This window comes from Mytilus trossulus, chromosome 9 (assembly GCF_036588685.1).
Source record: "Mytilus trossulus isolate FHL-02 chromosome 9, PNRI_Mtr1.1.1.hap1, whole genome shotgun sequence".
Classification (NCBI taxonomy): Eukaryota; Metazoa; Mollusca; class Bivalvia; order Mytilida; family Mytilidae; genus Mytilus; species Mytilus trossulus.
Window position 1 is genome coordinate 57,312,801 of NC_086381.1, and position 72,089 is coordinate 57,384,889.

The 72,089-nt window shown below is 31.1% G+C and overlaps 3 protein-coding genes and 2 long non-coding RNA genes across 6 annotated transcripts; 3 read left to right on the forward strand and 2 right to left on the reverse strand.

Annotated features, from left to right (window-relative positions):
* Nucleotides 1–12,499: 12,499 nt before the first annotated feature.
* LOC134684248 (uncharacterized) lies at nt 12,500–14,670 on the reverse strand. The gene is made up of 3 exons (XM_063543507.1): nt 14,586–14,670; nt 13,678–13,726; nt 12,500–12,608 (listed from the first exon to the last, which is right to left on the reverse strand). The coding sequence occupies exons 1-3, from the start codon at nt 14,668–14,670 to the stop codon at nt 12,500–12,502; spliced, it is 243 nt and encodes an 80-aa protein (XP_063399577.1).
* A 4,580-nt stretch (nt 14,671–19,250) lies between these two features.
* On the reverse strand, nt 19,251–28,719 carry LOC134684040 (uncharacterized). Its single transcript, XM_063543333.1, has 4 exons — nt 28,557–28,719; nt 22,011–22,077; nt 19,884–19,932; nt 19,251–19,429 (listed from the first exon to the last, which is right to left on the reverse strand). Exons 1-4 carry the CDS (start codon nt 28,701–28,703, stop codon nt 19,342–19,344), a joined length of 351 nt encoding a protein of 116 aa, XP_063399403.1. The 5' UTR covers nt 28,704–28,719; the 3' UTR covers nt 19,251–19,341.
* Nucleotides 28,720–30,639: 1,920 nt separating this feature from the next.
* Nucleotides 30,640–44,962, forward strand: LOC134684041 (uncharacterized). Of its 2 annotated transcripts, XM_063543334.1 has the most exons (4): nt 30,640–30,753; nt 31,054–31,122; nt 32,559–32,607; nt 44,737–44,962. In XM_063543334.1, exons 2-4 carry the CDS (start codon nt 31,071–31,073, stop codon nt 44,837–44,839), a joined length of 204 nt encoding a protein of 67 aa, XP_063399404.1. In that variant the 5' UTR covers nt 30,640–30,753; nt 31,054–31,070; the 3' UTR covers nt 44,840–44,962. The 2 variants fall into 2 exon arrangements, 1 of the variants encoding a protein (XP_063399404.1); XR_010101149.1 differs by lacking the exon at nt 32,559–32,607.
* Nucleotides 44,963–56,035: 11,073 nt separating this feature from the next.
* LOC134684043 (uncharacterized) lies at nt 56,036–57,641 on the forward strand. The gene is made up of 2 exons (XR_010101151.1): nt 56,036–56,127; nt 57,418–57,641. It is a non-coding gene; the product is annotated as an uncharacterized LOC134684043 (long non-coding RNA).
* Nucleotides 57,642–60,259: 2,618 nt separating this feature from the next.
* Nucleotides 60,260–61,606, forward strand: LOC134684042 (uncharacterized). Its single transcript, XR_010101150.1, has 3 exons — nt 60,260–60,370; nt 60,616–60,664; nt 61,553–61,606. It is a non-coding gene; the product is annotated as an uncharacterized LOC134684042 (long non-coding RNA).
* The last annotated feature ends 10,483 nt before the right edge of the window (nt 61,607–72,089 follow it).

Here is a 72,089-nt window from a genome sequence, read left to right on the forward strand (position 1 = left end):
CCCAAGACTTGTATTTTTTGCAAATACCCCTCCATAACATGATATATCTGTTTAATTACACCGAATACATTTTAATTTATATTCTCTGTACTAGGAAAAGGCAATATTTATTTGAGGACAAGTACTGTCATAAAATATACCGCGGGAACTATACAGGTAAGTATACGCGTTTGCGCTGTCTTTATGCAACGTCATATCCGAAAAAATGGCGGGAAGATGCTCGCGAGGGTAAAAAAGGAATATCCAAAATGGCAAATACCATGGTATTTGAGGCATATTCACCGGCAGATGTGAAAAACTGGCAGATTCGTTTGAAATGAGAAAAAAATGTTAGAATATGCGAAAAATACACTGGCTATCAGCCAATCAAAAGCTGGCATTCTTATATAAGGTGAAATTATAGCGCTAAACCTCTCACTTATACGAACGTCGCATCAATTTCCATTATAATGACAATGATGCATAAACAAAATTTCACAAATAGGGGTACCAAAACAAGACGGACCTTATCTAAAACTAGAGTTGATTGAAAGTGCCACGAAAGGGGAAGCATATCCTGCTCCAAATGTGGCGCCCATGTTGTTACAAAGCTGGTAAACAGTCTTATTCGGTACGTCACAATAGTGAAAGGGAATTGGATTGTAGCTACGACATGAGGAGCATATCCGATATCATCTGAATAACGAATATTTCATAACGTTCAACGATCTGGTGATGGCGTTCGTAATATTTATGATGTGATGATTATAACTTCACCAATTGGATCTCTTGGTTTAAAAATGAAAAGGTAACAATTGGGAAGCTAAAATAATCTCTTTTGTTTTTGTTTTCCATCGACCCTCATAGTCAATTTCTAGATATAAAACCTAAAAATGGCAAAATCCTAAGCTCAAACACATCAAACGAATGGATAACAACTGCCATATTCCAGATTTGGTACAGGCATTTCCTTATGTAGAAAATGGGGGATTGAACATGTTGTTATAGTGCTAAACCTCTCACTTGTATGACAGTCGCATCAAATTCCATTTTATTTATAACGGTGCGTGTACAACACAGACATAATAGGTAAAATTGTCAAGTAGGGATACAGTCAACATCACCGCGTCACAATCTCAATCAGAACAAAAACAAACAAATATATTACAATGAAGAACAAACAAGGAAATATTAAATTTAACAACCACGTGCATTGCTACGTATATCTGTATTTAAAATCAACCCAACACAAATGACTGCATGACGAGCTTCACATCAACTCGAGTAGAGGGTCGCTTGATTGATGTTGCTGATTGCTACGTCACACAGGAAGAGATATACAATACTTTTGTCGTATTTTAAAGTATTTTCAATATTATAATAAAACAATAAAATAAAGACATTATGATAGAGCAATAACATATAGGGTGTGATGTTTAAAAGTACAGAGACACGTCATATGTATTTGTTGTAGAGAACAAAAGGAAGAATGCAGGTTTTTGTTTGTTTAGTGGTATGTTTGTTGTTGGTGTCCGTTGGAGGTAAGAAAACATTAGATCCTCTTTAATTTTGATCGTTTGATGGTAATTTGACAATGACTGGGTTTTTTTTATTGAAGAAAGATCATTGTATACAGTAACAAATACTTGCACGCGAATGACTAGTGAAATTCTTTTTTATAATTTCACTGCTTGAAAGACAGTTTTTTTGTTTTCACACATTTGTATTATATTTGCTGTCATCGTAAAACGTTTTAAAGGAACCTATCGACTGTTCCTGTGAAATTTATAGCTGTTGTTAGTATGATCGATTTGAAAAAAAACAAATTTTTATTCAATTTTGCGATAATTGGTGATACACTAAATCATATAACCATAAAAACATGCTGTTGAGTTCTTTTAAATATTATTTAATTATCATTATCGAAGCAGTTAAATTCAAAGCATAACAATTTAAGAAGAACTGAATATGATTTGTGTAACTAAATGTATTTACTCTTTGCAAGCCCACCTAGTTGATCGATTACACTGAGAAGTGTTGAGATTAAAACAGTCGAGTTTAATTTTACCAAATTTCCATGTATATCCCTTTACTAGGATACTTGCACTATCATCATTATCTAAATGCAATTTTTATTCGTTACACGGAAAACTCAATTTGAAGGTATGTATCTGTTAATTTCCTCTACAACTATTATAGATTGTTAGAGCTCCACATTTTGTATAAGCGTCATGAGCATATAAGTATTGTTGATGTTTCTTGAGGTAATTTGAACTCTTGGGGGAATGGGGTAATCAGCTATCGATGTAAAGTCAACCTCCCTTTCTACAATTTTTTTTTCTCTCGTACTTCGTTTAGCCATTACGGTATCAGTTTATTTTCGATCTTTGAGTTTGACTATCCCTCTGTTATCTTTCGAACTTTGAGTTGTTTCTTTATTTATTATTTATAACTGTTGATGTAAATGTCTTTTGGTTTTATGAGTCCTTGTTTACTCATTGGTTTCGATTGTTATTGTCTTTAAAGAACATGATAGGCTTTAAGTTAGGGGTGGGAATGAGTGAACAAATTAAATGAGAATATTAGTTTATTTTCAGTCAACCTGGCAAAAAAAGACATGTTGAAGGACAATTTCCTTTATCATGCGTAATTGAAATCCTATGGTTTTGAATATTCGGATTTATTAACCTAGACATACGCGTGTTAAGTTAAGTATTTATTATTAATTATTAAAGATCAAAGGGTGTGTCCATTCAAAAATGTGTATCGGTGTAATCGAAGAAACAAACATACACATGTTAAGTGACTTTATTTGTTCGTGTTGTATTGTAGATTATGATATGTTTTGTTAGCAAAGTCGCGACCAATTAAACATCAAATGAGAAAAAATATTTAAACAAAAAGAATTAAAAAAAATACTGCATCATAATATGTTGTAATTTGTCATTGTTTTCCATATGTGAACCTCTGATATTCTTTGAGTTTTCTGTATAGCAAAATCCTACTTCACATAGTAACAGGTGTTATGGCGACGTTTTTGGCGTCCTGTTTGGGATAAAAACATCCTATATGCCCCGGCAGTTACCCATTCATAAAACTTGACAGATTTGTAATCAATAATATACACTAATGTCACTCATACAAGACAATTATAATTAGAGAGTATTGACTAAACGTATTTTTATAACTATTGTTTCGTTTTAGGCTTGTGAAAAGAAGTACGTGGTGTCCATTTAGACCATGTAGACCTCTGATACTTCTTCGTACTGGAACTCTTGTAGGACAGAGTGGGGTATGTACTGGATAGTGGATTCAGCTATCCCTCATTGACAGGTCCTAGCAATCCTTCAAGAATTTAATATGGATTTGTTAAAATGAATATCTATTAAAATGTGATATTGAACGGTTTTGATTTTTTTTTTTTTTGAAATGTTTATGTTTTGGGTTATTTTTAAGTCATAAAGGACTTAGATCCATTTCTAGATACAGAAGCAATAAATGACAAAGAAGAAACTAAAAATATAATACTCTGTATTTTCATTACCCGTAACTGATCTAAAGTAAAAACGGTGATCAAAGTGAATCGTTATCGATAAGTTGCTCAATAAAATAGAACTTGAATATCTAAAGGAAGATTGCATAAGTATCCTTTTCTTCAGAACGAGTAACCTTATCCGGTACTATACATTTCAGCGATATAACAGTAGTTATCGATCACTCATCACACAGTCAAGTTCACACCAAACTCACTTAACTACATTTGTAATCTCACCAGTCCTATAAATTAGATTTTATGAAAACAAACCCATTCTGAAATACGAATAATACATAAATAATTGCATGTTTAATCAAAACCAACAAAAAAGTACGCAACTTTAGCCTTTTTCTAGTCACATTTAAATGAAAAATGTAAGTACAAAAAAAAATGGAAATGATTGAACAACGACAACAAAATGTAAGTATCGTTCTCTTATTTTCATTATATCATAGAAAAAATACATAGTTACATTCAAAAAGTGCTACAAATTGTTGTCACGGTAGCTGCAAAATTTACTATGTCACATAGTTTACTCAAGCTGCGTTGTACATGTTTAATCGAAGATTAATCATAAACCGATCCTTCAAGGTCGTGTCATCGACCATTCACCAAACATTCCAGTTCATTTTAAATTGTAAAGCCTACGATTGTCAAGTAGTTATATAAAAACTGGTTTAAATATCTACGTCAGACAGACAGCAGCAAAGAAAACAACACAAACCATCGTTTATCATCCTACAGCTTTACACATTGTAAGCACCACCACTCGATTATATGCATTTTGGGATTTAACTGATATGGGAATTATATATCTTACTAGTATCCATCATCATTGTGTAGCCACATATGTACACCATAAAAGTAGTTCCAGCAACCCAAAGGATTAATCATCAAACAAATGTGTTTACATTACATGAATCTGGTTATACCATTAGCGTATTCTTATCCAGTCTTTTAAAAAGTTCTTGTCTAGCAAACTGAAATAACAATAAAAAAATCATTCATCGGAAATCAGCGGCCGCGGGGTTAAGTCGTTAAGCTACTGTATCACTATCTTATCAACACTGATGTTCTGAGTTTGAACTCGACACGTGGAAGATGCGTTCAACCCAAATAATAATAGACTCGGATTGTCAGTTTTTTCTTTGAGGTCATTGATTATCTCCGAGCAGCCCGGCTTCCTCCGCGGAGACAAACTAACCCCAACATAATGGCATAATAGTTATGAAAGCGTTTATAACCAATAAATCAATCTAACTGCTCATTCAGCATACTAGTATCACAATAATGTCATCATCATAAACACCGAAAAGACTTTCTTTAAACTACTCTTTTTTATCGGCATTATGTTTGTAAATTTGATTATACAACATCAACCGTCCGATTTAAAAGGAGTACTACTTGTTTACCCTACAAAATGCCTTGTTATATGTATGTATTCATTTTAAACGAAACATTCCTTGAGAGATAAAAAAAAATATAATAAAACGTCTAGACATGTAAGATATGTTAGATTAATATCATATCAACATATGAAGGTTGAATTAGAAATCAATAATCCGCATTACAGTACATGCTTTCCTATAATTTACAGAGAACCTGGTGTTCAAGATATTTCATTTTTTATAAGATGATCTCAATTCGTGGATTTTGTCTTGATATTGGTTTAACCAGGTTGATTATAAAAGTAAAAATCTTTGTTACGATCCATCTCTGTTTTCCATCCTTCTTCACAATAATGTTATATAGATACATGTACCTCAACAGTAAAACATACTTTTTGGTGGTATTAAGGTGAAGAAAATGCATTACCATATAAAAACACAGGTTGACAGTAACCAAGTGTTTGTCTCAGCGCACAAGATACATGCTATCTCGGCAGTTCATGTAATTCCATCAAGTGTATCATATTTTGAGTTTGTGTACTGCTAATCAATCAAGTGCCAGGTTGATGCAACAAATAAAGGCAACAGTAGTATACTGCTGTTCGAAATTCATAAATCGAAAGAAAGAAAAAAAACAAATCCGAGTTACAAACTAAAACTGAGGGAAGCGCATCAAATATAAGAGAACTACGACACAACAGAAACACAACATTAAAATGTATCACACTGACTTGTACATGGCATTTTAAGACAAAAATGGTGGGTTGAACCTGGTTTTGTGGCATGCCAAACCTCTCGCCTTGATGACAATGTTAGTTATAACATTAAAATGACAACATAACATGACAGGACTACAATACGAATAAATGGGAGAAAATATAGGACAGAAAAACAAACTATCAATAGCCAACCAAAGGTACTTTGTTAAAAATTTAATACGCTAGACGTGCGCCACGTCCATACAAGACTAACTAGCGACGCCCAGATGATAAACGTTTGAAAGCCAAAACAAGTACAAAGGTGAAAAGCACTGAGGACCAAAAGTTTCAAAAAGTCGTGACCAATACTGCCAGGGTTATCCACTTGGTACACGATCATCCTTTAATATTATTTAGAATTTAGAATAATACATACTTAAGCAAACAATAAATTTTATAAAATGACTATATAATAGATATGTACATTATTAAACTGAAGTTATGACTAGCTACAGAACAAAAACGGATAAATTACAAAAATTCACAGCCTTGTTAGTCATAACCAGTGTTACGTTCAAAGTGTCGTCAACATGTGTTCAGTATCTTTGACATTTAAAAAAAGGATAATCAGGTGTTTTGTCCGTCTGAAACACGATTGAAATAGCTTTAAGAACACTCTTAGGACTACACCTTAAGGCTCCTAGAAAAAGGCCCTGTTATGGATAGGAATTTAATCAAAATATATCATTGGTGTGACTGTTTTGATATAAAATCATGTCGATTACGTAACTAGTTGCGTTGATGATAGACTACAAATGATATTTGAAACGCCTCTTTTATCGTAATAACATTATTGAGTGTACACGTAACAAAATATAAATGGAAAAGAACATGTGTATTACTTTTGAGATGCACACTATTTATTCAAGAACAAAAAAGAACCCAAAAAAAAACAATAGCTGATAAACAAAACAAATCCTACTTTGAGACATTTTGTATTAATTTGCTACAAAATATACTGCATATATAAGATAAACTGTATAGAAAATGTGTTTGTTATAACAAAACATGTAACAGTGTTTCTATGATATTGTTTCTGTTTGGTACTGCTTAATGTATTAATGTATCACGCATCAGGTTTTCAGTATTTTAAAAAGCTAAATTTCACCTGAAAAAAACCAATATCATGCAGTATTTGCGTTGCAGTTTAGCAAATTATGGTGTCCAAATGATAAACTAGCTTATGATAATATGCAGAAATCTAGGTACTCGTGGAATTACTTATTCATATTTCATATTTAACTGTAAATATTAGTAATATATAACATATTTGAAATCAACATTCAAAAGCGAAGTAAACATTAAATAAACGTCCTAAAATATTTTTAAGGTTAAAGATTATTACATATTTTATAAACCAATAGACAATGTTTTGGATAGAGGGCTTGCCATTTACACAACTTGATATTGATTAATATTGTAGCAGTTTTGTTGTCTTGGTTTTTTGCTATCTTGTTCTACTTGTTTTTTTAATATATATTAACTTTACCAGACAAAATATATATTATGCTTGTTGATACTAACGGGCTGAAGATGTGATGAGCATCAAAGTGTAGAGGTTAACACTTTAGTCATTATTTCTTTATATAGTTTTGAGGATTATTTTATTGTGATTTTTTTTATCGTGAAGTGTCAACGTGCAACAGTTTTTAACTTAATAAAATTGAGAAAGGAAATTGGGAATGTGTCAAAGCGACAACAACCCGATCATAGAGCAGACAACAGCCGAAGGCCACCAATGGGTCTTTAATGTAGCGAGAAACTCCCACACCCGTAGGCGTCCTTCAGCTGGTCCATTAAAAATCATGTATACTAGTACAGTGATAATGGACGTCATACTAACCTTCGAACTATACACAAGAAGCTAAAATTAAAACTCATTAGACATAGAACTAACAAAGGCCAGAGGCTCCTGACTTGGGACAGGCGAAATATTGCGGCGGGGTTAGACATGTTTATGAGATTTCAACCCTCCCCTATACCTCTAGCCAATGTAGAATATTAACTAAAATTATGAGAAGTATATAATATATTTGAAATCAACATTTAAAAGCGAATTAATGTTCGTTTCATACTGACAAGTAGTTAATTACCTAAGTCGTAACCATAAAACATTACTATTTCAAAAGTTTATGTCAAATAATCTGTAAAACTACTTTTTTCGCTAGAAACTAAAGGGGCCCGTGGCGTTGTTAATTAAATAAACAACGTCTTAAAATTGCAATAAACAGATTATCATTGGTCATTACAACGATATTGCTTTCCTTCTTTCGTCGTGACGGCTCAAGCAGGAAAATCAGTTCCATTTAGATGATCAACGATAATCCAACATATGTTTTATTTATATCTAATTTTAATATGTTTCTAGTAATTGATCAATTGATTGTTTGCCTTCATTCGTTTCTATTCAAATGTCAGTGGTTTAATGTTCATTGAGTTTCTACTGATGAACTAAAATGACACGAATGATTACCACACAAATCTGTTGTTCTAATTTGTTGTTCACTCAAAGTAGATTATTGACACTTGAAACGGAAACCTCAAGTAAATTTGAGAATGGAAATGGGGAATTCGTCAAAGAAACAACAACGTAACCATAGAGAGGAAAGCCACATAAAGGTCTTCAATGCACCGAGAAACTCCCGCACCAGTAGGCGTGCTTCAGCTGGCCCCTAAACTAAAATATTTACTAGTTCAGTGTTAATGGAAAATATATGTTTGTTTTGACATTTACACATAATAGGAAGGAAGTGCAATTCTCAATCGATTTTGAAGGGATCTCTCTTTTCTTTTTCTTTTCCAAAATTTCCTTAATCACTAAAAATACTTTTTTTTTTGTGTCAAAAGTCATTAAAATCGTTGGTTATGTCTTAATTTTGCATATGCCTTATTTCAGATGCACAGTTGGTTATATTTTACAAAATAGGGTGCCAATGCAAGCAATGTGTTAATCTCGGTTAACAAGTTATTCCACGGTGTCAATATGATTTATCAGTACCGTTTTTCACCTCAATTTTGTTTTGATGAGATGTATTCTGGCAAACAGGAGATAATACAATGTGAATCATATGTCTTTGCCTGCTATAAATGTTATACATTTCCGACACTCACCAAGAATACCTTCTAGATGAGTTAAACTACTTATGAAATAATTGATGCAAGCTTTACTTTATTGTAGTTTTAACATGGGTAGGCATTATATTCGTGATTGTTTTTGCCCGAGCGACAGTGAGAGCTAAAGTAACACGAATGTAATGCCTATCCATGTTAAACCTACAATAAAGTATAGCTTACATCCATTATGTCGATTCTGATTAGGACAATTAAGGTAATTTCTATGTCCGATGTGTAAAAGGGTAAAGCGATTGTGTAGTCTTTTCCATGAACCTCCTTTTTTGTTTGTAAAGAAGCAAACAGCTGCCTTTTTTCAGAAGGAAGAGTTTTTGAACAGCCAGCATGAACGGTTGTCGTATCTAGGTAAAATATGTCAATTTCGGAATGCAACACAATACAGTCATAATAAATGAATTAGTAACAAAATGTTCAACTTTAATTTATTTAATGCATGCCAATTTGATTAAATTCATTATTCTGCAGTAGTCAATATACGCAGATGCCAAAAAAATGGATTTAGAGCATTGGTTTATTCATAAAGCGACAGAAGCACGTCATATTCGAATATTCCATATACTTAAACTGATTACAATCAGCCTGCCTATCGTATTGCCCTCATATACATACCTTAACTTTGCTGTACTGTAATTTAAATGCTTAAATGCTTAAATTACTGGTTTTCAAATATATTTCGGTCTTGAAATATCAAAACAAATGCGTGCTAACATAATTATAGACATTATGTAACATATTTTGTGGTATCACACATACTTTCTATACATGTATTTAAAGACAGAAACGTATAAAGCAAATGTATAAAAAGGTATAGAAATTTTAGTTGTTTAAAAATCAGTTATTTAGGGTTTTGTATTACCTGAATAAGTACCGCAGTATATTCCCGCACAGAATTCAAGGCTGTATTCAAAAGATGCACGGCTATTATTGTGTTATTCATCTCAAAGCTAATATAGATGTATATATATATATTTAGCGAAATATTGCGTATTTTTATTTAACATCTAATAGAACTTTTTAATGTATTAATTAGCGTGTTTCAGTTATATTCTTAGACATTTATATAATTTTAATTCAGTAACTGTATCAGTTTATTTTCACAAACTGATCCACGCTTAAATAGATTGAATGTTGATTGTTGCTATTTTTAGACATTATAAAAAAAGACCAACCAGCAAATGTACTATGTACCGGATCGTCTAGAATAGGCGATACTATGCAGATAAGGAAACAATTATATCAGTCTAAAGATTTTTACAACGGTACTGATATAAGATGTTATTATACGAAAATGTTGTTAATTAATCGTGTTGACAAATATTTCGGCTCAACAAATGGCCTTCTTCAAGTGTCACACGTTTTAACAATACTGATACATAATGTATAAGGTGTAAAAATGTACACCTTATACATTATGTATCAGTATAGTCTTATATATATAGTCTTTGTCGTGTACATCCTGAACTTTCAGAAAACGTTCCTAGACATCTAGGGTTATAGAAAAAAAGTTATTGCTAGATGTATACCCCGCATCGCATTACAAACCAAGGTAGTGCGAATATCAGTGTTTAAATAATATCCCTTCATATCCTTCTCGGTGCATTTGTATTATGCAGTTAGTACGTTTATTTAAAGGTTAGATGGTGTGTGAAATAGAACATTTAAATTGTATCTACAACAATTCTTGATGATGCACTGATTGTTTTTGAGACATCAATCCAAATTTCAGCACTATTGAGCTATTTCAATGTAGTTAGATATAATATATGGATATAATCATATATATAATTGTAAATCTTTTGATTGCAGATGTTTTAGAAGTTTTGTTAAATTATTGAGATTTCAAATATAATGACACCGCTGGTTGAGTATTCACTTCACTTTAGTTCTTAATTCATGCAAATATTTCAATCGAATATCAATATTTTCTATTAAAGGCTTAGTTAGCCTTAGCAAGTTTTTAGACAGTGTTTTGTAGTTTTGTTGTGTTCGAAAATCTTAACAATTTGTTGTGTTATTTTACTTCTGTACTGTTGGTCTAGTTCTGATTATTTCGACATTGACAATATTCTTATGATTCAACAGTCAGCATTTGTTTCAGTTTGAATTAACATATTGTGTTGGTATGTAAACTTTTAACTGCAATGTGTCATGATTCATTTTTGCGATTCATGCATTTTTATATCAAAACTAGGTCTTTTATTTAAGAAATAATTCATAGGGGTTTGAATATATCGTGATTTTACCACGGGTTGGCCCTTAATGCAAAATATTTTACCCTGAGATATAACGCATTATTTCGACTCTAATAGGACAACTACGACCATTCTTTTTGATCGAAGCGCTCTGTGTAGGTGAAGGCATTATTTGCCGTTCCCATAGATATACGCACAATTAAATTGACGTAAAAGAACGGAGCAAACTGAATAATAGGAGATGAAGATAGGATTGGGTGATTGTAAATGATAAATTTACTTAGTTGTCTTATATTTATACACACAATGGCTTAAATAACACTGATAGCATCGCTTTTTTACTTTTCTTTGTTGTGATGATTTTCGGGTTTCACTAGCGTGTATTCTCCTGTAAAATGCTTATATTCTGACGTTATCGTTCTATGACGTCGGGTAGATCATTCACAAAAAAGCAATATGACGACGGAGTACGATCGGAACAGCCCATGCAGTATATTTATATTCTACCACGGATGTGTACTCAAAGCGTTTGAAGGACGTCATGTTAGAATGGCACATTAAAACTTTCAATTAGAATATTAAGACACTCTATACATAAAAGACGTAAAGAAACACTGGATCAATTCAATTCATCTAAAATCAAGGTATTTTTTTAATTCATGCCACATTTACTTATTTCAATGTAGATTACAGTTTACGAGTCCTGTATTGTGAATGTAAGTGTTTGTTTATTAATCTTTAGACTTGCTAGCCCAGTAGTCAACACTTCGGTGTTGACATGAATATTAATAACGTGGTCATTTCATAAATTTCCTGTTTACAAAACTTTGAATTTTTCGACAAACTAAGGATTTTCTTATCCCAGGCATAGATTACCTTTGCCGTATTTGGCACTACTTTTTGGAATTTTGGATCCCCAATGCTCTTCAATTTTGTACTTGTTTGGCTTTATGAATATTTTGATATGAGCGTCACTGATGAGTCTTATGTAGACGAAACGCGCGTCTGGCGTACTAAATTATAATACTGGTACTTTTGATAACTATATAGCAATTATAACTGCAATATGTTCAAAGGTTGCTTACATAATTATTATAGTATGACAGTATCAATGACATCAAACACTCAAACTGTGCTTATCATTTTAAAAAACCTTATAAGATAAATCGATTACTGCTTTTGTTTCTTGGTTGTTGTCTTTGTATTACCTTGTTTCAGAGCCTTTGATTGGTTAACATTTTTAGGGCTTGAAAAAACAAATACATATGTATTATCGTTCTAATATACTGTGTACGTAAATAATCAGTTTCGTTATTGTAACTGGGAAATACTTTCTCCCAGTGCGAGATAGTGAGAATCATTGTATCGTATGATGATAAGACTTTCGGGATAAAAGACAGGTTTTATTCGCATTCTATTAAATTTGAATTTCACAAGTTCTATATCTAAATATATGATAGTTTTTATGTTAGGGTATGATTACTAGAGCCTATGAATAATGCATAGCTGATATCACTATCTTTGTCTGAACCTCATGCATCTTCCCATGAAACAACGATCAAACCGACAACAATCTCTATTACCATGGCATAGTCTTCTTTGACAGGCACTTCGCTTTACAAGCCTAAAACAAAGCAATTACTTTAATGAATACATTATACAATATTAAATCAATAACCATACATTTCGTTATCGGATGACATGAGTTTATATCTATGCAGACTAACTTGAGATATAAGAATATATTATTAATTGATATATTTTAACTAATTTGATTCGTTCAGGAATAGTCACACGTTTAAATATATCTTTGAAGGTAGACACAAAAACGGCGGATAGCAAAAATCATATTGCACGGTTATTTTTAGAATATCTAAATGACTTTTCCCTCAGTCAATATACTTCTTTCAGGCCAATATATCCTGGTATGGACCTCTATGGGGCTATAATTGTATAATATATCACACTGGTATATTACTTTAATGCGTATTGTTTTTTATTAAGTCGAAACGTTTAAGTATATATACTCTGATTGGTGTCGTGTATCAAAAAGTAAAATCACAAAACAACTGAACTCCGATGAAAATCCGAAATGGAAAGACTCTAATCAAATGGCAAAATCAACAGCTCAAACGCATCAAACGAATGGAAAACAACTGTCATATTCCTGACTTGGTATCAATTTATTGGAAGACCTGCAGGTACAAAGGTAACTCGATTCGCCTTCTTCTGCAACGGTCTATTGAATCGTCAGCTACAGGGATGTCAATGTAACATGTGACATGTAACTCTGGGAATTGAAACATTAACAATTAATGCTTTAAAATATCTGAAAGCTATGTTATCATTCATGTAAGTACCAAAGCACTGACTACTGTACTGATTATTCCGGCTGGTACATATAGCCAACCAATAGCGGTATCGGTCAGTGCTTATTCTATCTGTATAATGTCCATTTCCACCTTAGGTGTTTGATTGGGGTCTATTTCTTTTATCATTATTTTGTTTTAAAACTTTTAATCTACAAAACACTTATTGTTACTAAAATTACACAAGATACATTGTACTTTTATTACTTGTTTTTACGATTTCTACGAAGAATGTTTTTAATTTTTCATATTATCTAACAAAAATAACTATTTTAGAGCTTTGCTTGATTTATTCCAATAATAAGACCATATAGACCAACTTACTCATGAATAAGTCCATCGTTTTCAGACATTTCTTCCTTTGCCAGATTGACTGAAAATAAACTAAAGTTGTATCAAGGAGATTCGCTACTCTTTTTAAAAATATCCAGCTTTTTAAAAGACTGTTATGAAGTGATAGTATATAAATGAATAAACTAAAAAAGCAGAAAAAAAGAAGGTCAGGTCCGTGTGCTTGTTTTCGAGATACAACCCATTGAAAATTTGGCGAGAAATAATTCTCTCTAGATTTTTCTTACATTCAACATTGGCACCTTTTTTGTTTTAAAACGCTATGAAAACATAACAAGGATTTTATAAGATTTTGAAATATGGCTTTTTTAACTATCTGTAATAAAAAATGAAGAGAAAAGTAGGGAATAGTGGACAAGTTTTTTTAATGTCAATACATGGACAAAACCAGAGGATTCCAGAAATCTGGCAAAAATTCAAAAAACAGAAGAGCAAACATCCTTAAAGCTGGAACCAGGTTACATAGCTTTATTCATACACAACGAAAATGTCTAAACTGCACAGGTACTCCCAAATTAGATGTTTCTACGAAGTAAACAGTTATTGGGAGGATATTAACACACCATGAATAAAACAGTAATAAAATTGATGCGCTCAAATTCCTCTCTTTATTAATCTTTCCGAAGCGGTCAAATAAAAAAATAACATCATTCAAGATAAATGTTGAAAAAGCATTTTTTTATTTAATGTTATATAACCGATCAGGGTAACTAAATTGACAAAACTAATTGAAACTGAAATTGTATCACGCAGTCTCAATTTTCAACACAAGCAGGATCGAAATTTTGAACGTTTAACGATGAAAAGAAAAGAATACATAAACGTGTCAATAAGAAAATTTATTCTAATGTAAGTTTTAAATTGAGATCTCATTTTCTTACCTCCAACACACACCAACAACAAGCAGGTGATTAAACAAAGATACACCTTCATTCTTCTGTTTTGTTTTCTACAACAAATAAACATAAATATTTTTTTATAACATATTTAGTTGATGAATAGCCATTTGCAAACATGAAAACTAGATTGATTTCAAAATTAAGACAGCAATTGCAAACGACTGTAACTAGATATAGCAACACTATCGTATACGTTCAGTTATATTCATTTCTGTCTTTAATATGATTTTAATACTGGTGTGTTTTTTTTTATTATTTTGAAGAATAATTTCTTTGACCATGTTCATATACTTATCATTAATGTTTTGTCGGGTTACCTTTAATAGGGAATATTACAAATGTTGGTTATGCCTTTTTCGTTTTTATGTTTTTACCTGAATATAAGATTGTGGTATTGAAAGATAAAAACTGTCATCATAGTTTCTACGAGATAGTAACTTAAAAAAAGAAAGGTACCTTAATATCTACAAGGATTATAGAGTGGGCCCTCAGGATCCCTATGTATATAACATATATGAAGTGGAAATTGAAATGGTAAGTAAGAAATTAATTATTAAAATGACAGTAGAGATATGAGGGAAAAAATGTCCTTTACCGTCTGTCATCAAACGGTCAATTTTGGCTACGGTTAGCATCAAATTGGTTAAATCTTACCAATGAAAATAGCATAACCAACATTTGTAATATACATCATTTTCTCTTATGTAGTATAATAGTTAATTCTTTTAGTCAGTTTAGTTTCGTGTTTTTATGTTAACTTTCCAAAATATGTGTTCTTTTCTTTCAATCAACGAGGAAAACCTTTAAATATCAGCTCACATCCAGTTAAACTATGCTAATAGAATTTTCATTTTTAATCAACTAGTTTATCAGTCCAAGTATTAATAATTATAATTAAAGAAACAATAAATTCTATTATTTTATTCAAAACTCAAGCTAACGCCGTTGACCATTCCATTATATAGATTTGATTGGTCTAATATCTCAAAAAATATAAAATCATTATACTTGGCAAAAATTGTTGCTGTAACCTTGGACAAAGGTTTACCAGTACAACATATGACCAAACTATAACAATCAGTTGAAAAAAAACATAACATGTGTGCCCAATTTATGCTTCTTCTACCAAAGGCAAGCTTGAACTGTCTCACCACCATTTCTACCTTACGTTATATAAAAAGGAAAACTCAAGTTGCGGATAAGAAATTCTAAACATCTTGCAATTAACTCTACTATACATTTCACCAGTGTAAATAGCTCAGTCATTGCTCGAAATATAGATTATTTTAAATGTTCAAAATTATTATAAAGACAGTACCCTCACAAGTGCAATATGCAATTTATCTCAATCTGTCTGTCTTTGCATTATAAGTACAGCATACTTTTCTTCTGCCTAAATTCACTCTTAGAACTCTTTCGCCCCCCCTTCCCCCTTTCCTCCTAAACAAGTGCCAAACGTGAGTGTTCAATAAACATGCACAACATTAAATGTGACCTATCTGTTAAAAGATATCTCGTTGTGTTTACCATTTACTACTAGTACCAATAGAGGTTGATAATTTATAATGACATTTGCCGACTCTTGAAAATACTGTGATACGTGTAAGCAATCTAATCAAAACATGCACAAATAACGTTAACATGGCTGACATACCTTAAGTTCTTGCAGTGGACAATCCTTTTCACAAATTTGAAAAATCAGATTAAAATAAAGTAAGAACGTCGTTTGTAACAAGTTTAGTTTCAGCGGTCTATAGCTGTCTGTCCATATTGAAAACTATCCCGCTTTACTTATCGAAATTGTTTGCCCACTTCAACTAAAGATGTCACATGACATTGTTATAAAAGTATAAAAGAAATAATCATGATTCGAACAGCAGGAAGTAATAGGCCATTACCGAAGACAGTTCATATCTATAAACCAGTATTGTCAATTTACAAATGCACGGGAACATCGATCATTAACAAATTATAATTGTACGCATACAATATATCACAGAGTTCATATTGACATCTTAATCAATGGCCGATCTGTGACACGATGACGATAGTAACTTTCATAAAGAAGTATTTCTGCATTCATTGTTTTACATTTAGCTTTGACATAGGAATGATTTATTTCTACGACTTCGATTTTATTAAAAATCCTGACAAGTTACATGTAAATATTACCTGTTTTGATTGAACTTGATTGGTCCAATATCTCAAACCTTGATTGAACTGTACCCAAAATTTTACATAATTTAATTAAATGCCATAATTTTTTCGTGTAATTTACTCAAAGCTACATTAAGTAAACGTTTCTGTAAAGTTTCTGTACAAATATATCAGAAATATGATAACTGTATGGTTTGACGTTTTTTTTTTCCAAACTACGTATCTGTACTAAACCAATATTTGTTATTGTTATATACTTATGCACTTGCATTGATTTAAAATATTTCGTCTTCTGTATCTTTTCAGTGTAAATGGTCATCGTTGTCTCTGACTGTTTATGACGTCTTTACACAATATCCATTGGATGTCGGATGTGGTTTTTTTTTGATAATTTAGTCTAAGATGCATGAATTTTAACTTAGTTGCTTTTGGCTTTGAATAAGTTGTCAGTAACTGCAAGTACTCTCAGATTTGTCTTAAGTGTATTTTTGTTGTTGGGATTTACAAGTACTCGGTCAAGTTATCTCTGTGATTTTGTTATAGGTATATTATCTTTATCTTTCTAATGAGTTAAGCTTTTTTACAGCAGATTCCAATGAGTATGAAGCTATATGTGGAATCTTTGGTTAGCTTCCTTGCTAGCTCAACCATGAAATCATTATTAGGTAAGGTACGCAAGCCTGTGGGTGGAGTCGATAGTTAAACAGAGAACCAATCAGAACTAGTGACAGAATATAAACATTGTAAAACTAGTTTTACAAGTCAGTTTAAAAATAAGTTTTCAATCTAAATTTATAATTTATTGATTCACAAGCATATTGTAGGTGTGTTTGAATTGCCAATTTTATTTCAATCAATTACTCAGTTCATTTATAAATACAGTTATGTGTATATACTTTACAATGATACAATTACGGCGTAAAAATCCTTCTATTGCCTTTGAATTACGTTTACGAATTTTTCAAACTTCAATAGTATAAAAACAGCAAAGATAATGAATAATAGAGATGGGCCATTTTGTACATATACAAAGGAGAAACTTCAAGCAAGCATGATTATTCATAGTTTCATTGCATTTTAAAAGTTAAACGGGTTTTGCGCAAAAAAGAAACAAGATCTTTGTAGAACATCCACAGTTATTTTTGTTATAAAATTTTAAGCATAGATTACTCTCCTGATTTTCTATGATGTGCTAGCGTTTAAAGTTTACAAAAGTCCTATTACAACCTTTAAATTAAAAAACTGTGCTAATTCACGAAAGTCGAGCGCACCTTAGAAGGTGTACTTGAATTGGTCCATATTTATATATATGTGTTTAAACCAATATCTCAATTTCTAAACTTGTTTTTTAGGAAATTATTGCTAGCACTGCTTGCAATAATCCTCCCTCTATCAAGTACCAAATTGCCAACTATGAGAGTACAAGGGGAAATGATGTGGATTTTCTATAAAATTTCTATTTGTTTAGCATTGAATCAACACTAAATATTATCATCCTTGAACAAAACATAAATCGTAACTCCGCTTCTAATTTATTGTAGTACAAAGAATTTTTTAATTCAATCAAAGACTATAAGAAAAAAAACTAATTTGCAAAGTTGTTTAGGTAAACCTGTTTGTATGAAACATATTATTATAAACAGGCCATTGATATGAGTGTTTTCATTGGATGACGAATTAGTGCTATGCTCCTCCCAATTTTAAGGTAATAATCATTTCATGGTTGAGCTAGCAAGGAAGCTAACCAAAGAATCTACCTGTAGCTTCATACTCGTTGGAATCTGCTGTAACTGATTTTTATAGTTCGTTCTTGCATGAATGTTGTACTGTTTAGCGATCGTAACTGTAGGGAAAGTGTTGGATTCCGATAAACTCCGCTGTATTTTGTATGTATGTGCCTGTTCAAAGTCAAGAGCCTATAATTCAGTGGGGTTCGTGTGTTGCTGTGTTACATATTTGTTAATGTTCATTATATTTGTACATTATTTAGTCCGTTAGTTTTCTCGTTTGAATTATTTTTTTTATTTGTCAATTCAGGGCCAGTTATAGTTGACTATGAGGTATGAGCTTTGTTCATTGTTAAAGACAGTATAATCTTTGACATATTTTATAAACTAGTATTTATATTTTAGTACGTGACAATCATAGGCGTTACTTTTTAAAATCAACTTGATTGTTTTCTATATTGTCGATGACACGACCTTGACTGATCGGGACATGTTCAGTTTTCGATACAAACTTGTAATGTAGCTTGTTTGATTGATCAGTTGTGGATATTAAAAATGCAGAGTTTAGAACTGGATCTACGACTTTTGTGACTTACAAACAAGCATAAACATAAGAGTCTTATATGTCTAATATCTACTGTTTTCTAGATTATTCGCTAACTACCATCACTTTGAAAATACCTGTTCCCATTCCAGATTGTATGGGTCTTGCATTCAAATCAAAATTTAAAAAAAAAATTCAAAAATCACATTGTAACTGATATTTATTTTAACAAGTTCATATTAAAAAAGATTATATTTCCCTGTTTCTGGTAGGATTGTTAGGACCTCTAAATGACGGATAGCTGAATCCACTAGCCATCGCATTCCCCGCACTTGCAACGAAGAGGAACAGTAGGTAGAAGACCAGGGAAAGGTCGACACGGACTTCTTTTAACAATCCTTAAATGAAACATTAGCTAGAATAAAAACTTTAAATCAAAACACTGTTATCACAATTTAATGTCTTGAATAAGTTGCATCCGTGTATATTAGCTCAGGTTTATGTAGGACTAGTTTTAATCAGGTGCTGATTTGTTTGGTCAGTTGATATATTTTTTTTACTACGGCTGTAGATGCAATTACTTCTAATGTTTTCAGATTTTGTCTCATCTTACAATTGTTGTCCACGTTTTTACGAAAAACTGTCAATTATTTTCATAACTAGAATTCATAGTACGGTAAAAAGCAAATATTTTGATGACGCATTTTTTATTCTTTTTGTTTCAATGATTTTTTTCATAAGGTGTTTCATGTTATGCCCTTTGATCTTAAATGATTTTTTAAAATATACTCAACTTAACTTTCACTCTGTCAAAATTAATTAAAAAATATAAAAACATAAGGTTTAACTTACGCATGATAAAGGACATTGTCTTCCAGAATGTCTTGTTTAGCCATGTTGACTTGAAATAAAATAATGTTTTATTTAATGTATAACAAAATTATTAAGTGTTTGTCATACATCAAGAGAATGCCGTTGATGAATAGATATTCCGCCTTTATGATAGTGTTAAGAAAACACTCATTGAGAGGATATTTCATTTTGTAAAATGAATACTACAATTTGTAATTTTGAAGTCTTTTTCTGTGTTAGTCTCTCAGGAACGGGCAACCCGATAAAAAAGACAAACAGCCTGTGTAGGATGAATTACTAAAATTCTGAAGGAGTTTTAAATCCAAATGATAAAAGAAATGACAAATTTCATCGAAGTTCAACTTTTCCTACACAAGTTTGAATCTAAGTTTTCTCAAGTTTCTATAAATGTATGTACCAATGATGCAATAAAAAGTGTATGTTATAAATCTTTCTATCAACTACACACTGATTTAGAATTTAGATAAGACTATAAATATCAGGTGGTTTCAAAATCAAAACCATATATGTAGACCCCCACCTGTTTATAACACACGCACTAACACAGTAAACAGTTGTACCATAAATTTAGATAGAAAAAAATGCTCTGTTGTCTGTTCTTTTATTATGTATAGTTTGTGTGTCTAATTTACCAAGATTCCACATCTAACAAGTCTAGGTTTACTCATATCTATGTTTGATCTTTTATTTAAAAATTACCATTTATTTTGTCTCAGTATTGATGACGACTATGTAGGTGAAAGGTTTTGAAAATGGTCAAAGAAAAAGTTCTGATGAACTATAAAAGTTAATTCACTGTCTTGATTTTTTTTCTAAAAAAAATGTTTGTGTATTGTGCTTCTCTTTTTTTTCTATTTTCGTTGGGACAATAGTGAGGACAACTTCCCCATTCTGCCATTTATCCTCTCATTTTCACACCTCCCTTATTACCTACCATGTCTTTAAAAGACGACGTACGATAGTAAAAAAACAGCAGAAGGAAATGTTGACCTTACATCGATAGCTCATTACCCCAATTACATTAGATCACACATTATCTTTAGAAACATAGAAAATGAATATATGCTCAGATAGGGGCATTTCTTAAACAAGTAATGGTTTAAATAACCTATACAAGTAATGTTGAAAACGAGGCAAATTTAAATATTAGTTATATGAGTATCTTTGCATATTATTTTTATAGGTGTCCTTTCATACAGATGTTATTACCTTTAAGAAACTTTTACATTCATCTGGCTATGTTCCCAATGATATATAAAAACTACTCCTACTGAAACTCTATTTGCCTTTCTGATGCACTTATCTTTCGTATCGACGCTTTTTGGTCAAATATTGATATTTTGTGACTATTAGAATATGAGAAAGACAGATATGGAAAGACGCTCGTGATTTAATGAAGACTTTAATTTATTTATAATTAGTAACTAAAAACAAATACCTATAATTATTAAAAACAAATGTAATTACTTATTCGTTCAAAGATGTATAAATAATTTGTCATTATTCTTAAACTGGTCTTTTATTTATATACTCCTCTCGAATTTGATAAATTATCTATTTTATGCAATAAAATGATATAACAAGTCATAAAAACTTCATTTAGTCCATGCTTTTATTGAAATTTGAAATCACTCTATTTAGTAATTTTTATAATTTCTAAAAACAAGAATTACCTTTATAAGTAATTACACATAAATATAACTTGTTAATGTTCTGCCCCTGACTAATGTTTTTACAATATATCAAACTATAACTATCTATAACAGTTGCGAGTGAATGAAAAAAAAATGCCTTCAATATTATGTGTGGGTGAAACGAACAAAAACTACATTACGATAATGATGAAAGTGAAAAGATCCTAATATGATTTAGATTATATTTGAAATAATTAAACAGCATGGTTATAAGGTTCTATGATTTAGTGTTTTTTGCTGTCTCACGTATCACAAACTATCGCAAAATTGAAAAAGCAACTAATAACAGCTATAAATGTAGCCTTTTGGCTCACATGTCACAGGAACAGTCGATATATATTTTTCTTTCAGGCGTTCAACGGTGACAACACAAAAATACTAAGGTGTCAAAAACAAAAAACTGTGTACTTACCTCTAACGGACACTAACAACAGAAAGACAACAAAACACACACAAAACTGCATTCTTCTTTTTGTTCTCTACAACAAATACATACATTATTAGGTTTTTCCACTTTTCTGTGGAAAGACCTATTGTTTTTGTTCTGATTATTAGGTATTTCCACTTTTCCGTGGAAAGACCTATTGATTTTTCTTCTGATTATTATTTTTTTTCTTCCGCCAAATTTTGTTTCTTCGCTGTTTTTTTGTTATACAAGATGTCGCTTAGATATTTGGAATATTATATGGAAAGGTTGATATGCTTTTGAAACTGACACTGCGTAAAAAAAATCGGTGTAAGAGTTATCTAACCGAACACTGTTTTCCTTGTTATCGCTAAAACTTCCCAACCGTATAAAATTACAACAAAATTGTTTGACAAAATTGTTCGTTATATACTCAGGATGTTCTAATTAAATTTGACGGAAGCTATCCGGAGACTCCATATGAGAGATATTTCCCCTTAAATTCAAATAAGTGATATGCATATGAACTCATAAACCGTAAGTCGTATCAACCTACATGTAGGGTCTTTTTATTTCAGGTCCTTGGGTCCCAGCTTAAAAAATTAGGTCAAAGTCAAAGGTCAAGGTCATGTTCTAAATTTATACATTCACTTCAAACTGCGTTTACTCAGGAAAAAGTTTGGGGTCAAATTGAAAAAAAATGTGAGAAAATGTTAGTCGCGACATTATTTATGTCGTGAAATTTTGTCGAAAAAATACGTGTAGCATTTTGGGGGTTTCCATGCCATTGAAATGGAAAGAAATCAACAAATTGACTAACTTTACAGCTCTGAAGATGCGTACATGCAATTTATCTTTGTAAATTATCCAATGCCCACAACTACCCATCTAACCCCCTCCCCCTTTTTTTTAGGAATCCCATTTCTGTTTTATTATAAAAATGCTAATCCATTTTTTTATGAATAAATTTCTTTCTGAAATACAAATCTATTCCTGCAAAATAAAATATCTGCGCCAAATCATGTACATTGTATTTCTAAAAATTAATCGATAAACGTTTTGTTTGAGTCCTATAACACCAGCATTATTTGTGTGTGCATGCAATGAATGAGTCGACCAGTGGTCGGCGGTCTGCGATTGGACAATAGTTTACCTGTAAAATAAATCGAGAAAATGTATTTTCCGTTAGCAGTATAAATTACGTGCAGTCCGCTCAACGTTCCAATCTGGATTGAGAAATTAAAATCAATGACGTAGAAATCCCTCCAAACTTCGTAAATAGTGGTAAAATCCTAGAATCAAACTTGGAAACCTGCATTAAAAAACAAATCTAAGTTCCAGTATATACGTGTACGAAAAAAAAGGCACGATCCGACATCAATGACCTGTAAATGAAAAAAAAAATTAAATCCGTTACAATAGGTGTGCTCAGGACAACGTCTCTCTCTGCAAAGGATAAAATAAAGCTATCTCTTTTAGTATATCTGCTTGGTGACGTCACAATTACTACATCCGGTGCAGCCTACATAAAATAAAATAGGGATTTTCCCTTTTCGGAAAGAATTAAAATTTGCACAAAAGATCCTTGCAGGTCAGGTCCGATTTCCTTTAAATACAATGCACACACAATAAGATGAATCAGTAAATAAAACACGAATTCCGGTAAGCCCTATAAAAAAGAGAACATTTGTAAAGGAAGATGCAAATATATTTTTGAAGGCCTGTTTAAATCCTTGCATGTTCCTACTTCACAAATAATAACTTGAATATAACTTAAATGTTGCACGGACCCGTTTTCGTGTGCTCCGAGAGCCTAGGTTTCAAGTGTTTAAACACGGTCACTAGGCTCTCAATGCCTTTTTTTACGTGTTTCTAAAGGCTAGGTCTCATTTGTTTAAACACTGACACTAGACTCTCAATGCTTTTTTTGCGTGTTTCTAGAGGCTAGGTCTCAGGTGTTTAAACACGGACACTAGGCTCTCAATGCCTTTTCACGTGTTCCGTGAGGCTATAAATCTATCAATCAATTAACTAATTACCCAACCAACCAACAAACAAACAAACCAATCAAGCAAGCAATTAAACAAGTAATAAATAAAAATCAATCAATCAATCATGTTTCAGAGGGGGAAAACCGTAAACAATTGTTTTTAAAACAATTGATTTATATTTATTATTATTATCATTATTATTATTTTTATTTTCTTCCGCCAAATTTTGTTTTCGCGTAACATTTTTGTTTCGCAATATGTCGCTAAGATATTTCTTATGTAGTATAATACAGTTTATGCGCCTTTTATTTTCACCCAATCAAAGCCAAAATATTTACTTTGTAAGAGCTATCTCCCCAAACACTGTTTTCCTTGTGACTACATTTACTCAATAACCGCAAAAGAAAGAGACAATTTTATTTTATAAAATTTCTCGTTATATCATTCGCATGATTTGTCCTATTATGACCTAAGCGATATGAACAATCCATATGAGAGTTATTTCCCCTTATGCATGTGAAATAAGTAAATTTATATGCATTTCTAACTGATAGACCATAAGTGATCGAGACCTAGGGTCTATTGATTTGAGGTCCTTGGTAAAAAAAAAATGAAAATTAGGTTAAGGTCAAAGGTCAAGGTCATATTCTGAATTTTGATTTTGGCTTTTTTTCTCACTTATTTCCAAAAACCGTACAAGATATCTATAAAACATTCTACTAAATTGTAAGTTGCGACATGTCGTAACACATGAATTTTGGTTGAAAGGGTACGTTGACCGTAAAAGGGAGTTTTCTCCCTTTTCATATTTAAAATTACATGTATGGTGGTATAATTTTTAACTCATTTAATTTAGTCCTGGCCTTGAAGGCATAAAACTTTGCTCAGTGCTCTGAGCGCAAAAATCATGCTCGAAACATGAAATCCAGCAATTTGATTGGTTGATTTTCGAGTCTGAGTAAAAAAATCATGCTCGAAAGTTTTATGACCATGAGGGCTGGTATCTATGATGAGTTTATTTACCAAGTATAATACCTAGAGTCATATCATTAAAGGTCCTTGGTATATGACCTTAAAATTAAGCTCAAGGTTAAAGTTAAATTTGATTTTCTAGATTTTGACCTTTGCTTTTACTTTATATTTAAACACAATATAGCCATGGGACTTTTTTTATTAGGTTGCAACTTACATGACAAACCGGAAGTGACCTTTTGTAAACCGGAAATAGCTTGGTTTTGTACTTATTTGATGTAAAGTGTATTGAACAATATATTTTTGAATTCAGTGTCAAGTAAACTATCAAATAAAACCGGAAGTGACATATTATAAACCGGAAGTAACAATGTATCTCCCTTTTGAAGAAAAAATGTATAGAAACCATATATTTTTCGAATAAGTTTACAGTAATCTATCGTTGGCGATATTTCAAACTGCATCTTCATAGTTCTATATTAAAATTGATCCATATGGGTGGAAAGACCTTCAATTGTTCTCTGACAATTGGTTTTTAATTTTGTATACTTTTCTTCTCAGTTTGTTATTTTGGTCGAATAGAACAATACTTTGTTTAAACACGATCACAATTGCGAACGACTGTTAATAGTTAAAAACACAAATTAATTTCGTGAGTGCCTCGTCACTAAATCTATTGTGGTTTCTAGAGCAACTCTCGCTATTCCATTAAGCAAACCTAACATTAATTAGTGTTCTATTCGAGTTTCTTATGTTCTTATAAGTATTTAAATATTTCTGCAAATTTATTTCATTAGTTTAAGTATATACATGAAATATGCAGCAGACTTGTATATCACAAATTAATTGAACACGCGTGCCGTTAGTAATACATAGTATTAGTATCTAAAGGTTTAAATTAGCCAGTTGAAATTATTCATTATATTTCATAATTATTAAGACATTTTATTTTAATTGAGGTTTGTCATAAAAGTGAAAATGATTGCAAGTCATATTCCAAATTTTACACGAAGCGAGGAATATTGTCTTGCTTCAAAAAAATTGAAAACAACACGTTTGATGAGTTCATGCGTCCGAAGCGCTTTTCTGGATTTATCTTTATCAGAAACGCTCAAAACCAAACATTTGAAATCCAAGGATGTATAAGTACCGAAACCGTTGAAGAGCTATATGAACAAAATACCTAACATTGATAGCCAAATTCATCTTAAGTCAACTTTGCCTGAGGGAGATGAAACCTTAGTTTCTTAATAATTTCCAAATTTATAAACGGACAATTTTAGAAAAGTTTGTTAAATCATGTCAGTACCGAATTACTGACTACTGAGCTACAGTACTACCTGTGACTTTATCTTAATAATGGTGGCCATAAAAAATATGTTCACCATGGTGGCCCTATATGTTCATCATCATACCCCTTGTTGCTTTTTTAATACACAAGGTATTACTCATAAACTAGTCAAGGATAAAGGGAAATCTTGAATGCATTGAAGTGTTAAAATTATATAACTTACAGGTCAGGTGTCTCAGGTAAAATATACATGTATGTGTTTGTCAAATTTAATAACTGTGATTATGACAAGAAATTCAAAAATAAATTGAAATAATAAAACTAGTTGAACAAACAGCTTAATTAAAACATAATTGTCCCCTGGCTATTAGTTTTGATATATAACCATTTAAATAATTTTTGATCAATTTAAGTTATTTTTTGGTAGTGAAAAATAAATGAATATCATTTTCAAATATACTGCAAACATTTACAATGCCTGCCTTCTTCTATCGACAAGGTGTTTCTCAAAAATTAATTTTCTAAAATCAAAATGGTTTATTATTGTAGATAGACTGATCTGCATTCAATATTATTCAACAAATGATAAAGATTGTCTTTAGGACTCATACACTAAATAAAATTTAGGCAATTCATTATTTCTTTATTGAATAAAATATTAATAAGTATTAGAAATATTCATTACAACAAAATTTGATAATATTTTTATTGTCATTTGATATTTTAAACATGATCCATGTTTTAGAGGTTAAGCATTTCTTTTACTTTTTGTTCTTGGGTGAGAGACATTATAATGAGAAGGTTAATAATTTTCAAATGGATTATTTCAAAGTTGTTTTGTTAATTTTACAATCAAGGAATAGGTGTTCTTCATTGACCTTGTAACACGAGGCACAGTTTACACATTCTATCCTTTCTATGAATTTTATATTGTCCACTATTTTTTATTTCTAAATAATGACCAAAAATTCTATACCTATTGACACAATCAAGTTTACAGTTTTTATCAAAAGTTTTTATTTTTAGTTTTTTCTTTAAATTCATTTTTTTTATTAAGGACTTTAAAAGTCTTAATTCATTCAAATCCCTGCAAATATTAACTTTATCTAAAAGGCCTAGGTTGATTGAAATATTCTTTGTAAATGTATACCAAGATTAAGGATCATGCCAGTGCAGCACTATTGACAAGATAATACACTGGAAAAAAAAATGATTTAATTAATAGACCATTAAAGTGTCACCATCTTTAGAAGTGCACCATTTTTCTGGAGACAAATTTTGAAAAAAAATTCATTATGATTAGCATTTTTAATGAACATTTATCAAAATTTGATGATAACTAGGTGGACATTTGGAAAATAAGTCTTTTCAGTGATTGTTTGTGCACAACTCTTTGTTTTGAGATTTGAAGAAAATTAAGATAAACATAATTAGTTTTTTCCTAAACCATATAATGGTACTTGTAGTTTTCCTGAATAATATTAGATGTTATCAAAATTTATTGTAAAAGGATTGATATTGATCAACTTATTTTGTTAAGAAACAAAATTGTTTAATTACTTTCATTTTTTTAATTTAAAATATCACTTTGCATGATAATAAGTTATTATTAATAGTAATAACTCATTTAATAATGTTAACAAATAATTAAATACAATGTACATCATGTACATTTATACAAACCTTTTTACTTAAAAAACAATTATTAAAAGTCTGTTTATTTCAAATGCTTGTCAATAACTCTATCTTTAACTTTTTGCCATTTCTACTCAAGATTCTTACTGAGAAGAAATTAAAAGAATAAGAAACAAAACATTCAAAAATAAAAAAATTAAACCTTAAAAAATTAAAAAATTAAATAAAATTAAAGACAAAAAATAATAATAAATTAACAGACTAAAACAATATTTTATTCTACATTTTCCAAAAAAGGTGAAATGTCAATTTTAAAAGAAACCAAGTTACCTGCACAGGTAAATTTAAATGAAACATACCAGCTGAAAACTTCAACCCTGATTGATTTTAACAGGTAACATAATTAGATAAAAAATCTACCTATGATTTATGACCCCCAATAAATGGCCAACATCTCAAGATTGAATACCCCAATAAATGTTCACCATTGAATGTTGACCATGCAAGAGGGTGGACATTACTAAGAGGAAGTCACAGGCTGTACTGTAATGATATCCCCCAGGGACTGCCCTGTTTATGCTACGTCACTTTTTTTTCTTACATCTTGAAGCAAACAGAAGATGAGTTGAATTCTATATTCAATATGATTGCAAATGTACTTACATGACAAAATGCCGTCAGTGTATGAAGGTCTATGAAACACTCTGCTGTTATCAACCTGCAATACAAGACAGTTACGCAATACACGTGATAAACATATACAGCATAAAAAAAAATGAAGTATCCTGCTTTGTGACAAAAAACAATCATTTGTTAGAAAAATCACGTTTCATACTGTACATCCTTGTTTGCTAACAAATTTAAATTTTAATGATAAACTAATGTTATGCAACATGTCAAGATACATTCAAAACAACATAAATAATGAGGTTGTATAAGCTTAAACAAATTAATAACTTGAATTTTCTGAAACAATTTATACCTGTGATTCCTGGAAATTGCACGCATATAGCATGTATAGGGAGATAAGGAAAAAACACAGAGCCGATAAAAACACTTTCTTTTATAAATATATGTTTATCTGAGTAATCTCCCCTTTGGGGGCAAAGTTGGAAAAAAGTAATCAAACCAAAATATTGTGTATTTTTTTTAGAAAATATAGTCTTTTATATGATAAAACACATCATTTTCTATATCAACATGAAAAGTCTAACACATTAATTACATAATACTTTGAAAATTGCATTTAACATGTTAAAGAAGTTGTATCTGCTACTTCAGAATCACAGACAGAGGAATCCACCTTAACATTATTTTAAAGAACGTTTTTAAATTTCCTTGGTATTGTTTGTTCTTATACTTTTAATATCACAACTATTACAAAAAGGTCCGATTAACAAGACACTTTACCATAAACTGTTATGTCGTACTGCTTATATTGATTAAACTCAGTTCATTAACCATTTACTATCACAAATATATAATTATAAAAGTGCATTTGTTTGTATTGATATTTCATTTACATCATGTGTATATAGTTTCTACATAAATCATACATTTTCTTATTTCCTGTTTCTAGTTGAAAAGTTTTCACTTCGAGCGCTATTGAATCTTGTAAATGAGAGACATCAAATATCTATGACCATACACACGATGATATTGAACAAGTTATTTTTGGTAAACAAACGACAAGACAAGACAAGACAACATAAATTGTGCACATGACAAGATAAGAATGTTATAATTACTACATGTATATATATATACAAGACATAAAGTTAGATATCAATACAATGGATTCCTTATTCATCCGATGCACATGTGGCTATTCCAGTATTCGTGTGGGTTCGTTTGAAATATGTTATGCGTTAACAAAGTTCAGCAGTATATTTGGACATACTCATAAGTGCTTCAGCTTGCAAAAATTGTTAGTTAAATTCTTTAACACGTTCTTTAATAATACAAGTGATACTCACTATGTCGTTATCAATTTAGTAAACTGTATTTTACTGACAAGATTATATAGCACTCGAAGTCAAAAGAAAACGCAATTATGGCTAACCAAATTACTATAAAAACTTCTAAATAAAAATGTTGCAAAATATATCATTAAACAGCCAATTCTGAAATAGAATATAATTGAATTTGTTAATGCAACTCTAAAATAGTTATCTTTGATATTATTTAAAAACAACGAGTTAAATTTGTTTAATGTATACCGACTTATCACAATGGTGCAATATTCTTAACGGACACAGAGTGGCGCCATTTATATTTAACTCAGTGAATCTTAATTAGTTACTCTTAGCTTATCTGTGGTAACTAGTGATAAATAAACTGTAATTCGAGTAAAATGCAAGCCTCAATGTTGCCATTATGGTTAAAAATCGAAATCCAAATAAATACAAATTATAACAAAACGTCAGCTGACGGATACTAAAGTTGAAAAATTCAAATATAAATGATATATGTTTGACAATTGTTAACTAATCTTGTTGTTTTAAATTAAAAGAAGATGATATTGTCTCAGTAAAAGATAGTTATATAAAATACATTTACAAATTGGTTTTGGCCTTGACCATGTTGACCATCTCATTGTTTATATATTTTAAATTGTTTCTTGACATGTTTCATAACAGTACTTAATTGTTAATAATTAATTTTGTAGAGAAACAAGGATATACAGACGGAAAAGTGCATTTTCTGAAATTAAGATGCATGAATCGTGTGAAGGAATATTAACCATGAAAGGACCTAAAGCCGCAAATCAGGATCATACTTTTTTTCCGAGTCATGAATGAAAACTGGAAAAACAGCAGATTTTGTCAACGTCTTTCATACACTGGTTGTATTTTGTTATGTAAGTACATATTAAATAGAATTTAATGTAGCATTCAATGCATACTTTATGAATTATTGATAACCAGAAAGTGTTGTACAATTTTATTAAGCAAAATAAGATCTTCAGCTGTATTCACAATGCACAACGCCAAAAGCATTCAGCATTATGTAATCTGTAAACATAAATTAACATGCACAAAAAGTACGATAATCTAGGAGAGACACATAGTTGCGCTACCGTTTCGGAAACCATATTGAAGACAACGAAGTATTCAATAGTATGCCATCATGTACAAAAAGATCTGTTTGTTTGTTGTAGAGAGAGCAAATTGAAAGATGAAGGTTTCTATTTGTTTATTCATCTGTCTGTTGTTCGTGTCCGTTGGAGGTAAGACAACTTAAGAACTTCTTTCAAATTTAAAGTCCAAATATTTTTTGATACTGTGTTTTATTCTCTTTTGGAAGGATCCTTATCAACAGTAAAAGACATAATGCTTACAAACAAATTTCTAGAAAAACAAACACAATTTAATACTGATAGGTTTGTATGAAATGTTTCTTCAATCCTCTTTTATCTACCCATTTCAAGTCCACTGATCGCAGAAACAATTAAGTTATGTGTATACTGTTGGAGACGTATGCTGAACTCAAACAATTTACTATTTGCCAAAAGCCAACATCTCCGACATATATCTTACTTTTACTGTGATTTCTATTACTTTCTTAAGGAAATGTAGGGTTTTATGTGAGGAGAACAAGAAAGATTAGAGGAATGGGTACTGTTAATCATTACCTTTCACCCAAAACAAAATAAATGTAGCCCATTTCGTTTTGAATTATCAGAAAAAAATATTTGGTCTTTTTAAGACAGAACCTAAATTGAAACATAGCAAAAGCTATACCTTTATCGTGTTTATATCAAAGAACAAAAATAAATATAAAATAACTGAAAAATGTGTTCTACCCAAATAGATCTAGAGAGCTAGCTTACAGTTAGCTCTTTTATTTTTTTAGATGCAGTTTCGGTAACATAGTTCCTTAAGGTTGCAGTCTTGTAATTAACTGCTCCATAGGCTTACATGCAAAATAGCTGAAATAAAAAAATAAAAAAATGCTACATAGAAAAAAAATTTCATGTTCATATCATGTATGTACTAATGTGAAATTGTGATTTAATCAAAAAAATGGGGTCTTGCCACGAAGAATAAAAAGTTACGCAATCCTGAAGTCAAAACATTTTTTTTCTACTTTCTGTTTGCTATTTTTAGAAGGCCGCACCACTTCCAGTAAACATGATATCCTTCTACTTTCCTGGATTGATATCCCCAAAAAGATGCAAGTTTATATATATGTTTCAATTCAGCATAAACCTATAATCAAACAGAAAAAAAATCAGAACAAAATGCACTATTTTGTTTCCCTCCATGTTCTGACATGCACCGGAATCTGGAATTGTAATACAAGACTGGTACATTAAGTATTCATGTAATATTTTCTTAAATCGTTAGCAATAAATGGATTTATGTATGACCGTTGCTGATGTAGGTTGACCCAGAAGCTTTTTCCCATGTGAGATATTCTGCTCACGACAGATTATAACGTAATCTTACCTTAACGGGTGAATATCTATTTAATTTCGCCATTTTCTTGGTATATAACATAAAATATATAACCCGTGATAAAATGAAGATTGCCATGGTAAGTGAGTTTTCATAAGAGTTATCGTTCTTTGTATAGTTTTAACTATATTATGTTCCGATATTGTTTTGTAATAATAATTTGAAAAAGTTTCGTTATTTCTTAGAAACAATACTTTACTTCAAGTTAACATGGCACATGACGAAATCTTCGAAGACTATGGTCTTGCTCATAAGTAAGTTGAGTTGTATGGGTTGTTTACATTTTGCATCGAGTTTAAATCATTTTGAGTCTCTTAATGGTTGATTGAGTCGGTTTGAATACAGTTTATTTCAATCGAAATACTAAAGTAATTGAATATCAAAAGGACATGCACATTGGATAAAATCTGCACCGGTAAATAGAAGTAACAAACATATTCCTTGTAACATTAATTGTATTTTAGATTATTATATCATTCTTAACAATCCAAAAGACGTGATCAAGAGATAATTTCATATACAAATATATTTTAAGGCGATTAGATTCAAAAGTGAAACACTGAAATATTGTAGGAATATTCTTGTACCGTATAATGAATTTCTTTACTCGGTGAATACAACTGACCACACAAACCAAAACTCGAAATACACCACAATGGTAAAGAAAAAACGGGGGAAAACTACTTTTAGAATAGTGGTGGATAAAATCAATCGAGGAGATTTAAGATCTGCTAACATCATCAAATTTAACCAAAAAACAAATACTCTATTAATGAACAACATGTACAAATAAAGATGATTTCCTTGACTCTCGGTGTGTACAGGTGTTCAGATTTCATTAGTTTTTTTAGCAATCTACCACTTGCAAAGCTTTATAGCATGTTGATTTGAGCAATCGTAAAGTATGAAAATTAAGAAAAGCTATTTTGATGCATTTAATTTTTGGCCCCAAAATATAGCAGTTTTAGAAAATTGTGAAAATGTAATCTTTAAGCTATATTTTGGAAAGTAAAATGCGTGTGTTACATAAATATGAGCTGTTTTTGACAATACATTGCACAAATATCGCGTTCTAGCATCATTAAGTCATGCTAAATTACGGAAATCTTCAAAATTTTAGCATTTTGGTTAATTTTTAGATGATTTCCGTTTAGAATGAAAGTGGCCGCATTCGTGTTCATTTATGATACTGAAACGTAAGTTGTATTTAACTATAATACAAAACATATATAAAGATAGAGGATGAACACGCACTTTCATTTTTGACAAAAACAATCTGAAAAGTGACAACAAAACATCGTATAGTGAGCAATGTCAAGACGACTGACCCTTTTGTTGCATTTCAACTATCATTTTTATTATCATTCATCATCCATGATTGACATTTTATTACATCACAAGAAACCAATGATATTTTAAAACTAATAGGAAAATGTAGGTTAACGCCGCTAATATAAACAATGACACAACTTTTATAAAAGAAGTTAGTTCTAATTTCTTCCACGTTGCAGGTATTTTATCTTACAAAAGGCAATAGCCAACAATATGTTTATACATCCGTAAAAATTTTGACGGGACACATGGTATAGAAATGCCAGCGTCCGTCTGTCCGTCGTAAACATGGTATTATTCAAAATCATAAGACGACGGGCGTATCATGCGCTCGTGGCGCAACTGTTTATTTTGGTTTTTTTTTATATTTTTTATAAACTTTATTAGAGAAATGACGGAATGACAGCAAATACAATGGAATTTCCAATATAATCAATATTTCCGAATGGCATAACTATTTTAAAGAATAGTTGATATGCACTGATTTTCGAGCGTGGCCATACGATATCAGTTTGATAGAAAGTTAACAAGAATTGTACACTTGAAAAATTTAATTAACTAGAAGGACCGGAAGGACAGACAGAGGAATGGACGTGCGATATTTTATGTACGCGCTATATGGTGAAAAAAATATAGTTATTGACCAACGCTATGAGTGAAGGCTTTTAATCGCAACTAATCGAATCGTATTTGCCAAATAAAAAAAATGAAAGTTATAGTTTCATTGTTCATGTTGTTTGGACAAAAGCATTCTTTAGCACATTGAAGACTTCTCCTTTATAAGATTTTGCTTTTGTTTTCTGACCACATAAAACAGAAAGATGTGGTATAATTGCCAATGCGACAATTCTCAACACGAGACAAACATGACACAGATATTAATAACTATAGGTCACCGTACGGTCTTCAACAATGATCACACCCCATATCGCATAGTCAGCTATAAAAGATCACGAAATAACAATGTAAAACAATTCAATGAGAAAAGTAACGGCCTAGTTTTTGTGCTACAATTTATGTACAACAAAAGAAGTTCCGTTTGCAGGATAATTCTGATGTCAAACGTAATTCGAATTCGATTCGCATTAACTAATTCGAATTAGTTTAATTCGCATTCAAAATGTTTTACGTACTTATGTAAAGCAAAATTATTTGATCCGGAGGAGAAAATGTCACAGTACGTAGTTGTTGTTATTTTTTTTGTCCGGAGGAAAAAAAATTCCCTGGGATATTTTTTCCTTTGCTGTGAAATTCTATCTGGGTAGTTAACTTTTTGAATAGTTATTAGTAAAACTTATCCTTAAAAAATACTATGAAATGATAATAGTGTATTTGAAACAAAGCGAAATTGTTAAAAAAATGTATTATAATGGGTAATAATTTCACAAATTATCCTTGAAAAAATTTCCTGAAATACTCAAGTCAATATATATATCATATTTTTAAAAAGAAAACTATCATGAAACATAGGGAAGAAACCCAGAAGTAATTTCAAAGATCGTAATTTTGAAAATAATATCATGATTAAATAAGGTTAGTGAAATACATGTAAAAGTGACTTGTTTTCAGATCTCAGTACAAATATAAATTTAAATGTAAGGTAGAAATATAGTTGCATTACTTCTGTTAACAGTAATAGGAGAATTTGATTATGATGATATTTTAAACTATATAAATAGTTTTGTCTGAGGACAGAGATGTAGTTGTTGATTATATGGAAATCAGATAAATCATAGCATAACAATATATTGGAACAAAAGCATGGTTAACAGCTGGATAGTTTTTTACCTGTGAAATGTTATCTGTCTTTTTAAATCAAGTTTTAAGTCATCTTTGTATATAAATGAAAAAATTAAAAAATCAGATTGAAGGAAAAATTTCACTACATACAAAAATAGATTCAGAAATATAGTATATTAACATCTTTAAAATACTTTATCATAATTACCTCCCTTTGATAAATTATGCAAATTTGGTCTACCTCTGTGAAACATTTTATAATTATAGTCAGGTATATATTGATTGTGAGTAACATACGTAGTAGTTAATGGGACTTTATTTCTCACGGTTCTGTGAAATATAGCATGGCAAATATATACCGGTACATACTCAGTGTATATAAAGTGCGAATCCAGCTTGTTTATTTTTACTGTTATATGCGGGTATGTCTATTGTAGAATAAAGGATCATGGGAAAACTGTATTTGTTTACGTTTTGAAAATATCAAGTTAAAGGATTTTAAGTTAAGTTTTAACATATTTTCATTGTGATATGTCTTTATAATATACAAACATAGCATTAAAGTTCAAATAAGTGTTATAAAAGCATCATAATATAGCATATCGATTATTGAAAGCGATCCATTTTAACTATAGATGCGATGAATTATCACTGTTAGTGCAGTCATTATTAATGTAGAATTTTCAAAGATGCGAGGAATTTTTATTGTAGAATTATGTGATAAATGCACTTGCAACAAATGAAAAAAAAACTTAGTTGATGACTTTAGGATTTATGATACATGTATTTTCAAATTGAAATACAAACTCCTCATTCATTTCTCATCAAATATAGTATAGCTTTTCAAACTTGTAACAAAAGCGATTCTCAAAATGTCATATTGTATTTTTCAGATTACGTTTCTCCTTGATTTTAACTTATATAGGGAATCACTGGAGCGTGACAGCAGCGGGCCCTCTTAGGCAGTCAGTGGGCCCCTACTTATGAAAAATTCTAGATCCGCGAATTGATACTACCGCAGAGGTAAAACCATGCACATTTGGGTTATTGTACACGAAATGCATGCTACAATTCATTTTTGTTGATTTTAGACCCTTTGGAACTCTATGTGGGCTAGGCAAAAAATCCCCAAACTAGAAACACGGTTAGATTCAGCATGTCAACGAATTCCAAATATCTATATTAAAGGACTTTTGTCTATAAATTTGGACCCCACAAAATTGAAAAAGGGACCAAAAATATAAAAAAAATGCATGCATCGGATACATTTGTTATTGAAAGGCATGACTGTAACAATAGGATGAATATACAAAAATATCTTATTCTGGGGTCTCATTGGGGGGTTCTGATCCCGGATCCCGCTTACTGTTTTGGCAGATTCCCGTATTCCGCTTATTGTTTTGTCAGATTCCCGTATCCCGCTTATACTATGAAGTTCTAATTTTTTGTAATTATCCGTGTCCCGCTAGACTTCATTTCCCGTTTTTCACTACACAATCATTTGACTTCCACCTGTCACGCTTGCAAAAAATCGGCAATCCGGCGTGACGCTTATACCCATATGCGACCCACTATTTTACTCTACTAGTATTTTGATTATATTAAGCCCATTATAAATATATTAAAAAAGTAGCGTAGATTTTTTTTATCCCTTTTTATCCCGTCTCGTTTCGTTTTTGAGCCATATATAGATGTCGTATGTGACAATGAGACAACTCTCCATCCGAGTTACAATTTATAAAAGTAGACCATTATACGTCAAGATACGGTCTTCAACATGGAGTCTTGGCTCACACCGAACAGCAAGTTATAAAGGGCTCCAGTGTAAAACCTTTTAAACGGGAAAACAAAGGTGCAATCTATATCAAGATGTACGTAATTAGTGGTGAAGTGTCATGGAAATGGATAAGAACAAATAAGGATAAAGATCCCTATACGCTTTATGAGAAACTAAATGGAATACATTTGAAATAAATATTATTTCTATTGAATTTATTATAGTGTTTTAAAACCAAACTTTCCTCCGTAAGTTAAATTTTATCAAATCTTTCTCTTACTTTATCTATTGTTTGAGCAAGTCGGCTAAATTAAGGCTTTACAGCTAATTTCCTAATGTATGTAAAGCAAAACTTTGGTTGGCTTGCTTGCTTTGTTTGTATAATTGTTTATACAAACTTTGTAAATAAGATTGACATTTTAAAACAATATGAATAGGCATAGCTTTACCTGTATTTTTAATATTTGAATTAAATTGGGTGTTATCATAATGATTATCCAATAAAAAAAAAGCAAGCAAATCAACTAAAGTCTTGCTCTACATGCTTAAAGAAATGAGCTGTAATAGATAGAAAAAAAAAAATTATACAGTGAAAATGCACCGCATATACAATACTAATGATTCGCTCCACAGTGAAAGTGAAATAATAGTATCATTATTCGACAGTAAACATCACTAGCATTACGAAATCATCATAGTGGAATTTAGTTAAATATGAAGAAACTGAATGACAAAACATATTCTACGTTATACAACTTTAATAATTGTATTGAAATGAATATTGTTTACTGCAACAGCATCTCAACTGTTAGTTATAAAGCACCTGCACGATCTGTTCGTGAAATGTCCTAAATATTTGAACCTATTTTGGTATATATTTCACAGCTGGATGGCTTTAGGCGCGATAAAACCCCGCTCGCATCTCTAACTTTGTTTTATTAGTATTATGTATTTCTGAACATATACATTTTAACTAATTTTCTTCATTTTCTTCAAAAATTAAAAAAAGTTCGTCTGTTTATTTATCATTCTACATTAGACATTTATGGCATATACAGTAAAAATGATAATTTAGGATCCGCACTTTACATACACTGATACTATCCGCATAACACAGATAGATTTTCACTCCTCTGGTAAAAATCAACCTGTGAAATACCATGCCTGGAAAAAAATTACCAGGACAAATTATCCTCAGGATGAAATATCACCGAGGAACAAATAAACCGTTACACTAACGTAAATTCTAATGCGAATTGCAATGCGCGTTAAATTTGATTTACTGTCCAAACAACGTTAACTTTCGTATCAACAAAACCGGATTTCCCAGTGATTAAAACGTGAATAAAAGGATTTTAAGGAATATTTGTAATGACACAGCAGCCCATCAAACAAAACAGAATAAATCTAGAGGTCAACATACGGTATGAAACAATACACGAGTGTGTACTGTAAATGTGCCTGTATGTCAATTTCTAAATTGCCGAGTCTTTAATTTTAAAAGCCGTAAAAATTATCAACAGTCCGTAATAACTTTTCTTGAGATGTTTCTCACTTAGACCACAAACAGAGAGAGGGATTTGTTATTCACATGATATTTCCTGAACTAATATTTCCAATTTATAGATAGTAATTTACACATGTTACAAGCAATATTTATACATCTGAAAAATGTCTCTGGTCATTTGCAGAGATAACGTCGAAATTGTCTGCCAGCGACGTCGGGAACTTTAGCGCTAACGTTGAGGTTACAAAGGGGGACGCAACTTTTAGGATAAATCGCGTTTATCATGGAATCACGAACGGTGACCTATATTTTTTATTTGGGATTTGGAGAAAGCATGACAAAATGCAAATTATGCAGAAAAATTATAAAAATGACATTTTCAGAAACAGTTTATTTCTCTTTTTTTAGGTTTAAAAAAATACCACTTTCAGCATCTCGTCCGCAATGACAAGCAAGGCTTGAAAAATTGTATAGTTACTCATGTAGTGATTTATTTTTTTCCTTTTCGTCACTTATTACAGTTTCAGATTGAACCCGATCTTAATAATTTACGACGAAAAATATCTGCTTCAAATTGTTTTTAACATTGCCTAATTTTATTACAAAATTGCACAAATCCCCAATTTACAGCCTCAATTTTCTTAAAAACAAGCACGGTGACCTATGTTTTATTTTGTGTCTTATTTTATAACTTGCCAAGACCTACAACACATTACAAATTTATAAAAATTACATTTTATCGAGAAACTGTATCGGATGCCCTTAAGTGTTTAAAAAGTTTCCAAAAACTTTCGTTAGATGAACCTGAAAGGAGTAGGTCCGGTAAGGGCCGATTTTGGCCTCAAATTTCCGGTTCATCTTACGAAAGTTTGTGGACACTTTTTAAACACTTAAGTGTCTATTTCAAATGATTCGATTAGTTTAAGTGAAAGATTTTAATTGATTTAGTCATTCAAAACGTTCTGATTCAATCTCAAATATGAAAAATCTATCAAATATGCCAAAAAGGTAACTTTCAAGATGTTTTTTGTCAAAAATGAAAGTGGCCGCACCCGTGGTCATCCTTAACCTTTATATATGTTTTGTATTATCATCAAATACAACTTACATTTCAATATCATAAATGAACACGAATGAGGTCACTTTCATTTTAGACGGAAACCGTCTAAAAATTAACCAAAATGCTAAAATTTTGAAGATTTCAGTAATTTAGCATGACTTAATGATGCTAGAACGCGATATATGTGCATTGTATTGTCAAAAACAGCTCATATTTATGTAGCAGAAGCATTTCACTTTCCAAAATATAGCTTAAAGATTACATTTTCACTATTTTCTAAAACTGATATATTTTCGGCCAAAAAGGGGTCTTATTGAACTTACAACTTTGAGGCCAAAATCGGCCCATACCAAACCTACTCCTTTACTGATTATTATCATCATTTTCAAAGCACTCGTTGCAATACCATTGCTGGTTGACTATTAGTTCACGACGATTTCATTAGCTCAGTAGTCCGTGTTTTTTGTACTGACATGATTTAACGTTTAAAATTGTTCGTGTAAATTATATGTAGAGATTATTAAGAAACTACGGTTCCAACTCCTACCGGTAAAAAGTAAAATCACAAAAATACTGAACTCAGAGGAAAATCAATTTGGAAAGTCCATCATCACATGGCAAAATCAAAAAACAAAACGCATCAAAAACGAATGGACAAGAACTGTCATATTCCTGACTTGGTACAGGCATTTTCAAATGTAGAAAATGGTGGATTAAACCTGGTTCTATAGCGCTAACCCTCTCACTTTAATAACAGTCTCATCAAATTCCGCTACATTTACATGATGCATTAAATAAATAGTCACAATTAATAAAATAGTCAAAATATGGGTACATCAGTCATCATCGTATAACAACCTCAAAAGGAACAATTTGACAGGACACAAAAACATCTACTATCTACGAACACATGGATTGATTTGAGTATCTGACGTCAGAAAAATTATATATGTCACATAAATTTGTCGTTCAATGTGCATACAATAGTTATTGAAAGTACCAGGATTATAAACAATTTTAAAATTTACATAGGCAATGAACGCATACAGGGTTAAAAAATCATAATATGTAAGAATAAATTAAAGAAATAGACGGAGATTCAAACTAGTCCAAAAGTTGTACATAGAATTTATGAGAATCTAAAACTTTTAAAAGGAACAATTTAACAGGACACAAAAACATCTATCTACGAACACATGGATGATTTGAGTGTCTAAAGTCAGAAAAATTATATACGTCACATAAATTTGTCGTTCAATGTGCAAACAAACAATTTTAAAATTTACATAGGCAATGTACGCATACAGGGTTAAAAAATCAAAAGTATGTAAGAATAAATTAAAGAAATAGAAACGAGATTCAAACTAGTCCAAAAGTTATAATAGAATTTATGAGAATCCAAAACTTTTAAAAGGAACAATTTAACAGGACACAAAAACATCTAATATCTACGAACACATGGACCGACCTGAGTGTCTGACGTCAGAAAAATCACACACGTCACATAAATTTGTCGTTCAATGTGCATACAAACAATTTTAAAATTTTCATAGGCAATGTACGCATACAGGGTTAAAAAATAAAAAGTATGTAAGAATGAATTACAGAAATAGACCGAGATTCAAACTAGTCCAAAAGTTATACATAGAATTTATGAGAATCCAAAAATTGTTAATTCCACTACGCCATTGATTGATTTTGACGTTTGTGGTTCAACGTATATAGTAATTCATAATAGAAATATATCATAATGACATATTATAGACAAATATCATACTGACGGGATCTTTTAAAGTACAGAGTCACGTTATAAGCACAAAAGAAATACAAAGAGTCACATATACAAAACAAATCACCAAAAAATGAAAGCCAATACAAACACATTGACGAGATGTATAAGTACCGAGCCACGTCAAACGGATATCATATAAAACCATTCAACAGTAAAAGTAATCTTAATAATAGAACAAAAACAAATAAAAGAACAATAACACATGTCGTTAAGATGATACACAACATCAGTACGCAGAATCTATACATCAAGACCATCGTGTATTATTTGAGAAGTTGATACGGAATATTTATCAACAAGGTCTTGGTACCTTCCGATGAACTTTTTTAGAAAAAGGACGAGACGTTCTTTGACATACCCCTTGTTCATCAACTTTCTACTAAGACACTGATGACGTTTTACAAAGTCTGAGTAGGAGCTGCAAGCTCCTGAATATCGAATAAGTTGGGAAATATAGATCCCATATGCAGGTGAAGTTGGTATATTGCTACTAAGGTGGGGGAAATTTATAATTTCGAAATTAAAATCGTCTCGTTTGTCATTGATTCTGGTACTGAGATGACTGTGTAAGTCAAATTCGAGATATAAGTCTAAAAATGAGGCGGAGGAAGCCGTGTCTGTTGTTTCTTTAATCTCGAGTTCTGTGGGATATATTAATGGAACCCAATCAGAAAAGTTCGGATTGTTTAAGGAAAGAACATCATCAATATATCTCAAAGTGAAATTAAATAATCTGGCTTCTTTGATCCTCTTGTTTTTGACAAGTGTCTGGAGGAACTCCGATTCATATGAAAATAAGAAGAGGCGCACAGTTTGTTCCCATAGGAAAAGTCTACCTCCAAACTCAACAAATATGTTGTCGATAAGAAACTCCAGCATACTGACTACTTGCTCTTCTGTGTAGCATGATTTACCTTTTTGTTTGTCACTATTAACGAAATATGCTTTATGAAATCCCAAAGTAATAAATTTATAGCGTATGCTACCATTTTTATGTTGAAAGGCATTGTGGATAATTTCTTTTAGGCGATTTTTCAATTTTACATGGGGAATGGTGGTATACAGGGTTGAAAAATCAAAAGTTTTGATGGAACTTATTTCAGAAAAAGACCGAGATTTGAAATCGTCTAGAAGTTCTTTAGAATTTTTAAGAATCCACATATGGTTAATACCACTACGCGAGTAAACAGTTTCACAGTATTTCTGAAGACCCTCTTTCACTGCGGACAGAATTTTAGTCAATCTAATAGACAATTTTTTAGTGGAACATGAAGATGAGCCAGCAATATACCGTTGTTTGTACGGAATTTTATGAAGCTTTGGTATCCAATACAAACAAGGTAAGTCCTCCGATTTTGTGTTCAATGTAATGTTTATTGAAGCCATGAAGGACTTATGATTTGCTAAAATCTCATCCTTGTCAAATGATATGTCTTTGTATGTGGGATTACCTGAGTGCTCCGTTATACCCAATTCTTTTACAAGACATTCGTAGTAATACGATTTACATACAAAGACAATATTATTTGAAGCTTTGTCCGCAGGAACAACAACGTACTTATCATGAAGAGTTGATAGACATTTCATGACCTCTTTGTCTCTGAAAACGGACTTTGGTCGATCGTTCACACAGTTTTTCAACTTGTGAATGCGACGTTTTATCAGAGACCTGATAGTTTTAACCCATTCTGACAAAGTGTCCAGTTCAACTTCTTCTCGCTTTGCCCATGCTCTGGCTTAGTCCTCAATAGAATCCATAATTATTTTAAAGTTATGGTTCCAATTGATGTGTTGGGGTTCTCTAAACTTAGGACCATGAGAAATCACCTTTAGGAGATTTTCATGTTGAATTATATTTAGATCCCCAGTTATAACATGACCAGAGGGGCTGTAATTATAAGGCGAGTGGGAACAGTCACATGTCTGAGGGTTTTTAAGGTATTGTTCTAAGTCAAGGTCCTGTAATGCCTGTTTATAGTTAAATATTTTAGGTGCAATGGTTTTGGTGTAACTGTAGGATACAATAGGAACAGACTGATTTTGAAAATAAATAGGCATTTTAGATGTTACCTCCTTGTGATGTAGCACGTTGCAGATATTGATTGCATCGATTCCTCTATTGGCAAAATTAACAGGGAGGAATATCCTCTTTTCTTCACGTAAAGGTTCAGATCTTACTGGTTTGAAAAGACAGAAAAGAGCTACATCACAAATAATACTGACTAGTCTGTATATTGCAGAAAATGTATTGGTGCCTCCTTTGTCAAGTGCATTCTCTCTCAAACGTTTAAGAAAATTAACTGGCAGTGAAAAGAGAATAGTTCTTATGTAATGTAACCCTAGTGGATGATGAAGATGTGAAAGAAGGTCATCAAAGCTCCCAGATGGTGATCTAGATTTGGAAGACTTTTTTACATTAGGCCGATGGTAATTTTTTTGCCCATGACTACGTTGTTGTCGTAAGGTAGTATTAAATAAACCCATTACATTAACATCACTGCAGGCAGGACTTGACAAATTTCCTACTCCTTTAATATTGTCATTGCAACCATATGGCATTGCAGTCCCTAACTCCCTTATCCAAAAATGTTCTTATCTTTGCGGAAGGGAGTACTTAGTACAGGGCTATTTGTGTTGTAATAAATTTTCTCAATGATGCGTACTTTCATAGATAAAAAAGGATCATGGTCCGGTTGATTAAAATGGTTATAAAGAACCCTAAATTGAGGATCTTTATTATCAGACCGGTGTTGATTCATTCTTTTACGCAAAGTTTGACGAGTTTCACCAACATAAAGAAGTCCACACAAAGTACATTCGATTCCGTACACGACATTGTCCGTGGAACAGTCCAGAGGCTCGAAAGATTTAGTATAATAGTAACAGGTAAACTATCCTTTTGAGATGAATTTGTCTTTTCATCATAAAACTATTCATTTAAGTTCGTTTGTAAACCTAATTGGCTTTTCAATTTGCAGATTTTTGGCCAAGTTTTGTTCGAATACTGAAGGAAAATATGTAATCAGTATTTGTACCCCATGCATTCCTTTAACAAGTGATAAGCACAGTAACAAATGATACACTGATATCACAAATAGACGAAAAATGTTATTGTAGATTACTTTCGAAAGTTATGTAAATGGAACTTTGTATTCTATTTGATGTTTTGTTTTAGGCTGGTAAAAAGAGCTCCATGTGAAGGAAGACGATGCAAAACCGAACGCAACTGCTGTAAGGGTTGGGTTTGCATTTCAAAGACATGTCTAGCCCTTACCTAATGAGTTTGCTTATCCATTACTTACAAATCCTATAAATCTGAACTAAAAATGTATTATCTGTTTAACTAAAGGACGTGTAATAACTAATATCAGATGAAAAGAAATAAAAATCTATATTTCTGTTTGAAAGATTTTTTAAACTTATTTATATGCGAAACACTGAAAACAGCTTTCAAAAATTGGTAAAGGTATTTACAAGTTGAAAGTAGTAAACAGATTACACAGACACAGGGTTGAAATAAGAACGACAATAAAATTGAGAATGGAAATGGGGAATGTGTCAAAGAGACAACAACTCGACCATAAAAAAAAACAGCAGAAGGTCACCAACAGGTCTTCAATGTAGCGAGAATTTCCCGCACCCGGAGGCGTCCTTCAGCTGGCCCCTAAACAAATATATACTAGTTCAGTGATAATGAACGCTATACTAATTTCTAAATTAAATTATCCAAAATTAAAATAATACAAGACTAACAAAGGCCAGATGCTCCTGACTTGAGACAGGCGCAAAACTGCGGCGGGGTTGAACATGTTTATGAGATCTCAACCCTCTCCTTATACCTCTAACCAATGTAGAAAAGTAAATGCATAACAATACGCACAGTTAAAATTCAGTCCAAGAAAAGTCCGAGTCTGATGTCAGAAGATGTAACCGAAGAAAATAAAAAAAATGACCATAATACCTAAATAACAACAGACTACTAGCAGTTAACTGTCATGCCAGCTCTAGACTTCAATTGAACTGATTGCAAGATTATGATTTCATCATATGAATATCAGGCACAATCCTTCCCGTTAGGGGATAAGTATCATACCATCATAACATATATGAGAAGAACATAACCCGTGCCATGTCAACAACTGGGTTTTTTTTAAATAAATGTGTTTAGTTCCGATTCAAAGAACCTATAAGTGAATCAATATTAACGCCAAAATATGCAATTTTTAATGACCTGACAACAGTATCGTAAATATATTTCCTCTTAATACTGATATTTAAAGGTTTTTTTTAGTTTCTGAGGTGAATACTTACATTTTTGTGCATTGTAAAGAATATTTCCAGAAAAAAATGGATAAAATTTATACCTCAATGTATAATAAGTCTGCATGTTGAGCTATATTTACGAATAATGTCCTTATACCGATGGTAAAATTTAGTAAATATTTTGACTAGTTTGTGATACCGAAAACACTAGTGTAAGATTTTTTCAGTAATATGGTCCGAGACCACAATTGTCGTCCCTTGATTTTCGTTGTTCACGAATATAGTCCCTAGTGTTAACAGTGGGTTACTTGCCAATAATTTTTATACCCCTTCCAAATTTATTTCTCCATGTTTAATGCCTCAAATTGTAAGTAGGGGGATGAAATTACACTGTAAAAAAATTTGGGTCCAGAATTTTACAGGAAAATAGTGATTCGGTCCAGCTGTAAAAGGTTAAAAATTAGCACTTCGGAAGCTGTCAAAGGATTTCAAGACACCCTAAACACAAAATTGTCCATATTTTGAGTTTGAGGCGACGAAGTTTTCTATAATTTTGATATAATTTGTCCCAAAAGTAGTACAACACACTGTAAAAATTTCATTGAGAAAGCGCAGGTGGGATTTTTTTAATTTTCATTTATGTTCTAAAAGAAATGCACTACGAATTAATTGTGTTCTCGGACCATATATAGATTTCTTTCGTTAAAATCTAAAACATTGTTACATACACAAATAATCTTACAAGTTGAGATATATAAACACCGTGAGATGGTGACAAGGGAACGTCACCATCTAAAAATGGATAATTAACGATAGGAAATGAAAAATCATCTCTTTTATCATAAATTTTAGTGTTTAGCTTTCCGTTAGTGATAAAGATATCAAGATTGAGGAAAGGGCAGTGGTCATTGTTAGTATTCGCTTTATTTAAAATTAGTTCAACATAAATTTCTTTAGTATAAATACTGAAGTCGTCATTATTGAGAGCCAAAATATCATCCAAATATCTAAAAGTATTATTAAATTTGTTTACATGTATCAGATGTTGTTTTGATGGATCTTTGCTGATTTTTGTCATCAATTGTAACTCATAGCAATACAAAACCAGGTCCGCAATAAGTGTAGCACAGTTAGTCCCCAGTGGAATTATGATAACCTGACGATATACTGAGTATCCAAAGCGAAAAAAAATTTATCTAGTAAAAATTTGAGGGCATATATAGTATCAAAGCATGTCCAATTGACATAGTTTTTTTGTTTATTGCTACTTAAAAATGACCTAAAAGAGTTTGAACATATGTATTCACATTCTGACTTTTTAAATACCCATTCAATTAGGTGTGTGATTTTTTTCTAAATGAGAATGTGAGGCAATGTGGTATAGAGGGTAGAAAAATCAAAACTTTGAACAGATTCAAAATCACCAATATAAGCATGCAATTTATCAAGTACTTCCAAAGAGTTCTTGACACTCCAAAAGTAATTTATTCCACTATTTTTGGAGGCCTTAGTTCAACAATTTATTATCAGAATTTTAAGACTATTAGATGCTTTATTATTTACTTTTTCGGTTTACAAACCTCGATATGTAAAACCGGTAACTATTTATTACTGATTTGAAATTAACAAAAATAGATTGCAGTGAACTGTCGTAATTAGTAAAACAGTCCTAAAAGATAGATCTTGCAGATCGAAAATAAATTGCACGATTATGCTATAAACATGAGAAAACAGGGACGAAAGATACCAAAGGGACAGTCAAACTCATAATTTGAAAATAAACTGAAAACGACATGGCTAAAAATGAAAAAGACAAACAGACAAACAATAGTACACATGAATCAACATAGAAAACTAAAACAATAAGCAACACGAACCACACCGAAAAATAAGGGTGATCTCATGTGATCTGAAAGGGTAAGCAGAGACTGCTCCACATGTGTTACCCGTCATATTGTTAATGTGATAACAAATTCGGTAAATAGTCTTATTCGGTAGGTCTTGTTTATAAAAGGGAAGGGGATTGTAGTTACGACGTACGGAACATATCCGACATCCTTTATGAAACGGTTATACCATAACAGTCAACCAACTCGTAATAGCGTCCGTACAATTTACGAAGGAATATGAATGTCATCAATGACTAAAGGATGAACGTATGTGAGACAGCAGTTAAGACAACAGCAAAAAGTCAACGTTAATTTCCATATGGTTTAAGACATTGCTAAATTATATATGATAATCTCGTAACCGTCCCAATTCAATGTTTTATCAAACGGATTCGGCAATCACATATTTACGTTGCAAGGGAACAAGAAACAATATATCATTTATAAAAGAATCAAGTTTCAATATCCAGTCGTCTTATAATGTTCTATATGTAAAGATATAGGTAATTTTGTATGGATAATGGATATGTGTCCCTTAATGACCTACATAAAAAAAGATTAGCAGTGCACAGTTCAAAGGCAATAATTGTTTATATTTTGGACTGGCAGATGTATCTTTATTTCTAGCTTAGAACAGGATATCATCATTTTTATCCTTCATAAACTTTGTATAACGATTTACCCGGTCTGCATGAATATTTGTCTCCTTTTTTCATTAGATTTTCTGTATTCAAATTTAAGGGCTACGGTACACATTTTCCATCAATACCAGAATAGTTATTGTTACGTATACATATTTTGGATCAAGGAGTCGAGATGCTATGTATACTATGTTCAAATAAAATATTCCCTATATAGGTTGTTTTTAAAATGTTTGCTCGATAAATTATTGTAGTGTGTTTTGTTTAACGAGAATGAGTCCACGTACAAAAGAGAATTTCATGCAAAACATTATGCATCCTTAAGAGTGCATGAACCTCAAGTACTTATTATGGAAAACAATTAGTAATAGGTCACCGAATTTATTTAACTATTTCAATCACGCATGCAAGAACGTAAAAACAAAGAAGATTAATCAAATGTTGATCCACAATCTAATCAAAACGGCACGCTATTGGTTTTCCCCTTTTTGATGTTTATATATCCAGTGCAGTGTAAAAATATCACGATTTTGTGCGACGGTAGATAATAAGTATCACTGGGGTAAAGCTGATGACCGTAACTGCATTCACGGTCATCCCAAGATGTCGGATTAATTAGGTCAATATTTGTTTTGTTTGTTTAAGTGTTTCTAAACCATTTTCTTTACAAAACATACTTTGGTACGATGTAAATTTATAAAAGATTCACACGGAAATCACAAATGACTCCCGAGAAATGTGTATTAAACAGGAAATTGGATTTAAAAAAATTGCTAAGATGACCGTAAATCATAATCGAGATGACCATAACAGGATCAGCGAGTGACCTTAATTGGTTAAAAGATGACCGTAATTTGTAAAGGCTGACCGTAACTTTTAAAGGATGACCGTAACTTTTATAGGATGACCATCTATTCTAAGTAATATCCATAATAGTATTCAGAGCTTTCGGTTGAGTTTGTCTCAATAGGGACTCGATTAGCGGATATGAATATATAATATCAATTTCCTTTAACTATTTGCCGTATTTTCAGTTTATGACAATGATAGTAAATAGAATATTTCTCGTAAATAATTAAATATTTATTGATAACAACATTAAAATTTGAATACAAATTGGCAGCGATACGAAAAAAGTTGAAGAAAAAAAAAGGTCCGCAATAAGTGTAGCACAGTTAGTCCCCAGTGGAATTATGATAACCTGACGATATACTGAGTCTCCAAAGCGAAAAAAATGCTATCTAGTAAAAATTGAGGGCATATATAGTATCAAAGCATGTCCAATTGACATAGTTTTTTTGTTTATTGCTACTTAAAAATGACCTAAAAGAGTTTGAACATATGTATTCACATTCTGACTTTTTAAATACCCATTCAATTAGGTGTGTGATTTTTTTCTAAATGAGAATGTGAGGTAATGTGGTATAGAGGGTAGAAAAATCAAAACTTTGAACAGATTCAAAATCACCAATATAAGCATGCAATTTATCAAGTACTTCCAAAGAGTTCTTGACACTCCAAAAGTAATTTATTCCACTATTTTTGGAGGCCTTAGTTCAACAATTTATTATCAGAATTTTAAGACTATTAGATGCTTTATTATTTACTTTTTTTGGTTTACAAACCTCGATATGTAAAGCCGGTAACTATTTATTACTGATTTAAAATTAACAAAAATAGATTGCAGTGAACTGTCGTAATTAGTAAAACAGTCCTAAAAGATAGATCTTGCAGATCGAAAATAAATTGCACGATTATGCTATAAACATGAGAAAACAGGGACGAAAGATACCAAAGGGACAGTCAAACTCATAATTTGAAAATAAACTGAAAACGACATGGCTAAAAATGGAAAAGACAAACAGACAAACAATAGTACACATGAAACAACATAGAAAACTAAAACAATAAGCAACACGAACCACACCGAAAAATAAGGGTGATCTCATGTGATCTGAAAGGGTAAGCAGAGACTGCTCCACATGTGTTACCCGTCATGTTGTTAATGTGATAACAAATTCGGTAAATTGTCTTATTCGGTAGGTCTTGTTTATAAAAGGGAAGGGGATTGTAGTTACGACGTAAGGAACATATCCGACATCCTTTATGAAACGGTTATACCATAACAGTCAACCAACTCGTAATAGCGTCCGTACAATTTACGAAGGAATATAAATGTCATCGATGACTAAAGGATGAACGTATGTTAGACAGCAGTTAAGACAACAGCAAAAAGTCAACGTTAATTTCCATATGGTTTAAGACATTGCTAAATTATATATGATAATCTCGTAACCGTCCCAATTCAATGTTTTATCAAACGGATTCGGCAATCACATATTTACGTTGCAAGGGAACAAGAAACAATATATCATTTATAAAAGAATCAAGTTTCAATATCCAGTCGTCTTATAATGTTCTATATGTAAAGATTTAGGTAATTTTGTATGGATAATGGACATGTGTCCCTTAATGACCTACATAAAAAAAGATTAGCAGTGCACAGTTCAAAGGCAATAGTTGTTTATATTTGGGACTGGCGGATGTATCTTTATTTCTAGCTTAGAACAGGATATCATCATTTTTATCCTTCATAAACTTTGTATAACGATTTACCCGGTCTGCATGAATATTTGTCTCCTTTTTTCATTAGATTTTCTTTATTCAAATTTAAGGGCTACGGTACACATTTTCCATCAATACCAGAATAGTTATTGTTACGTATACATATTTTGGATCAAGGAGTCGAGATGCTATGTATACTATGTTCAAATAAAATATTCCCTATATAGGTTGTTTTAAAATGTTTGCTTGATAAATTATTGTAGTGTGTTTTGTTTAACGAGAATGAGTCCACATACAAAAGAGAATTTCATGCAAAACATTATGCATCCTTAAGAGTGCATGAACCTCAAGTACTTATTATGGAAAACAATTAGTAATAGGTCACCGAATTTATTTAACTATTTCAATCACGCATGCAAGAACGTAAAAACAAAGAAGATAATCAAATGTTGATCCACAATCTAATCAAAACGGCACGCTATTGGTTTTCCCCTTTTTGATGTTTATATATCCAGTGCAGTGTAAAAATATCACGATTTTGTGCGACGGTAGCTAATAAGTATCACTGGGGTAAAGCTGATGACCGTAACTGCATTCACGGTCATCCCAAGATGTCGGATTAATTAGGTCAATATTTGTTTTGTTTGTTTAAGTGTTTCTAAACCATTTTCTTTACAAAACATACTTTGGTACGATGTAAATTTATAAAAGATTCACACGGAAATCACAAATGAATCCCGAGAAATGTGTATTAAACAGGAAATTGGATTTAAAAAAATTGCTAAGATGACCGTAAATCATAATCGAGATGACCGTAACAGGATCAGCGAGTGACCTTAATTGGTTAAAAGATGACCGTAATTTGTAAAGGCTGAACGTAACTTTTAAAGGATGACCGTAACTTTTATAGGATGACCATCTATTCTAAGTAATATCCATAATAGTATTCAGAGCTTTCGGTTGAGTTTGTCTCAATAGGGACTCGATTAGCGGATATGAATATATAATATCAATTTCCTTTAACTATTTGCCGTATTTTCAGTTTATGACAATGATAGTAAATAGCATATTTCTCGTAAATAATTAAATATTTATTGATAACAACATTAAAATTTGAATACAAATTGGCAGCGATACGAAAAAAGTTGAAGAAAAAAAAACACGGTTAATTACACATATAAATATCCAGTTATCGAGCCCATGTGTATGGTTCCAGAGAAAGCACATTAAAATTTAAACATCTTCCAAAAATAACAAATTCTCTTGACAACACCGGTTCGATGGAACAGCAAAATTTATTTTGCATTCAGTTAGTTTTATTGGTCTGTTTTCAGTTAATAGTCCTTTTGCTTTATAATCCCTAAAAAGTGAACTCCCTAACCCTTGAACAGTTTCTTTATAGTAATCCAGAATGGCAGCGTTTCTGGAACATATCTTATGGAGTATATTGTTGACTGGGAATAAAACCTTCCTACATCCAGTAACAAATGAAAAGCAATATGTTAAGTAAATATTCCAGAAGATATGCATTTCAATACGGAAATAAAATCTTCGTATCGCCCTATCTTTTTTAGTTTTGCTTCAATATGTGGCAATAGTTCATAAATATAAAAAAGGAAGATGTGGTATGATTGGCAATGAGATAACTCTTCACAAGAGACCGAAATGTCATAGCAATTAACAAATATAGGTCATTGTACGGCCTTCAACAATGAGCAAAGTCAATACAGCATAGTCAGCTATAAAAAGCCCATTAATAACATGTATGTAAAATAATTCAAACGAGAAAATTTACATCCTTATAAAGTTCATTTTTTAATTCAGTTTGACACTCTTCATCTACATAATCGCCACTGATCATGACTTTCAAATTTGATATAGTGCATGTGTTCTTTTAAAATTAATATTTGGCTTAAGATATCATTTTCCTTGCATTATTTTAAGTTTTGTTACTTCAACCCCGAAATGTACAGACCGATATGCAGAATGACATGTGTTTTCATCGAAAACTTTTTTTCTAAAACTATAAATGTGTGTGGACAAACATGATTGTCTATAGTGAGTATCAAAATGCTGTCTACATTTAACATGAAATGACGTGAATTTGCAGGTGGTATAGTAATAAGACATGTACCTATCTGAAATAAAGAACATTATTTTGAAAATGGTAGTTGAAACGAATTAATGTCAATGGGTAAACATGCATTGGCATTTTTAAAAGGTGTATGTATTATTTATGATATTAATAGGAATCCCAGAAATAAAAAAAAATCTTTTGGCTTGCATTTGGAGGCTACATATGGTGAGCTATGTATTATCGTCTACCTTTAGCATAATGCAGTATTATAAATTAGATTTATACCAACAGGATTTCTATTTGATACAAAAAAGGTGATACAAATACAAATATTTCTGAGAATTGTTCCTTTAAATGTTACACACATCTTCTATAAATTACGGTCATCCTTCAAAATTTACGGTCATCTATTTACCAATCACGGTCATCCTTGTTATATGTTACGGTCATCTTGAAAATATTTTGATCCCGATTTACGGTCATCTTAGAGATTTTTTCAAATCCAATTTCCAGTTTCATACACATTTCTCGGAAGTTATTTGCGATTTCCATGTGAATCTTTTATGAATTTACATAGTACAACAATATGCTTTGTAAAGAAAATGACATAGAAACACGTAAACAGACAAAACAAATACTGAACTAATGTTTCATCCGACATCTTGGGATGACCGTAAATGTAGTTACGATCATCAGCTTTACCCCAGTGAAGTATGTAAAGATGAAAAACTATAAGAGTTTATTTTATGCGCAGTCTGATGATTCATATTTAGAAAAAAAAGATAATTAAAAAACCGACGTTGTACTAGATACTAAAATCTATAATTTCCTAAAACATACAACTGTGAGTCAGTATGTAGTGTTTTGACCAATTATATTGTCTGTTACTAACAAAAATTGCATAGCACTCGAATTTGAAAGAAAAAGAAATTATGAGTAAACAAATTATAATACAAAATCCTAAATAAAAATGTGGAAAAACATATCATAAACCAGTCAGTTTTTCAATGAAATATAACATGTATAACAGATTATTTTAATATACTCCTAATACTAGTTTTCTGCGATACTTTTATCTGAAATTCGAATAAAACACAAGTCCCAATGTTGTTATTATGGTAAAAAATAAATAAATATCAAAATTAAATAAAAATTAATAAAAAAAAAAACACCGAAAATTCAAAAATTCAAGAATCAATGAAATATTGAAATGTTTGACGGTTTGAAGAAGATATTTTTATCTACAATGTGTCTATACTCATCTGTTTGTATCACTTTATGTGTATACCTTTGACATCATATCTCATTGATGATTCGTTTAAAAATACATTTGAAAAATTGGTTTTCGCCTTGACCATGTTAACCATCTCATTATTTTAAATTGTTTCTTGACAGTTATATAACATTAATTAATTGCCTAGAATTAATTTTAGAGAAGAAACAAGGATATATAGACGGAAGAGTGTATTTTCTGACCATTAAAATGCATGAATCGTGTGGAGAAATATAATAAATATAATAATTAAAAGGACCTATAGCCGCACAGCGGGATACTATTTTTTTTCCAGAATCGTGAATAAAAACAGCAGAGTTTTTCAACACCTTTCATACATCGATTGCATTTTGTAATGTAAGTACATTAAAATATTTTCAAATTTAGAAGCGAATACATATTGTGTGATTTAATAATTGATAGCAAAGTAAGTGTTGTACCATTTTATTAAGCAAAATGAAGTTGTTAACATAATTAAACATGCAATGCCTTAATAATTAATGGAAAATTATCAAGGTTTTTATAATTATAAAAAACAATTTTAAGATGCATTTTTACTTGCGAGGTTGTTTATACCGTATGTGGAGATTATAAAAAAAATAGATCATTTAATTTCACATTCAGATGTATTGATGATGTCATTTTCAAGAACTTTTCAGATTTTCATATTAAAATTATAAACCTTCGTCACTTGAATAGCAATATACCTATTGTACCGGCATATGGGATATATATTGTTCAAAAGTAAAATCACAAAAATACTGAATTCAGAGGAAAATCAATTAGGAAAGTCCATAATCACATGGCAAAATCAAATAACAAAACGCATCAAAAACGAATGGACAAGAACTGTCATATTCCTGACTTGGTACAGGGAATTTCAAATGTAGAAAACTCATTCGATATTCAAGAGCTTTTAGCTGCCAGTTAGACCTTATATAATGTCAGCAGAACAGTTTATTAACCGAAAGTTGCCGAATCAGGGTAATGTCAGAGAACGTCTCGTCCTTTTTCTTAAATAATTCGTCGGAAGATACCTTCTTTAAAAATATTCTGTATGCGGTTACAAATAATACAAGATGGTCTCCGAGTATATATTCTAGATAATGACGTTGATTATCATCTTAATTTCGTATTCGAATTCGAAGGAAAAATAAATTATAAGTAAACAAATTATTATAGAAAATCCTAAATAAAAATGTGGAAAAACATATCATAAACCAGTCAGTTTTTCAATGAAATATAACATGTATAACAGATTATTTTAATATACTCCTAATACTAGTTTTCTGCGATACTTTTATCTGAAATTCGAATAAAACACAAGTCCCAATGTTGTTATTATGGTAAAAAATAAATAAATATCAAAATTAAATAAAAATTAATAAAAAAAAAAACACCGAAAATTCAAAAATTCAAGAATCAATGAAATATTGAAATGTTTGACGGTTTGAAGAAGATATTTTTATCTACAATGTGTCTATACTCATCTGTTTGTATCACTTTATGTGTATACCTTTGACATCATATCTCATTGATGATTCGTTTAAAAATACATTTGAAAAATTGGTTTTCGCCTTGACCATGTTAACCATCTCATTATTTTAAATTGTTTCTTGACAGTTATATAACATTAATTAATTGCCTAGAATTAATTTTAGAGAAGAAACAAGGATATATAGACGGAAGAGTGTATTTTCTGACCATTAAAATGCATGAATCGTGTGGAGAAATATAATAAATATAATAATTAAAAGGACCTATAGCCGCACAGCGGGATACTATTTTTTTTCCAGAATCGTGAATAAAAACAGCAGAGTTTTTCAACACCTTTCATACATCGATTGCATTTTGTAATGTAAGTACATTTAAAATATTTTCAAATTTAGAAGCGAATACATATTGTGTGATTTAATAATTGATAGCAAAGTAAGTGTTGTACCATTTTATTAAGCAAAATGAAGTTGTTAACATAATTAAACATGCAATGCCTTAATAATTAATGGAAAATTATCAAGGTTTTTATAATTATAAAAAACAATTTTAAGATGCATTTTTACTTGCGAGGTTGTTTATACCGTATGTGGAGATTATAAAAAAAATAGATCATTTAATTTCACATTCAGATGTATTGATGATGTCATTTTCAAGAACTTTTCAGATTTTCATATTAAAATTATAAACCTTCGTCACTTGAATAGCAATATACCTATTGTACCGGCATATGGGATATATATTGTTCAAAAGTAAAATCACAAAAATACTGAATTCAGAGGAAAATCAATTAGGAAAGTCCATAATCACATGGCAAAATCAAATAACAAAACGCATCAAAAACGAATGGACAAGAACTGTCATATTCCTGACTTGGTACAGGGAATTTCAAATGTAGAAAACTCATTCGATATTCAAGAGCTTTTAGCTGCCAGTTAGACCTTATATAATGTCAGCAGAACAGTTTATTAACCGAAAGTTGCCGAATCAGGGTAATGTCAGAGAACGTCTCGTCCTTTTTCTTAAATAATTCGTCGGAAGATACCTTCTTTAAAAATATTCTGTATGCGGTTACAAATAATACAAGATGGTCTCCGAGTATATATTCTAGATAATGACGTTGATTATCATCTTAATTTCGTATTCGAATTCGAAGGAAAAATAAATTATAAGTAAACAAATTATTATAGAAAATCCTAAATAAAAATGTGGAAAAACATCTCACAAACCAGTCAGTTATTCAATGAAATATAACAGATTATTTTCATATACTCCTAATACTAGTTTTCTTCGATACTTTTAACTGTAATCCGAATAAAACACAAGTCAAAATGTTATCATTATGGTAAAAAATAAATAAATGTCAAAATTAAATAGAAATTAATAACAAAAAAACAAAAAACTAAAATTGAAAAATTCAAGAATACATGAAATATTGTAATGTTTGACGATTGTAAACTTAGCTTGACTTTAACAATTAAAGGAAGAAGATTTTTTTATCTACTATGTGTCTATACTGATCTGTTTTGTATCACTTTATGTGTATACCTTTGAAATCACAACTCGTTGATGATTCGTTTAAAAATACATTTAAAAATTGGTTTTAGCCTTGACCATGTTGACCATCTCATTATTTTAAATTGTTTCTTGACAGGTTGTATAACATTAATTAATTGCCTAGAAATAATTAAGAGAAGAAACAAGGATATATAGACGGAAAAGTGCATTTTCTGAACTATAAAATGAATGAATCGTGTGGAGAAATATAAACCCTGAAAGGACCTATAGCCGCAAAGCAGGATACTTTTTTTTCCAGAATCGTGAATAAAAACAGCAGAGTTTGTCAACGCCTTTCATACACCTATTGCATTTTGTAATGTAAGTAAATTAAAAATATTTTCAAATTAAAAAGCGAATACATATTGTGTGATTTAATAATTGATAGCAAAGTAAGTGTTGTACAATTTCATTAAGCAAAATGATATTTCGAGCTTCATTTACATTGTATCATGTCAAAAGCATAAGCATTATTATCATAAGTTTTTAAAATAATTACATATAAATATGCAATGTCTTACTAATAATGTAAATTATCAAGGCTTTTATTATTGTTAAAAACAATTTTAACATGCATTTTTTTTACTCGCGAGGTTGTTTATACCATATGTGGAGATTGAAAAAATTTTTAGATCATTTAATTTCACATTCAGATGTATTGATGATTTCATTTTCAAGAACTATCCAAACTTTTCAGATTTTCATATTAGAATTATAAATTTCCGTCATTTGAATAGCAATATACATATTGTACCGGCATATGGGATAAACATTGTTCAACTCATTCGATATTCAAATGCTTGTAGCTGCCAGTTAGACCTTATACAATGTCAGCAGAACAGTGTATTAACCGAAAGTTGACGAATGAGGGAAATGTCAGAGAACGTCTAGTCCTTTTTCTTAAATAATTCGTCGGAAGATACCTTCTTTAAAAATATTCCGTACGCGGTTACAAATAACACATGATGGTCTCCGAGTATACATTCTAGATAATGACGTTGATTATCATCTTAATTTCGTATTATAGTGTTTCTTTATGTATATGTGTAAATCAATAACTTTGCTGTTTAGTCCATTTTGGAAAAATAAATATCCTTTTGGCGTGACTCGGTACTTTTACATCCCACCATGGCACTGTGTTACGGTTCTGTGGACGTTATTGTTTTATCCTGTCGTTTATTTTTGCAAATGATATTTGCCTTTAAGCAAATATGCTTTTTAACATATTTGTTTGTTACTAGATTTAATTAAAGTAAGTAATAAAGATAATAAAACAATGTGGACTGTTGTATCCCAAATATTGAAATTTTTACCTTTTATGTCTTTTCGTTTTCTTCACACATTCTTGTCAATATAATGACATTATATTCGACTGTCAAACTAGTGAGATACCCAGCTAGATATACAACGATTTTCTACACAAGGTAATGTATGTTCCCAGACACTAATGTGACAGTTGTTTGGTTTTTTTTATTGACGAGTTTGAGACTTTGATTTTGCCATTTGATAAGGAACTCCCGATTTACTTGGAGTCCGGTACTTTTGCTAAATTACTTTTTTTTTATTCCTCAAAAGTAGAAGGATCCAAACAGAACACTTAAAACTAACTAAAGTAAAGGTGAAATTTGCAAAATAAAATAGCTATGATTCGCAAATTGTGGATATATAGCACTGTTTCTTTAGTTGAAGTTGTGATAATAGTTGTATTGTGCTACAAATTGTTGTCGGATGTTTGCTTTTGAGCTTTGTCTACTTGCACGATTTTTGAAATTTGACATGTTTGACCTATATTTACAATGATTTTGAAATGTTGAGAATGTATTTTATTTATTTTGACAATTGATTTGGGACTTTCCGTTTTATGTTTTTCCCCGGAGTTCAGTAATTTTTTTTATTTGACTTTTTTCCTAGTTAGAATTTTTCACTTGATTAACGTTAAATAAGTTAAAGTCTAACAAAAATATGTGAAAATAAAATGTTCTTAGATTTCAAATAACGAATTTTATCAGGGACAAACTTTTTTTTAAATATGTAAATTTATTGTAGAAAACTAAAGAAGAAGAATGAAAGTGTTTTTTGGTTTAGCTGTTTGTCTGTTGTTGGTGTCCATGGGAGGTAAGAAAAATAAGAATCTCTTTCAGATTTAACGAATGATCGAATATAATTTGGAAATGTGTTTTTCTTTCGGAAAGAGTCTTATATACAGTAAGAGGAACACGTATTGTGTATGCATGGCTGGTGATATCTTTGATTATTTCACTATCAGAAATAAAATTCTGTTGTTTTTGTCTTGTCTTGTTTTTACATTAGTTTATTAAAATGTAAGTACATGTACTTGCCCCCATTATAACTGTTTTAGTTTTTTCGAGTTATACATAAGTAATTATAAATATGAATGAGAAAGATAATAGGTAATACGCATATGAAACAGCAACCAACACGAACATTAAAATAACATCCAAAAATTAATGTGACCATGATAATGCTATAAATGCAATTGCACCTTTGTAATAAAAAACAGAATTATTTATGTACTCTTTTTTAACTTTTTTTATGTACCTTCATCTATCTTTATGAGTCAACTGATCGTAAGGACAAGGAGTTGGTTAAAATTGAAAAAAAGTCATGTTCAACCCCGTCACTTTATTTGTATGTCCCAAGTTAAGAACTGACAGTCATTGTTGTAGCAAAAAAAGAGAGGGGTAACATATACAAGAGGGACAGTCAAACTCATAGATTGAAAATAAACGGACAATGTAATGGCTAAAAATTTATACTCTTTTGGATTATGTACAAATTACGTATAGTCAACACCTCCTTCAAAGTCTCTTTTTGTTTTTGGGATGATGTGATGGCAATTTGAGAAATGCAAAATATGGGGAATAATCCTTTTTTTACTCAAACCAACAATGTTTATGAGACAAACTGTTACTTTACAGACAACATTTAGATTTGAAATTTTCAAAGAGACAGCATTTCGACCGAAGAGCTGACAACAGCCTGAAGCAACCAATTCTTCTTCAACAAAGCGAGTTGCCCTACACCCGTAGGTGGGTTTGAGTTGTCTCTTTAACAAAACTGTATACTAGTTCTAAAATAACGGACGTCACACACTCCGAAAGTATAACACTGAATTAAACTGATTTTTGAAAAAAAAGCAAGCACAATTCCTCCTGATAGGTGTTTATTTCGTGCACTAATCATAACTGGATAATGCCATTTCAGTTTTGTTGACGTATGCCAAAAATGTATTACCAGGTCATGTTATTTAATATAAACAATATTTTACTTCCAGTTAGCATGGCAAAGGAAGAAATGTTTGAAAACAACAGCTTTTTTCATAAGTAAGTAGAGTAGTGTCGTTCGATTATTCGAGTAAATGTCGTATAGACTCGGTTTGAATACAGAAAATGCAAACTTTTAAAAATCGAAGAACTTGCCCATTTGAAATATATTTACCGGAATCATAAACGTAACATACATAGTGTTTGTTAAATTTCTTGTATTGTAGATTTTAATATATCATGTATATTTCTGAACAATACAAAAGCGTGATTTATCAATATTCTTAGTTGAAAAAATAATTTCCAACAAATCAAAACAGACATGCAATACTTAAACGTATTCTAATATATTCCTTGGACGTCACGATGAGGACTTAAGTTGCAATGGTTAAAATATTCTACAATTTTTCGTTAAACATGTGTAAACTTCAAACAGAAGCAAACCAACATCAATTGATAACAAAAGAAAACAAGAATTGATTAATATCAAGTATTATTTGTGTCATACTCGATTGAAACTGTTGCTGGTTAACTATACACGTCTAAGAATTCGTCATCAGCTCAGTATTTAGCAACTGTTGTACTGCAAACTTTTAGAATTGACCGTTCATCTAAATATCCCTCAGTAAGTTGTTTCAATTAATAATTTACTTTAAAACTCCGGAAAAAAGTCGGTCCCTTTCAACATAGACTTTCGTATAGTTTTATTCGAACTGTATGAAGAAGATTAAACCAGATACATTTACAGCTAAATGATATTGATTTCCTTCAGGATGTAGTCTCTAAAATGTTCATAGTTATTATGGTAGATACTACTACTAGTAAATGTACTTGACGCGGTCCTTTAAAAAACGATGCAATGCGGATTCCGATCTCCTGTAATATGCGCACTTATACACTGATGTTACCATAATGAATGCATTTATTCTAGTCATTGTTTTGTTGTAGACTTGTAAAAAGACAAGGGTGTAACAAGCCATGCAATGGTGTACATGACCCCAGCTGCTGTGATGGTTGGTACTGTCATCACCGTATATGTGCCCCCAACCATGGCTAGGAGTTTATGATCCATTATTTACAGGGCCTCGCAAAATTAGCAGAACCAATAATATTATATTTGTTAAAATGTGAGAATTGTAAACATGAAAATCAGAAAAAAATTAATTAAAATCTAGATTTGTTTTGTCCGAAACCCTCTGTTATTGTGTCTTTTGAGATACAATGATTACATTGTTCAATACCAGGAACAGGAGAAAATAACTTTCAAGTGAAAAGTATGTAACTGATTACCCGGTCACATAGTTTATATTACGACAATACGTTCTGCTGCAAACACTTTTGTATTTTTTTAAGCCTATAAAAGTAAACCCAGTCATTTTTGCTATGTGCTTTGTCTATATGCCTTTTAATGTTTCTTTGTTACATATATGACGTGGCTCTGAAATTATTCATCCCGTCATTTTGTTATTGTTTTATAGTGAATTTGTGTATTCTTGTCTTTCGTTTTTGCAAATGTCTATATACCATTTTTTGCTGCTTTAATTTTTTACATACATTTGTATGGGGTTGTTTTAGGGATACAGATTTTAACACAATCTTGATTGCTGTACCCCAATTTTTGAAACTTATCAAGTCTGTATGTTCTCTTCACGCAACGTGGTCAATATAATGGAATATGATGTGACTGGCATACAAGTGTGAGATTTAGCTAGCTATAAAACCAGGTTCAATCTAACATTTTCGACATAAGAGAATTCCTGTACTAAGTCGGGAATATGACCGTTGTTTTCCATTTGTTTGATGGGTGTTAGTTTTTGCTTTTTGCCATTTGATTAGGGACTTTCCGTTTTGAATTTTCGTCGGAGTGGAGTATTTTTATGATATTACTTTGAGATATTTTAAAGGCTATTAGAAAAAGCTATACATTTTAAAGACTTTTAGAACAAGGAATTAGAAAAGGAATCACTACACTACTTTTCAACATCTATAACTGGAACTTAACCACGTTAATCAAAAGCTACGAATGAACTGTTGAAATTGGCAAAGTAACTAAAAAAAACTTAGGTATTAACAGGTATATTATAGCTGACTATGCGGTATGGGCTTTGCTCATTGTTGAAGGCCGTACGGTGTTTGGTTTTATGTGGATAGATGTCTCATTGGCAATCATACCACATCTTCTTTTTTGATATATTGCACAGTTTTGTTTTTCAAACCCACCAAAAGGATAGGAAATATGAATAACAAATCTGACTTACTGGTTTCCAACATCATTGTTAAGCCCCGTATGTACGTTGGAAATTGCAGGTCTGAACGCAAACAATCATAATGATTAATTATCATACACAAACAATCCTAATATTTTATTTTATTCATGAATGTACCTCGAAATGAACATAAAAAAAAATAATTAATCATGACTTTTAGTTGTTCAACAGATAAATAGTATTAGGATAAAGGTATTTTTAAAACATATTTTAATCTTATTCTTTGTTTCGAATGCTATGAATTAGATTCATGCGAATTGAAACAATACGTAAGCCGAATATGATAACGAGGATAAAGAGCATAACACAAAATAGGTCATCATATCTATGATAAAAAAATCTTTGAATCTAATGAATTGTAAATCTTAAATTAAGTAAAATATAGCATTTGTGATTGTGACACTCCCAATTAGAAACGATATCTTCCATTTGTGTCAATAGATCTCAACTTTTGTTTAACGTCTTTTGACCTATTCAGGACGAGATAAAATCATCAATAAATACAATTGGTAGACCCTGCAATTAGTTATTAATAGAACCAGGCTTATAATTTGATACGCCAGACGCACGTTTCGTCTACAAGACTTATATTTGACGCTCAGATGTGATCGAGGCTGTCCGGAATAAAGATAGGTTAAGACAACCACTGACGAAAGAGATAGAACAGCTTATGCACGCAGTGATAGATGTACAATATTAAAATATTTCGAAAATATCGGTAAAAAATTGTTTTGTACAATAATTCTGGTTGTCGTTTGTTGCTGTGTAACATATTTATTTTTACATTGTACATTAATTACGCCGTTAGTTTTGTCGTTTGATTTGTTTAATATTTTTGAATTCGGAGCCTTTTATAACTGTCTTTGCGGTATGGACTTTGCTCATTGATGAAAACCGTGCGGTGACCGATATCTGTCTATTTCTGTGAAAATTTGTCATTATTGTAGAATTGTTTCATTGTTTATCATACCACATCTTCTTGTTTACAAATCTTCAGTAACATAATAAGTCGCTAAATAGATATTCTACAGTATCTTGTAGCACATCATTCTGCTTAATAATGGTATATGTTACATGTAGTAAAAATTGAGTGTGTCCCATTTCTAAGTCACTGACCATTCATCTTTCATTGGAGGGCCATGGTTTAAGTCTAACGAAACCCATATATTTTTCAACTCTAACTATATATGATCAAGAATATCTATTTCGCTTTAAGGATGTTCTGTCAACAAAGTGAGAGATTTAGCGCTATAAAACAATGCCTGTACCAAGTCAGGAATTTGACAATTTTTGTCCATTCGTTATCGATGTGTTTTGTCTTTTGATTTTGCCATGTGATTATGGACTTTCCGATTGAATTCTTCTCTGAGTTCAGTATTTTTGTGATTTTACTTTGTCGCTAATTGCTTCAAAATAAAAAGCTTTTTAAACATGTTAATTCATGTTGTGGAACACTATCATGAATTGATAGTGCGTTTATTTCAGGAACTTAAAAAGCAGAAAACAATGAAGGATCCATAGGCGTGTTTTTACTTTTAACATTGGCTCCCTTTTTGTGTAAAAAATATGGAAAAAGACGGATTTTGTAGGATTTTTTTAGTGTGACTTTTTGAACTATTAGTAGTTAAATTATAAAACGAAAAGTAGGGTTAGGTGGGGACATTTGTTAGTGACTCTACATGGATAGAACCAGAGGGTTCAAAATATCTGGTAAAAATTCAAAAACAAGAATAGCGATCATCCTTAAATCAGGTTTGGGTAGCACTTTCCCGTCAAAACAATACAAAAACTGGTAGTATCAAGTTTATATTAATTCCAATATAAACGGGGGCATTGTTTCTTGGTCCTTTAAAATATTGTTATCTTAACACACAAAGTACGATTTAGATGTTAACGTAAGGTATTAATAACATCTTTGCATATTTCACTTCAAAAATATCGATGTCTAAAGAGTTTCAAAACCACATGCATACTTATTGGGGAAGGATTGAGTTCTAACAAAACATGTTTAACCCCGCCGTTTTTTTGTTTTTTTTTAGTCTGTCCCATGTCAGGAGCCGCTGGCCTTTTTCCGTCTTGTACGGGTCTTTTTTGTCTTTTTTTTTCATATGTTTTGGAGTGTGACGTCCATTTTCACTGAACGAGTGCAACATTGTATTAAGGGGTCAGCTGAAGCACGCCTGCGGGTGCGCGATTTTCTCGTTGCTTTGAAGACCAATTTGTGGACTTAGGTTGTCGTCTGCTCTTTGGTCGGGTTTTTGTTTCGTTAACATATTCCACATTTCCATTTTCAATTTTATTGCTAGAGATAAGATAATTAGAGCAGTTATCTATAAAAAATTGAGAAGGACAATTTTCACCAAAACTAACGGTTCTATTTGGAGTTATTACATTAACTGTTTTTTAGATAGACTGAAACTGATAAGTTTATTGTTTCCTTTATGTACAATTAGCAATATTTTCGTAAACAGCAATATATAACTAACAAAACTAAGAAAAATATAAAAAAAAAAGTAAATTCAAAGTAGCATGAGTGTGTTATAAAGACATTGAGTAAGTCTATAAATAGTTATCAAAGGTATTAGAATTATAATCTAATACGCCAGACGCGCTTTTCGTGCATTTAGGACCCACATTCCTAAAAGTTGTTACTTTCTGATTTTGTTCAAAACAAGATGAAATTAGCCCTATATCTTGAGAATAAATCCATATAATTGATAACAAAGCGATATATATCAACTTTCCAAGAACATAATTTTGCATGCGACACAGCTCTTCATCACGTCATTCAATATGTTCTTTACTAACAATTGATACTAGGCGGTGTTTTTTCAACAATATAGGTGTTATACCACCATTGATTTTCCCCTATTAGTCTTTGTTAAATTTGCACTTTTCAAAAAATTATGCAGAATTTATCTTTGTTTCGAATAAAGAAATACTTGTCATGAGTAAAGTTTTATCCTGTCCAATTCTAAAGAAAAAGTTTCACATAACATGTCATTGCATATAAGAAAATAACCATCATTGGAAGTTAACCAATCAAATTTCTCCCCTTATTCTATCTGTGTACAAGGTTTATTCACCATGTAACCTCAAGATTACAAAATTTTCTATAGAAATCACAAATAAAAAATAATGGTGTTTTGAAATACCCAAGACATATGTTTATGACACAGAAATAGTTTTACTGCAATAAAAAGTAGGATTAATTACCTACAACGGTCAAATTCAAGGGAATATTATTTTAGACCTACTTTCGTATGCAACCGGATGTGACGTACCATGATTTGGTGGTATTACACCTAAAGAAGACCTTTTTGTTCAATAAACTGAATGTGACTTTTTCCCTTTGTAATACTGGTTATTTCAAGCATTTTCGTCATGTTTTGTCATAATCAGTTCAATTGTTTTAGAAAAATCTAGTATAATGAAAGACGACATCTACAGCGATTCGAGCAAAATTTCTTCGACAAATCCAAACCAAGCCACATGAAGATAGAATAGAGTACGGACAAATAAATTATCAAATATCTATCTTATCTGCCTACAAACAGTTGAAAATGATACACAAGATAATTTTAGGAAGATAAAATACCACTAATAAAGCTCTTTGTCTTCTTTATAAGGTCATTTTGGGTCAATTTATACCATTCATTTCCTCAAAATTTCAACTTTTCAGGCCAATAAATAAAAATACTGGTGTAACTTTCACTCATTTACGGTAGAAATGTTATAAGAAATGAGTAATTGGAGCATTTTAGCAAAATGAACAATCCATATAAAAGTTTACTGTCTTCAAGGAGGTTTCAATAAGTCCTTACGTAAAAAATTAATTTACGCCGCGTTCCAAAGAGGGACATGAAAGGCTTCTCTTCTGGTGAATAACTTGTCGTGACAACATTAAAAATAATTTCATCTACTTAAAACTATATTTTTATTTAAGTATTACCTAGGAAAATGTTATATCATAGCAAAATATAAGAAATAAGGAGAAAAAGCCCACCCCCTCCAATAAAATAAATATATGCATTTAGTATGGCTTGTTCTGTCAACTGAATATTCATGGTACAGTCTTATTTTAAGACAATTTTCTCATAAAATGTGTTTTGGAGACTCAATCCACTCAGAATATTTCACTTAAATAGCAAGAAATTTGAACACATGAGATTACTCACAAGGCCAGAGGTGCATGTACAGCTTCCCATAATAGGTGTTATACCACCATTGATTTTCCCTTATTAGTCTTTGTTAAATTTGCACTTTTCAAAAAATTGTGTAGAATCTATATTTGTTTCGAATAAAGAAATACTTGTCATGAGTAAAGTTTTATCCTGTCCAGTTCTATAGAAAAAGTTTCACATAACATTTCATTGTATATAAGAAAATAACCATCATTGGAAGTTAACCAATCAAATTTCTTCCCTTATTCTATCTGTGTACAAGGTTTAGTCACCATGTAACCTCAAGATTACAAAATTTTCTATAGAAATCACAAATAAAAAATAATGGTGTTTTGAAATACCCAAGACATATGTTTATGACACAGAAATAGTTTTACTGCAAAAAAATGTAGGATTAATTACCTACAACGGTCAAATTCAAGGGGGAATATTTTTTTTAGACCTACTTTCGTATGCAACCGGATGTGACGTACCATGATTTGGTGGTATTACACCTATAACGTGCAATGTTATTTGTGGAGGCATGCGTGAACAGGAAAATAAAATGAGTATAGCATCATCGCAATGTGTGTATATTACATCAATAATGAGGATGAGAAATGCAGGTAGAATACAAATATATAAACACCCTCTATTATCTCTTGATTTTGTTGAGTTTTTGTTATTTTACAATTATTCAAATTATTATTAATATTTAGAAATACACATGATAAACAAACGATATGACTAGAATGATATTATCTATTGTCGAAAATTGAAGATACCTGATACAATGTACTTTATTATAGTCGAAGATGTATCCAAAGTTTATGGGGATTCATGCATACTTTTTTAGTTTTGTGGGTAAACCAAATAAGATTTTACAAAGAACATTTTTTAGTTTAAGATTTGATATGAATACTACTAAAAAGGTAAAAAAGATAAAGTTTCCTATTTTTTAGTGTTAACCATGTTAACTGAGGAAATATTTAATAATTATCAGTAGATACTCTGCATACGGGCCCATCTGATTTTACTGGTATATAAACAAATAAACCGTGAACAATGTCGTTAATCATAACGAGTTGAACATTGACATATCGGACAGGTCTCCTCTATCATGATGACAATCTTAAAGCTAATGTAGTTTCTATTTGAGGCATTATTTCTTATAATGGTGGCAGTACCACTCTGAAATCATGTTTCGATTGTTATAGTGTTTAATGTATTCGTTATACAATAAATGGATCTGAAGGAGTAATTCCTAATGATTATCTTATGAATCTACTATAGACACATAACGTCTCAATTACATTTTACCTAATTCTCTTGTGAAGCTACAATATATTGTACATAAGCTATCATTTGTGTTATGGGAGCGAAAAAGCTTCGTAACAAGGGCGATTATAATCGATGTATATTTCTGTTGATAGAAAAAACGAATTTAATGTAGAAACACTAAAAGAAACTTCATCAATGAAAATGAGTAAAATCATACAGGCAGACGATTCATATTCGGTTCTGGACATGTTCTTATAGTTCACGCAGAAGAAGCATTGTTTTATTCTTTCAGTCTGAAGTTCATTTGTACCTAAGGTCACGTCTTATCTATTGTAACGAAAAGTACCTACAATACAATTAATGTTACTTAAGATTATTCCAAGTTATATGCACTTTGATTTTTAACAATCTCTAATCAAATTAACTCTTAATCTTTCAGTCCTACACTCGATTTACTCGAATAATCAAACCATGCGATTTAACTTACACATGATAAAAGACATTGTCCTCCAGCATGTCTTCTTTTGCCATGTTGACTGCAAATAAAGTTATTTTGTATTTAATGACGTTACCGAGTTATAAGCTTCATTATACACCAAGATAATGTCGTAAATTAATAGCTAGCTAGTGATCTGATATGAAATTGTAAAAAAAAACAACTGTCATATAGAGGATATATCACTTCGTAAAAGAAAAATAGCAATTGATAAATGTGTGTCATCCAAAATGCTTTTTGAATTAATTCTTCATTTGTTAAATGAAAATAACGTTATTTCACAAAGACAGAAAATAGATTTCATTTCATTTTTCTTTTCGTTTGAAACATATAGTTGTTCGTCTAATTTACAAAAATTCTACCTCTGGGTTGACTCATATTTATTTTTGCACTTTGATATAAACAATTAGTTTTCACTGTGTCTAATAATTTTTTTCGGTCTTTCATATATTAAGGACAAGGGTTGTTAAATTATAAAAAAATATTCATAACCGTAATCTATTCTCAATATCATTATATGTGCAATGTCATACTCTTGTTCTAATTTTGTTTTGAAGGTGTTCCACGTCTCCACTTATTTCCATTTCCAGACCTAATTCAAAACCAACTTTCTTTAATTTGAAGGGAAAAAACAAATAACAAAAATACAAAAATAAAGTCGAATATACATAGAAGGGGATGTTGGTTCTATGTCAATAATGCATCAGCTCAATGACATAAGAGCACACATAACATCTCAAGTCATTGACGATAGATACATACCTTTTAATATAAGCAGCTTTTTTTAGTTATACGAAGAAAATGAATTTACCAGATAATTCTTCAGACCTACCTTGAACAATGTATTACTAGTGTTAATAGAAAAACAATATTTAGACATGGAAACCACTGCAAAGATCCGGACTAGAGACAGACAAATGGAAATGCTGTGTTGTTTAACTTGCATGGTTTTATATCGCAACCAATCCCCTCGTATTCACTTACAAATGACTTACAAAGGAATCATAAATTAAGATACAAGAACAAGCTCTACAAAAACTGTTTTTATTCAATTGCACTCTTTCTAAATAACATTCAGGTTACAATATTAAAATAACATTTACATATTGATCACTGCACGTTTGCACGTTTATCTGGTTCTATTGTTTAATTTGTTTCTCTTGTTCTTTGGCTTAGTTTGTTTGTCTGGTTATGTGGCTTAATTTGTTTATTTTGTTCTTTGGTTTAGTTTGTTTCCTGCTTCATGTAATTATCACCCATTAACTCCATTTCGACGACTTAGTTTTTTAAAATCGACGAAACTAACAACTAACTTAAAGTTTAAAGTTTGGGCTTAAATATCCGAAAAACTACATCCTTTTAAGCGTCAAACACCAAAACCGATATGAACGTGTAATTGCAAACACTTTTAGTCAATGGAATGATCAAAGAATTTCACAAGCTTTTCAGATGCATGCATGTGTTATGGTATAGAAGGATTTTCTCCAAAAAAAAAAACACATTGACATATAACAATCAAACGATCACTCTAAAATGAAATTCCTATTTGTCTTACCTCCATCAAACACCAACAACAAACAGAAACAATAATTTTTCTGTTTGTTCTCTGCAACAAATAAACAGAATATTTGTGTATTTTTATTTGATTGTACGTCATCCTAATGGAACACAGTGTTGTTTTTTCAAGATGACAATAAGTTTGCAAACGACTGTACATAGATGTGGCAAAATATTCGTATACCTTCAACATGTACAATTATACACTTCTATGTCTGAAATGCGGTTTCTGCATCAAAATTGCGGGTGTTTGTTATGTCCCCAGTTAATTTACGTCTAAATTTTGTTTTAGTTTTGCGTTTGAATTTAAATTTGATTTATTCTCAGTGTCCGTATACTTCGGTCTTAAAGTCAAATGAAACCTCAAATTAAAAAAAAATTATGCATATGTTTTATTATAATTATGAATGAATAGTTTTCAAAATACATCTTATGTACACATACTTTTTTCTGAGGAAAATTCTTTTATTGTCCACATTTAGAAGAAATTTACTTATTTTTAATTGTTTGCTTTTAGGAAGCAATATGCCGACATATTTTCCGTATCCGGTGATTGCAATACGCATGGAAGTGTCATTAAAATAAACAATTATCTGATTGTACATGTTAAATACATGATCAATATCCATGATTTTTGTTGATTGTTTACTATAAGGTGACACTCGGTAACTTTCGGTTTCAAAACACGGCATTTAAAAGCAGCCATATTTGTTGAATCGTAACAAACAGAGAGACAAAAAAAGTAACGATTTTACGATATATTTGCGTAAAAATTGATGAAATCGTGCACAGAGGACTAAGTTCATGATATTAACCGGAATTGGTTCAAGAATTGGATATACATTATTTTTCACCAGTCACTCGTTTCATATGATTTTAAGATTTCTGTTATTTTTCAAAAAAGTTAAATCTTTTATATCCGAATACTTCTATATCTCTTTTTATTTACCAGTTCAAAGAAAACAGACTGACTCTTATATTCAGATTTATTTCATTGCTTTAGGCTAATTTAACTAAATGTCTATTGAAAGATATCGTGCAGTGGGGAAAAGTATGGCAATCAAACTGTGAAATAAATTTGAAGGATGCTAATCATCAGATTTGGTCAGATATGAAATTAGGTTCTTAAATTCTATTTTAGTGATGTAGTATGTCAAATTTTGATTCTTGTGCATGTAGGCTAAGCTATATTCAAAAAAGTGCATTTCATGAGTGCCTCGTCATTCTTTCAATTCATTTTAGCAGATCTAACTTTATTCAATTTGAAATGTTCTATTCATATTGTTCATGTTTTAATGATTCAAATGTTTCTGCAAAATGGTAAAGGTTTTTTTAGAACTGACTGATATCATTGATATAAGTAAGTAGATGATCTGCATTTTATATTATTCGTGGTTAAAATGTAACATGTGGTTTTGCAACAGAATTTCATATTATTAGACAATTGACATTATTAAATACGGATCAGGTTCCGTCAGTGATACTAAAGTAACTAAAGGTTAGATGAAATTAATAAAAACAAATGACCAATATCCATATTTTTTGGAAACATTGAATAATAATTTACGTTTATCACATATAAAAATGAATCAAATTGAAATTCAATATTTTACATAAAGCTTGGTATAGCGTTCTACCTACTGAAAATTGTCTGTCACTTCCTTTCTTATCACTTTAAATTCGCAAAACATGCGTTTTATTCTACACTAGATATGACTGCA

What these genes read in the sequence shown, in the direction of transcription:
- LOC134684248 (XM_063543507.1), bottom strand. Translation starts at nt 14,670, where the DNA reads ATGTTTATTTGTTGTAGAAAACAAAACAGAAGAATGAAGGTGTATCTT. An exon ending in GTTGTTGGTGTGTGTTGGAG is followed by an intron (nt 13,727 to 14,585) that starts GTAAGAAAATGA and finishes GTTTATTTTCAG; the next exon opens with TCAATCTGGCAAAGGAAGAA. An exon ending in AACGATGGACTTATTCATGA is followed by an intron (nt 12,609 to 13,677) that starts GTAAGTTGGTCT and finishes GCTTTGTTTTAG; the next exon opens with GCTTGTAAAGCGAAGTGCCT.
- LOC134684040 (XM_063543333.1), bottom strand. Translation starts at nt 28,703, where the DNA reads ATGATTGTTTTTTGTCACAAAGCAGGATACTTCATTTTTTTTTATGCT. An exon ending in CACTGACGGCATTTTGTCAT is followed by an intron (nt 22,078 to 28,556) that starts GTAAGTACATTT and finishes TATTTGTTGTAG; the next exon opens with AGAACAAAAAGAAGAATGCA. An exon ending in GACAATGTCCTTTATCATGC is followed by an intron (nt 19,430 to 19,883) that starts GTAAGTTAAACC and finishes GTTTCATTTAAG; the next exon opens with GATTGTTAAAAGAAGTCCGT.
- LOC134684041 (XM_063543334.1), top strand. Translation starts at nt 31,071, where the DNA reads ATGAAGGTTTCTATTTGTTTATTCATCTGTCTGTTGTTCGTGTCCGTT. An exon ending in GTTGTTCGTGTCCGTTGGAG is followed by an intron (nt 31,123 to 32,558) that starts GTAAGACAACTT and finishes CTTTACTTCAAG; the next exon opens with TTAACATGGCACATGACGAA. An exon ending in GACTATGGTCTTGCTCATAA is followed by an intron (nt 32,608 to 44,736) that starts GTAAGTTGAGTT and finishes GTTTTGTTTTAG; the next exon opens with GCTGGTAAAAAGAGCTCCAT.